Raw genomic sequence first — 69,310 nt, forward strand, 5'->3', positions numbered from 1 at the left:
GGAGAGGGGAGAACGTCAGTGTAGAGCAGTGACATGCACGTGTGGAGGGGAATGCGGACCAGCAAGAAACAGGGAGTCCTTGGCAAGCGGCGTGGAGACAAATGGGTGGGGATGGAGCCCCAGAGAGGGTCGCCAAGCCTGTTCATGGATGGGGGAGACTGGGATGAATGGAAATGGGGACATGTCCTGGAGATTTAGGAGAGGCATTTCCAATCTGAATGGGTGCCTGGAGGAGTCTGGAACTGACTGGCCATGGGATGTCTCCGAGTCAGCTGCTTCAGAGAAGAGACAGGAGTGGATGGGACATGGGGCCCTCTAGCCTTGGGAGAGGTGTCTCCCTGTGATGGTGCCTAGAGGACACCTGGATGGAATGGGCCCAGAGGTGTCTCCTTTTGTCAGGGGAAGGTGCCTGGGATCAAAGGGCCACAGAGATGGGAGCTCCATTGGAGATGGGTGTGAAGTCTGTGGCTACATCTCCAGAGCAGAGTGTGCCGGTGCCTGGGCTCCCATGCATGCACCCCGGGCTAGCCAAGCCAGCCACCCCGCAGAGCCGCACACGCCCAGACCCAGGACATGCTGCACTGACACGAGCTTGGTGCTAGGATCTTGGGTGTATCCCACCCGGTTCTTAGCTCACACGACAGGAGCCACTCTAGGGCTTGGTTCGCAGAGGTTTGTGGGACAACTTGTCTGCCCCCAGCCCCCGTGTGGACGGGGCCCCAGCCCAGCGACGGATCCAACCAAGGCACACCAAGGTCTGTTGCTTTTCGTGCCTGGCCACTCCGGTGGGTGCCAAGCCCTGGCTTCTGCCTGTTCCTTCCCAGGGTAGCCCTGGAATTGCCAGACACAGACAGCGGCTCTGAGAGCTGGGGGTGGAGATTTCAGAGGCAGCATCTATCCTCCAGCATGTGGGGGCTCTCCAAGGAGGCCTGAGCCCTGCCCCTGATGAGGCACAGCTCAGAGATGACACCCAGTGGACAGCAGAAGGTGCAGCACTGCCCCCTGCCCACGAAGATGTGGTCCTGCCTGACCCTCTAGCGTGATGGAGGTGGGGGGCAAACGTGAGTGAGGCATTGGGACTGGTGCACCAGGGAGCCCACCACCACGGATGGGCTACAGGGCCAAGCCTGAGTGGGCAAACTGGGCAGTGGGGAGGGCAATACTGCATCTTCTTACCATTGCTGTGGGGCAGGTCCCTGCACCAGGCCCCCCCCCAGGGCTCTGCCTAGCTTTGCCCCACTTCCAGCAGCCCCTAACAGCTGGCGGGATGGCACCAGGGTGGGCCTGGCTGGAAGGGGGGCAATGGTTTGATGGGCGAGGTGCTGGGGCTGGTGACTGCAGCAGGGATGGCTGCACAGAGACTGATGGCGCGGACCCTGGGAAACATCTCTGGGGTACCCCTGGGGTGCAGAGCAATTGCCCAGGGCCTCTCAGCCAGGGAGTTTCTATCCCAGGCACTGTGGATGCTCCAGCTCCGTTCCATTCTGCCGACAAGTGCACCAGCCTCCATATTCAATTCATTAACAAATTTACTGTAATTATTTGTGTGCGCCAGAGAAAATTGCACTGGCGGCTTATTAGATCCAGGCTGATTATGGAGAGTGGCATTCCCAGTGCTGGACCCACCCCCTGCCAGCGCCGAGAGGGATGCCTACCTCCTTCTCATCGCGCTGGGGCGTAAGGGAGGGCTTCCAAGCCCCTCTTCGTTGTGTTGTTCCCCTGCACCTGGGAGGGGTGAGTGGGTCAGAGGGATACAAGGCAGCTCAGTGGGAGCTCATGTGATGGGGGGGGGGGGCCTCAGGGATCACTCGTGGCTGTGGCATAGGGCAGTCTCCCAAGGTCATGCAACAGGGACGAGCTGGGAATGGGACCCAGAAGGCCTGACTCCCATCCTCATGTCTGCTCTAGCCCACTGGAACCCCCCTGCCCCTGCCAGAGAAAGGAATAGGAGCCAGGGAGCAGCACTGGGAAAGGTAGGCAGCATGGGGGGCACAGGCCAGAGAGGGGATCAGAGAGGGATCCTGGCCATGCAGGAGGCCGGTGAAGTGGGGATCACAGGCTAGGGTGGTGGGGGTCAGAGAGGAATCCCAGCATCAGGGAGGCCGGGGACATGAGGACACAATCTGGGGGTGGGGGATGGAGAGGGGAAATCGGGTGGCTCCGTGCAGCCTTGACCTTTGCCTCAGCCCATCCACAACCCCTCCCTGAGCACCCCCCTTCTTGAGATGCGGCTGCCTCCAGAGGGGCTAGACCCGCCCCCACAGCCTGGTCACTTAGTTGCCTTTCCAAGCTTTCAGTTTTACATATAAAACAATTGACAAGAATTCCCACTTCTGAGGCACTGGGCTAAAGGCGGCTCCAGGAGCCAAAATCGCAGAGATTGGGTTTTTCAATCCCGCCCCCCGGCCCCGGCTCTGCTTTTCATTATTGGTTCTTCCCTTTCTACCTTGATGGGCCTTGATGTCACCTCTCTTTTATTCCTAATGGGACTCGTCTGATTGTTTTGAACAGCCTTAATTCCCCCCCTCCCCCTCCTTCTGAAGAGGAATTTAAATAACTGCAAACATCTGATACATAATCACTTCATTAATGTAGCTTGGAGCCAATTCCCAGCCCCTCCGCAGAAGAGGGTTTTACTCATTGCCCGACCTATTTATTTATTTACCTCCCCCCCACCCCTTTTAATTTACATCAGCTGAGGATTTTACTCAGGCAACTCAAGGCCAGGCCGAGGGAGCAGGGGCACGGACTAGGGGGGCTTCCCCCTTTAGAGGGTGCTAGCTCTGGTCTGGCCCCAGCCCAGGGGGGACTGGGTGGTTCTTGGGGGCAGGGAATGGGCCATAGGGTCCTTCCCCTCTAGGGGGCGCTGGCTCTGATTTGGCCCCTGCTTTGAGGGGCTGCATTGGGCCAGAACATCCCAGTTATATGTCCTGGGCCCTGTGCTGCTCCCCACAGGCAGGTCCCTGAGGATGGCCATGCTTTGGGCTGAAGGGAGGCACTGGGTTGGAATGGAATGGAATGGCCTAGCTGGTGTTAATGCAGATCAGCCTGGATCAAAGGGTCCCTGGACCTGGCTTTAACTCTGTGAAACTGCCCTGTGACCTTTGTCCTGTCACCCTCAGTCAGTTTCCTCTGCAGGCCAGGTGGGGTGGAGGTGTTAAATCCAGCTGGGGGGAGGGATGGGGAAGGGGACTATTAATTGGTGATCATGTGATCAATTAAGCCTTGTGCAGGGGAGAAGAGAGTTTAGAGCTAAAGAAAACCCAGGGTTCTTCTCTGGCATGGGTAGTGTTTGGGACCCCACCAGACCAAGTGCTACACAAACCCAGAAGAAACAGGTTTGTGTTTTATTGTGAGATTGTGTGTGTCTCCAAAATTCCCTCTAGTGCCAGGCCCTGCCCAGCCCCTGACTGACTGGGGGGTGGGCTGGGAGCTAAGGTCAGAAGGATGAAACGGGGCATGTATCCCGGTGGAGGGGGTGTGTGGGAAGTGCAGGCCCGGGGGAGGCGATCCCTGCACTGGAGGATGGGAGAGGAGCACAGGCTGGGAGCAGCCACAGGAAATACATGTGTATTGAGCCAAACCACTGCTGTCTCTTGGGGCAGTGAAGAGCTAAAGCAATTAAAAAAAAATGAGTTAATGAAGAAAACACAAATCTGGGATTGGCTCGAAGAACAAATGCAACAAATCTTCTTGAAAAGCATCTCTCCGGAGCCAGCTGTGCCTGTGAAATCGAAGGGGAGCTTTTGCCAGAATTCTAATGGCCCGTCGGAGAGTTTTGTTCCCTCATTTTCATTTTGGTCTGTTTATTTCAGCCCCTCGACAATATGTGGGGGAATGATCAGTGTCCTGGCATTAGCCAAGCCATGCAGGGGCCTGCTCGGTGTGTGAGTGGAATGCCTTACAATCGGATGTGGTGCGGTTAGCAGTGTATTGGGTGGAGCACTGGACTGAGACTCTGAAGATCTGGCCCCTATTCCTGGCTCTGGCACCTTGGGCAAGTTCTACCCCTCTCTGTACCTCAGTTTCCTCATCTGTAATATGGGGCTAGTGATACTGTTGTCGTACTGCACACTGAGCTCTGTGGGGTGATATGCTGTGCAGAAGCTGAACAGGAAGGCCAGGATCCCAAGCAGAGGGGTGTTAGACAAACTGGCCAGGACAAGGCGCTGTTGCTTCTGGGAACTGGATTCCCAGCATGTTACCTTGGTGGTGAGTTGGTTTCTCTCTCCAGTGACTGTTGCTGTGTGGCCAGAAGGGTCCATTGGAATTAGATTGTCAGCTCTGTGCTCCAGTACAGCACAGGGCAGCGGATGTTACCCAGTCACCGCTGCACCAAGCCAAATTACTTAGGTTTGCCTGGAGCATCTCCTGGAGAGGCAGCCAACCTGGAGATGGAGACTCCAACCCTGCCTGGGGGCATTTGTGTCCATGGTCAGTCGCCCTCCCTGGGACAAATTTGGAGTCTTGTTTGTGACTTTAATCCAATCGTTGGTGGTTCTTCTGCCTTTTGTGGTGAGACTAGAGAGCTCTTCAATACCAAGATCTGCTCACCGGGATCACAATCAAATCACCTCTGTGTGCTTTGTGAGAAGCTAAACAGCCTCCCGCTGGCAAGCGTTTTCTCCAGCCTTGGGTCATTTGTGTGGCTCTTCTCTACACCCTGTCTGGTTTTCAAACGTCCCTTGTAAAACGTCAGTATTTCATTAGAGTCCAGGATTGTTAGCCGCCCGCCCTGCTGTGTGGTGTCCGTAGCCCTACCAGAAACGCTCACACAAAACTGCTTGGGCAGGTTTGTTCTAGGAAAGCATTTTTGTCGTGTCACATGCTGCTGTGCACCAGGCAAATTAGTTAACAATGGTGGCGTTGTCAGTCCCATTTTGCTGCTGAATTAGCACTTTGAATGAGGCGGTGCAGCACTCCAGAGCAATCGGCTCAGGCTCTCTGCAAACTCAGGCATGTGTCACTTTGTCAGTTATATGTAGGGTGGGACCCCCCTCATGGAGCAATTGGTTCTGGCTCTCTGCAGACTCAGGCAAGTGTCCCTGACTCAGGTCATGTTTTCAAAGTTTTCTTCACAACCAATGTTGTGCTTGAGTCTCTCCTTTCTTTTTTTTAATGAAAGCAGAAATTTTGCAGAGCGTTTACAAGGTCAGGAAGTTGTGCAGCACCTGACCTGCCAGGAACCCTCCAATGTTGGTTGGGATGTGCATGTGACATTTCCATAATACACCAGCTAAATTGTTCTGTCCCCCACTCTATGGAATGGGGATGCAACATATCTGGCTGCTGTGATTCAACTGTATGTGGGAGGCTGTATCACCCTGTCCCTCAGTCCCCAGTGTGTGTGAACACTGCTAACTTTGGAAACTAGTCATCTGCCAGCCATGGTGTTGATGGATATTGTCAAACTGTCACTGATTCCTGCTATCCGACAGGATAAATCTGATTTTTGCCCTGGGGGAACAGCTGGTGGATGTTGGACGTTTGTCTAAAATGCATCCTGTGATCTAGTGGTTAGAGCAGGTGGGAGCTGGGAGCATGGACTCCTGGTCAGGGAAGGGAGTGGGATCTAATGAGTCAGAGCGGGGCAGGGACTGTGGGGCAGGACTCCTTGGTTCCCTTCCTGAACCATTCCTTTTCTCCGCCTCTGCACCTTAGGTGTGAGGGACGCTATAGTTAGAGAGGGGCTATATTGAGCGAAGCACCATGTGTCTGCAAAGACCCGGGGCTCCTGGTATAATTCCTTCACCATGGTCCTTTAGATCCCTCCTTTCAAGCCCCAGCACTTTCCCACCCTTTGGAGCCTCTATATTGAGGACGCTATTTGAATCTGACCTGCTTTTGCTGGAGGGCGGGGGTGTGAAACAAAATCAGATAAATTTTTTTTGTTCCTTCTTTTTTCTTACAGAGAGATAATTGAAGTCAGCCTGTCAAAATATGTTCGTCTTGTGGGGTCTCCTGGGATGGGGCGGAGGGAAGTTGTAGTGGGATTTATTATGCAGACTAATTTTATATTTATTCAGGCTCTTTGCATATAATTCTCCAGGTATTAGGTATTCACGGAGAGTAACGCGCTCCAGCAGATTTGCCTCTTAACAATATTGAGAGAGAGAGAGTGTGTCAGGGAGAGAGCAGAGAACCATCCAGTGTGTGTGTCTTCCCCACACACACGCATGCACACAATGCAGACCTCTGTAAAGCAGCCTCCCTGCTGGCACCCAGTGTGCGCCCATGGAAGGATGAGTAGGAAATCATTAAAATGCAAATACTCGCACTGTGATTAGTCAGTTTCTCCCCTCTCTGTTTGTGCTGGGCATACGGAGCAGAGCAGGAGAGAGGTGGGGCCCATCCATAGAGCTGCCTGGGGGGCAGGACACAGTGGGAAGGAAAGGGGGAGGTCTGGGGGGCATGCAGAGGGGGGCGTCTACCCCAATCTCTCTGCAGGGGGGGAGCATCCACCCCGACCTCTCTAGCAGGATGGGTGTCCCCTTCTGTGCAGGAAGTCTGTGCACCGGGGGTGGGGGGTTATACCGCATGTGTCTGGGATGGGGTGTATGGCCCTATTAGCATCCTTCTCCCTTCTTGCTGTAGGGTCTTGCGCTGCTGGAAGTGGGATGGGAGGGTCCGTAGGGGGAGTGCTCCCGTGGCAGACACTGCTGGTGCCCTGATGTGGTGCTAGGGGATGCTGTGCGGCAGGGAGCAGGATGCAGGGCTCTCCCCTTGTAGCCAGCACTGACCCCAAGTCCTGGTTCTGGATAGGTACCAAGTCCTCTTGTCCTAGTTCACTAAGAAGTTGCATTCATTAGCTTTACCCCCTGGAACTCTGTGGATACATGCCATTAGCAAAGCTGAAAGCACAGGCTTCCTGGGCCTTTGTTAAAATGAATCCCCACCAGCTGCTAGCAGTATAGGGTGAATGAGACGCAGTGGCACAGTTCTGATCCCCTCCATCAGGAGGCAGTGATGTGGAAATGGTCTTTCCCCAGCTCCCTGCACTGAGCAGTTTGCATCATTCTCTTTGTCTCCTCTCCAAAGGACTTGAGAGCCATTGGCTCAAATTTCCAAGAGTGACTAGTTATGTTGGATCCATCCATTGACTTGCCTTAAGTGGGGGCACGTGGCTTTTCAGAAAGAGCTGAGCACTGCGGGAGATAATCTGCCCTCTTTAAGGCTTCAAAACCTGCCCCTGCCTCGCCCCCGGAACCACTCGTCACAGCTGGAAATTCTAAATATGACACAAAATGGATTGAGGGGGAAACTGAGGCAGAGGGAAAGGGTGGGCAGGACTTACCCATCTTGCATTGGTGAAGTGAGAAATGGAGCCCAGGTGTCCTGCATCCCTTCAGCATGAGGGGGATCGTTGCTTGGGCTGGCACATGGGGCACCCAAACCGCGTCTGATGTGCTGCATGGGATAGTAACTAGCATGGCAGGCAGGCGTTGGGTTTGCCTGCAGTGCCCCAGCTCAGCAATCCGCTCTTAGAAAGTAGCACAGACTGGCACGATACTTCATGCCCCAGGCCGTCAGAGCTGGGCTCCAGCTAAGCAGGGTGGGGGCAGGTCAGTGTGTGGGGAGAGCAGGTGTTCTCCCAGTGTGGTGCTAGGGGGCCCTGAGCTGCAGGAAGTGGGGTGGGGGCTCAGCAACACCCAACTGAAATGCTGGGGGTGTAGAGGTGCTGTCTTCTGGATGCAATGCAAAACCAACGTCCTGGCTGCTCGTAGTGGTGAAAAATCCATGGGGGGAGGAGGGATCCCACCCACACAGCCTCCATGCCCCACCCCAGAAGTGGCTGCATCCTAGCGTCAAGCAAGGGGTCTCTGTATAAAAGCACCTGGCCCAGCCCGGAGGTGAGTGTGAAAACTTGCAAGGCTTTTTCTAAGCATCAGCATCTCTCAGATCTGCTGCGCCTGGATTTTTCTTCCTGTCCAAGATCTTTATTTAGTGGGTGGCAACTTTATTCATCTTTATTGCCAGGGAGATGGTTACAAATGGGGCCAGTTGTTCGTCCCAAGAGATTTATCCGTCACTCCAGGAAGGCGGGGGGGGGAGGAGAAAAGAGGAATTCATAAAACACATGAACTGGCTCATTATTTCCGGAAACAGATGGCGGCGCCGTGGCCAAGTCACCCCTCACTCTGACAGCGCCAGGGCTGCGCAGGGAGATCAGCGCTGGGTGTGGGAGGCCTGGCAGAGACTTTTGGGTGCCGTTTCTTGGGAGGTTTTGGCTAAAGCGCCGGAGTTCGGTTCCCACTCGAACAGCAAAGTGCCGCCATGTTGGGCAATGAAGCTTGGTTTGTTCAGCAGCAGCCCCCAGGGAAAACCACCCAGAAATGCCCCCCCCCCAGTCAATTGCGGGTCGAATGAAACATTTCGTTTGATTCTTTGTTTTTTCATCTTGGCTGTGTGTGTTTGCACACACGTGTGCATGGCGATAGGCATGGGGCACGCGTGTAAGGGGCTCGGGACTCTTCAGCAAAAACTCCCCCCTCCCTCCCCCGAACAATCAGGGAGTAGTTGCTGCACTTTGCCTTTGAGCACAAGCTGGGAGTGAAGATGAGGGGGCCCATAGGGCGGATCAAGCAGGTTTCAGGTGTGACTGTATGTGGGGAGGGGGTGCATGTGCAGGGGGAAGAGAGGCATCCCCCACCCCCAATAATATCTTCTCATTTCCATTCCCAGTATCTATCTCCAAGGCTTTTACAGATGGGAATGAGCCCTGTTTAACCCCGCTGTATGGGGGAGAGAGGAAGGAAACTGAGGCATGGAAAAGGTCTGGGACTTTCTCCCTCCTGCCCCCGAAAGACCCACAGTCCAGCAGCACAGAACCCAGGAGTCCTGACTCCCAGATCCCCCTGCTCCTACCTACTAGATCCCACTCCCGTCCCCAAGCTGGGGCTAGAACCCAGGAGTCCAGGTGCCTAGTCTATAGATTGCATAGATGTGGGGTAAAAATCTAGTAGTCACAAAATCTGTGGTCAGTGGGTAACCGCTAAGGAAAACAGTCCGTGCAGGCCCCACTAAGGCATTAGGGAGCACTGTGCTGCAGGGAGGGTGGGGGTGGCTCAGGAGGGGATGTTCTCCCCTTGCAGTCTATGCTGCCCCAGTGCACCACTAGGAGGCGCTGAGCTGCAGGGACCAGCATGGTGGCCAAGGAGCAGGCTGAGTTGGCAGGTGTCCCTGGCTTGACAGCCAAATTAGCACCAATAGATGAACCTCTCCATCTGTGGCTGTAGCTTCACCTATGTGAGGATGTTTTCAAGCTTCTGAAAATAGCCCCCGGAGGTGATAGAGCCAGTGTCTCCATGCAGATCCCCTTGCTAGATCCCTGTTGTGACCCTAGAGGGGCCATCTGCCTGCTGGGCCCAAAGTATCAATAGCACAAACTCTCCCCACCCTGGGCCAGAACTATGTATTACAGAACAACTTTGCCTCTTTAGTCTCTGGGAGGGAAGTGGGGCCCAGTGGTTAGAGCCAGGGCTCCATTCCCATCTCTGGGAGGGGCATGGGGCAGGTGGATGGATGGGTAGCCTTGCATCACGTCTCCAGTTCTCTTAGAGGCCAGACTGACAGAGCTGAACACAGGGGTGCTGGGACTGTGGGGGCAGGGCTGTGCTGCAGAGATTAGGGATGGTGAGCCAGTGACGTCCAGATTTATCAGCCCCAAACTTGATCTACTTTTTGCCTCTTCGGTTCTGCCTTTGGAAAAAAAAAATCATTTTCTTTTTCCTGAGCCAGGGGAGAAGCAGCCTGGGTGAGATTTGGAGCCTGGCGCTGTCTGGGGAGTGGGGTCTAGCGGTTAGAGCAGAGGGGGCTGGGAGCCTGGACTCCTGGATCCTACCCCAGCTTAGGGGGAAGGGAGTGTAGTGGTGAGAGTAGGCAGGGCTGGGAGCCAGGACTCCAGGGTCCTATCCCCAGCTTGGGGGGAGTGGGGTCTAGTGGTTAGAGAGAGCAGGGCTGGGAGCCAGGACTTCTGGTTTCCATCCCAGGTCTGGTGGGGGACAGAGTGACTGGGACGGGGGGCAGGGTGTGTTTCAAGACTATGTGCCTCAGTTTCTCTGCTCCTGGGGCCCACCGGCTAACAACGTTGGAAACCAGGGCTTGATCGGCTGCCTCCCCAGCAGGACAGAATGTCCCCAACCAACAGCAACGGAGACCAGCCCCCCCCCCCCCCCCGGGCGCCTCTCACTGGGGTTCGTCCTGCCACAAATGCTAATCCTGCTGGCTGCGTAGAGGATGCCCTGCTGTGCTTGCTAGCTTCAGGGGTCTGCTGCCACCTGGTGGGAATCCTGTGAATGGCAGCCCTAGAACCCAAGGGAGGAGGGCGCTAGTGCAAATCTTTGAGTAGTACAAGTGCATTTCACCAGGGCGGTTATTGCAACATTGATGGTGGGGCCAGTGCCAAACCACTCCCCCAGCTTAAATTCCTGCTCCAGCTTGTCCGTAATGGATGGTTTGCTCCAGGCCCCGGCAATCAGAGGGTCTCAAAAGTCTTTGCAAAAGTTCATTGAGCTCAGTGCCCCAACCGTCACATTTTACAGTTGGGGAAACTGAGGCACAGAAAGCGGATGTTCCCCTCCCCTCTCACAAGTAGCAGATCTGGGATATATGGGATGGGGAAGCCAGGAGTTCTGACACACCCTTTCCCCTGCCTCCCCAAATGCTTTGGGAGGGGAATGGATTTTGGTGGTGGGAGTCAGGACTCCAGGGTTCTGGTCCTGGCACTGGGAGGGGAGTGATGTCAAGTGGTTAAGGCAGAGAAGGGACTGGGACTGGCCATTGAAGATTATTTTTCTCTATGTTAAGGCAGTTCGAACCTTTTAAAAAAAAACTCCGCAGTCACCCGATTTCCCTCGTTATTCACAGCCAAATTGGTCTTAACTTAATGAAGTCACCACTAAGTGTGTGTGCGCTGCCAGAGCTGAACAATGTGCTGGAATTGCCGCCGCCATTAGCGTCAATAACTTTATTTGAGGTTATTAACTCAAGTGATAAAATAATACTCGGGTATTAGGGTCATGTTCTCTAGGGAGCTGATTACCTGAGTGAGTCGGGTTGTTAGTAATTAATAGCAATGGTGGGAGCGCCTATTTCCACAGCACTGTTCTTTGCTAAAGGAGTCCAGAGTGGTTTATAGAAAAGCCTTGCCTGGCACTGAGATGCAGCTGCCTCTGGGGAGGGGCGCAGGGCTGTTTATACAGGGATCCCTTGCTTTGCCTCTGGTGTGGAGTTCAGCTGCTTGCTAACAGCTTCACTTGACACACACCTTTAGAATGGAGAATTAAGGACACTCTTCTTTCCAGCTGAAATATGCAGGGGGATAAAGGGAGCCCAGCCAGAATATATCCTGGCCATTCACACACTATCTTGCTGCCCTGGTATAGTTAACAAGAAGTGGGCAGAGCCTGTCTTCACAGCTGAGAAACTATGTTCCAGTGCTGCACTGGGGAACTGGGGTCAGCACAGACAGCAAGGAGAGAACACCCCCTGTTGTGCCTCCAGTGCTTCAGCACAGCGTCCCCTAGTGCCACATGGGGGTGGGGGGGAAGAGATCAGCACTGTGAGGGGAGAGCGCAGCCTGCAGAACAAGTTGTGATCAGACACTCGTTTCTCATCTGTGAAATTATGCCCTCTGATATGGAGACCAGGAATATCCAATCTCCACTCTCTTTCTGGAGACTTGCTAAGCTCTTGGTCCCCGTGACTTTCTGTGGCAGGGAGTTCCACAGGTTAATGCTTTGTTGTATGAGGTGAGCATTTCCTTTTATTGTGAACTTCCCTGCTTTTAATGTCATTGAATAGCCGCTTGTTTTCATAGTGCAGGACAAGAACAGCAGCTCTGATCTCCCTTCTCTAGACCAGTCAGTATTTTAGAGACTTTGATGATGTCCCCCCTTCTTTGTCTCTGTGAACCCATCCCAGTCTTTTCAGAGACTGTTTCCAGGCCTCTGACCCCGCTGCTCATTCTGCAATACCCTTTTGGAGATGGGGTGACCAGCAGTGCACATAGAACCTAGCTCAGATACCTGTCTGCACCCCATTACCCTAGTCACTGAGCATCACACTGGCCTTAAAGCATTTTTCCTCACTACACTCTGGTGAGGCAGGGCAGTGCTATTATTCTCATTGGGGAAAGTCAGGCACATAGAGTAAGGGACTTGCCCAAGGTCATACAGGAAATCTGTGGCAGAGCAGATAATTGACCCTGGGTCTCCCAAGTCACTTTAACCACTGGGTCTTCCTTCCTTTGCTAGCCAGTATTGCAGATGAGGCTACACCATTGACATACAGAATGGCAATAGAATATTTTTCCTATTATTCTCCACCCTGCAGCCTTTTTTTCCCCCTTGCCCTACATATTATCTTTCCCTTGAGACTTCTCAAGTGCCATCTGTGCAAGAGGAAGGCTGTGGATTAAAAGGCCGGGGAACTGAGTGGCAGCACTGAGGGCAATGCTAATGCAGCCAGAGGACACATACTGTGGGGAATGTGCAGGCATCCCAGCATCCCCTGCTGGATAGAAGCAGAACTGCTCAACCATGTGTCCTAGATCCAAGGGCAATGAGGATTTCCCTTTGGGCATGGCATGGGGAGGGGATCAGGGCTCTAGCCCTGCTTGTAGCCAACTCATAGTCACTATTCCTAGCGCCCAATTCTGCACTCAGTGTCCAGAGGCGGCCCCACCATGGATTGACAGAACAGCATTTCAATAGGATTTATTGATAGTGTTTTTATTTGCATTCACATAGAGTCTCTGAGAAAGAAAACCTGGGAAATGACGCCGAGGGGGGAGGAAAAGGATGCCTTCCCCCACCCCCCAAAAAAACTTGTATTAAGTGTTACTGGGTCTTTCTGTTAACGTAGCTGCTGTTTCTCACTGCTGGCTCCGAATTCGAGGCTGGGATTTTCAGGGGAAGTTCAGGACATTTGGCACCTAATTGGAATCCTGTTCTCTGCCCCACTAAGCCAGCCAGTCCCCCTGTGCTGGGACCAGCTTGGAGCTAGAGGGGAAAGGCCCATATCCCATTCACCCCTCCATCCCAGGTCAGTCAGTCCCACCACGTTGGAGCCGGATGGGAGCTGGTGCCCTTAGAGGGGAAAGGCCCTGCAGCCCGTTTCCCACCTCTCTGAGCAAGCCGGTCCTGCTGCCCTGGCGCTGGGTGGGAACCAGCGCCCCCTAGTGGGGAAAGGCTTTCTAATCCCGAACACTCATGTCCCTGAATATCCCAGCCTTGTGTACCAATATCTAGGCTCCATCTGATGACTGTGCTGGTCATGGGGCTTCAGGACAATGTTAAATTGACTTGGGCTTGGAATAGATCCTGTCTTCTAGCTCCCTCCCAATCTAAGCATCATTAAAACCCTCAGTGCCTGGTGAGTGTAAGCTACATCGAACACACTTGCTCTTTTGTCCAGCGGTTCATTTTTCCCCTTTGTTTGATTCATCTTACAAGAAAACCACAGTGGGATTCTAGAAAACCACCTTTCCCAGCATTGCCCTGGTTTCATGATATTTGCTGCTTTCATGTTTAAAGCTCCTGCTCCTGGAGTCCTGGTATTATGAGAGACTCTTATTATGAGAGCCTGGTGTATGCTTAGATTTTGCCCCAGTAAAACTGTCAGTTACAGGTGCGATTGTTTGGCTTGTTTTAACTGCTCTATTCAGACCTGTACATGTCCTAGCATGGAGACAGTTAGAGGTGTGATGGTGACTTACCCCAGTGTATTTATCCAGGAATAGCTGTAGCAGTATAAACATACCTAGCTCTCACACCGCACTTGTCATGAGATCTGCCAAAGCACCAGCTGTGGGCCAGCTGCTGGGATCATCCAGGCATGTCTCGCCTCCTCAATCCCTGCCTCACAGAGGCCTCGGGGACGCTCTGTCTCTCCTGTTCTCTGCCTGGAGCTCAACAGTGGAGTTAAAACACAGTCCTCAAGAGACTAAAGTCATTGGACTCAGCACGGGTATTTGGATGGAATTGAATGGCCTGTGTTTCTAAGGGAGGCCAGGCTAGATGATCTAATGGTCCTGGCTGGCTTTAGATTCTATGAAACTAACTGAAAGCACTTTACATCACTAGCCACATTTTACAGATGGAGAAACTGAGACCTGGAGCTCTGAAGTGACTTGCCCAAGGTCACCCAGCAGGCCAGTGGCAGAGATGGGAATAGAATCCAGATCCCTGTCCTGTGCTCTACCCACTAGGCCACAGCTCTTCTGTATAGACACGGGCTTGGTTAAACTAATGCGACTCGGTGTGGGGATGTGCTTGTTTTGCTTCAAACTGGGTGCAGAGCTGCTTGACTTGTGTCAGTAAATTTGCAGGTGCCGGCTAAACCGGTTGGAAACCAAAAGCCAGTTTAAGTGAAACCAATGCAATCCGTGTGTGCATATGTATTTTTAATATTTCCAACCTGTGGGTGCAGGGAGAAGCTTGGAAACAACTGAAAATCCAGACAGTAGCTTTAGGGGGGGAAAGTGTGTGTTTCAAAAACAAACAAAACAAAACAAAAAATTTAAGCCAATAGCGTGGTGATTTTCCAGCCGGCTCATGATTTTGGAACTCCTAGGGGCGGTGAGACTGCTTTCCTGCTGCCTGATCCAATCCAAAACATTGGCTGTATCCCTGGGAATTGTTTAGCTGTGAAGTGCCACGTGAATTGGAATGGTGGGGTCACATTGTGATGGCAATTCTTAGATTTCTGGTCTGACGTCCTGTCAAGTCACTCTTCAATTAATTCCCGTTTGAACTGAAGCAGATCTGTCAGCCCAACATCCGGTCCGGATTTAAAAAGTGCCAGTGATGGAGAATCCACTCCAGCCCTTCATCCATTGTTCCTTGGAACTTGTTTGTCTGGCTTCAACATCCAGCTGCTGGGTCGTTAGGCCTTTGCTGGATAGACTGAAGAGCCCTCGGTAATCAAATGTCTGTTCCCCATGCAGGTACCTGGAGACACTGACAGCATGAAGCCCAGGCTGCTGCACAATCAAGGTTGAAAATGAGGCGGAAGGAAAATTTTCCATCGAAAATATTTGTCCCTGGAAAGTTGTGGGTTTGATTTAAAGAAAATATTTTGCAAAAAGCACCTGCTTCCCATGGGAAATGTCTGGGCATTTTTTGTATTGGTTTGGGGTATTTTTTGTCAAAAAGCAAAAGATTTCAATTTGGAGATGCTGCTGCAGTGCTTCATGGGAGTTTTAGTTTGGACACCCCATGTCCTTGATTTTCCTGTACGAGCTGGTCTTTTCCAGACAGATGACATTTCCAGTGAGGTACCCTTTCAAGGACAGTGGTGCATTATGGGAGATGTAGTCTGACCTGGGAGCCTGGCCTATTGAAAAGAATGAGGTAACTGAAACGCAACTCCCATGAGACACAGCAGCAGCAACAAAATGTTTTTTTGGGACAAAGTTTGGCTTTTGGCTGAAGTCCTTCAACCTTTCCTGAAAAAACAAAATGATTTTGATTCATTTTCATCAAAATTTTGCAAGGCAAAACCCCATTGCCCGACCCGTTCTGTTTACACGCCGTTTGCTTTCCTGCAGTGACAACCATGGTGGAAATTTTGGAGAGGACGAGTCCAAACCCAGCGTATCTTGGGTACTGAAGGAGCTGTGTGTTGAATGGAGACCCGGCCCTACAGTCAGATCTTAGCGGGGTGAACCGCTGGAGTAAATGGGGCTCTCTGGACATGGGCGCTGGAACAATCTGTATAGTGGGGGTGCTGAGCCATTCAACCTAACTGCAAACTCTGTATAAACGGAAACCACTTCAAGCTGGGGGGCAGCAGCCCCCTTCCCTCCCCCCTAGTTCCAGACCCTGTGGCTCTGGAACCACGGCCCCAGACCTACTAACAGCCTCCTCTGCAAAGGGTGGTCTTTTTGCTGCAACTGACTGCAACTCAGCACCGACAGCACAGATACCCTCGTTTCAGGGGACAGCCTGAAATGTTAGTCATTGAACTGGACTGAAGTTTGCAATCTCTGCACTTTCCCCGGCCTGGGCTGCGCAGGAGGGCAGATGAGATGATCCACAGTGTCTCTTGCAGTCAATTAACTAGGTTTGAAGTTTTGTTGTTGTTCCTGTGTAAGGGCCCTGATCTTGCAAGCTACTCAGGTATGTGAGTAAATTATTTCTGTTCTGAGAGTGCCTGGCATTTCTGACTAAGACTGGGGAGCCTCCCTCCCACCCCTTGGGCAGGTGCTGCACAAACACGGGGTGAAACCGTCCCTGCAAGAGCTTAGAGCCTGAATAGACGAAGGGCAGGAGAGGAAAAAGAGGCAGAGAATGGCAAATTGAGCTGCTCCAGTCAGTGACCAAGCTGGGAACAGAACCCAGGAGTCCTGACACCCAGCCTGCCCTGCTCTACCTCAGTAGATTCAGCTCCCTGCCCAGAGCTGGGGATAGAACTGACTCCCACTGCTTTCCCATAAAGCTAGTCTAGTATGTCCAGGCAACAGCGGACAAAGCAAACACCCCTCACCAATCCCAGGGCCATTGTGTTTTGCAGCAGAACAAACTGGGCACGTTTAAACCTCCCGACAGCGAGTTAAGTTTCCATTGGAAAAATAGGACCATTGGCCATTGTCCGTGTGGCAAGCCAGGAATTCTGTCTGTGGGTGCAGCTCCCTGTGGCAGGGCCATTTCCATAGGAAATATCGTAGTTTTACAGTGTGTGTTTGTTTAAAGGTGACTTGAAAAGAAGGTGGGGGAGGGGGAATTAATAAAATGAGGCATCTGCTCCTCTTTATGGCCTGTAAGTCTGGTTTGGTTATCTTTCTTTTTAAAAGGTATTTCCTTGTTTATTAGGAGCATTATGGTAGCACTTAGAACCCCCATTAGGCTGGGCCCTGTACACCTAGCGAGAGATGGTTCCTGCTCCCAAAGAGCTGAGTCTAAATAGACAAAGAGTGGGAGAGAAAACTGAGGCACCGAGAGGATTTGGGACTTGCTCAAGGTCAGAGGCAGAGCTGGGAATAGAGCCCAGAAGTCAGGACTCCCAGGGCCTGTCTACATTGCAATGTAAGTCCAGAGTGAGTAGAACTGGAAAGGGTGCAGATCCTAGGTTTGTTAATCTAGGGTTTGAGCATCTACACTCCTTTGTTACCCCGGGTTAGGGATTGTTGAACCCTGGGGACCAACCTAGGGCTCCAGCATCTGTATTGAATTATGCAGGCCCGAGTCCAACTACCGTGTCCCACACTTCCTTGTGCCCTCCCAAAACGTGGCTGCGCTAGCCTTTTAGTCGTGGTACAGGGTGGGAAACCTTGCCTGTTCAGAGGACAAAGAAAGTTGACCCATGGGATTGTGGGAGACTGTTGGCAGACTCCCAGGGCTTGAGTCCAGTAGAGCTGCCGCTACATTGCAAAGCAATAGGGCTTGGACCCTCTACTCCTCTGGGGTCCTCTGACCCTGAGTTAGTGCAATTTGTGTGTAGACGGAAGGGGGGTTAGGACTGAGTTCAAACCCTGGGCTTACACTACAGTGTAGATACCACGCCCCACTCAGAGCTGGGGATAGAACCCAGGAATCCTGAGTACCGGCCTTCTCTGCTCTGACCACTAGACACCACTCCCCTCCCAGAGCTAGAAATAGGATCCAGGAGTCCTGACTTACAGGCCAGTGCCCTATCCTCTGGTCCATACTTCTGTTCACCTCTGCAGCCATGGAAGTTAAATTTTCCCATCCAAAGATCAGAGGCTGCTGGCTCTGGGGTGGTGCACTACCTCACATTAGAACATCACTTCTCTTCCTCCCTTTCCTTAGATCCCTGGGAAGCTGAAGGATAATAAGGTGCCTGGAAAGGAAATTCATTTAATGCGGGGAACTGTTCTCCCCACTTAGGCTGGTGTTGCTATCGCTTTCAGGAGGGTTGGTTTTGTTGAATGCCCTACAAACAATTGGGAGGGAAACTGTCAAAATTCAACTCCTGCTTTCTTTCTTCCCTAGATTTATTTCTTGCAGAAGTGTAGTTCTGTGGGGAAAAGTTTCTAAGCCCGACTCAGGAGAGTTGCAGTAATTGTGATTCCATTAGGACGACAGGAGCCTGACTCAAGCCCCCTTCTGAAGAGGCTTGGCCCCTTTTGGGGGGGTGACTAGCAGGACATCCTTGAAATGGGGGCACCCCAGAATTGCCAGTGTGAAACTTTTGGCTGAGGATCCTGCTGAGAATGGTGGTAATAGCAATAACTAGTAATGGGGGCTCTTCCAGATCTTTATATGCCCATAAAGATGCACCTAGAAGAAAGAAAAGGGCAGGTCTCCAATTCCTCTCCCCCAGAACCAGCTCTCAGAGGCTGTGGCAGAGAATGGGGGCATGAATCCAATCCCTCTAGTGCCCCTCAGTGGGGGACTGGGGCATGATGCCAGCCCCCCCCCCCCCCCCGCACTCAGGCACTGGGCGATTGGGCTGGAATCCTGCTCTCTAAGCACTGAGTTGGTGGGATAAAGGGCCACCAGCCCCTCCATGCTCTAGCTTTGGGAGCCGCCAGGGTACTGTGGGGAGTTGGGTGCTCACTAGCAGCACAGCCGCTCCACCTCCTCCTCGCAGCTGTAGAACTGCTGGAAGACCCCCTCAGCCGAGCCGTTGCACTCGAACCAGCGCCGCAGGGTCCCCAGGGCCTTCAAAGCATCGGCCTTGGTGGGCAGGCTGCCAAAAAGGTCCTCTCCCTCCCCCTCCTCCTCTTCCTCCTCCTTATAGGCCCCAGCTGGGGGCAGGGCTGGGGGACAGGCCAGCTCTGTCTCCATGTCCACAAAGCGCCAGAAATCTTCTAGGCTCATCCCCCTGGGGGGGGCAAGGCTGGGGGGCCCCAGGGACCCCTTCCCCTTAGAGCAGCCGGCCTCCCTAAAGCACCGTTCCACCAGGGAGGGCTGGACTTTGTCCCAAGCGGCCGCCACCATGTGGAGGGCGTCCAGCACAGTGATGGAGGCAGCGATGGAGGCTGGGGAGCTGTCAGTCTCGCTGCTGATGGAGGACACTTTGCCCAGAAGCCTGCGCTTGTAGCGGGACTTGAAATCACGGACGATGTCGGGGTGGAGTGGGCAAGGCGAGGGGCTGTCGTCATGGCGAGGCCGTGGGGGCAGGAAGACCAGGCGGATGTTGGCTGGCTCTGGATCAGGGCAGCGCCGCTCGGCGTCCAGCACCAGCGCCACACTGCGGTGCTGCCGGCCCATCTCCCGGTCAAAGTCCGTCAGCCACTCTGAGAAGAGCTCCGGTGTCAGCTGACCATTGGCGCTGCTGCGGTAAAGGACCGGCAAAGCTTCCGTGTTGACCCCAAAGAAACATCGCGGAGCCAGCCGCCTGCCGACCACCACGGGCTTCCGCTTCTCTGTGCCGCTCCCGTTCACGCACAGCGCCACGCAGAGCCGCTCCCTTCCCTCCCGCTCCCTGCCCGGCATGGCCTTATACAGCAGCACCACCTCCCCGCAGCCAAAAACATTCTCCGGGGCAAAATCCTTCAGCAGCTGGGGCAGGCTGAGGGAAGCCGGTGCCGGTCCCTTGTCGCACGGGGGCTCAGGGGCATGGACCGCTCGTGCTGGGTGCCGCTGGCCAAAGCAGACGTTGTTACGGCGCTTCCACCGCACCAGCCAGCCAATGCTAGGCACAAACTCCTGGCCCATGATGTCCGCGAGCTCCTTGGCTTTCTGAAGCAGCATGGGCCCCGTGACGTCCCACATCTTGGTGCGGGCGATGTGGAACCAGCACAGCAGGGCCTCGTCAATGCTGCTGTATTTGGACTCCCGCTTGCGCTTCCGCTCCCGGTTGGCCGTCCCGCTGCACCAGTCGGCCAGCAGCTTCTCCTTGTTCTTGCAGATGCGGGAGATCTGGGGCTGGGAGACTTGGAAGCGACGAGCCACCTCTGACTGGGACATCTTGGATTCGTCCAGCATCTCCAGCACCTGGATCTTCTCTGCCAAGGAAAGAGCATGAAGTTTCTTCTTCCCGTTCAGCTCCATGGCAGATCTGGAGTGGGAAGCGAAGGGATGTGCCAGGCACTGGTGGGTGGAATATCTAGAGGAGAAAGAAGAGACCCTCCCACCCAACCCCCCCAGAAAACCTTAGTCAGCCATTGATAAGACGGGGAGACAGAATCCAAGGGAAACTTAACAACCCTGTGGCTAGAACCCAAGAGTCATGACTCCCAGCTCCTGCTCCCATCTCACTAAGTTTCATCCCCTCCCAGAGCTGGGACTAGAGTCCTGGAATCTTGGCTCCCAGAACCATGCCCAGTTGACTCAGCCACAACCACCTAAATGTAATTTTAATAAATATGGGAGACATTTCTGGGGAGGCCGTCTCAGTTAGTTAAATGCCTAATTTGAAGGGAACCACCCAGCTCAAAACTGCCCCCAAATTTAGGTTGCTTAAAAATGCAGCTTGTCCAAATGACCGATCGTACACTTTTAAGCACAGGGATTGTCTTATTTCATGCAGCTCTTGGCACAACAGGTGCCTCTGATCTGTCAAGCGGGGGCTGGTGCAGAATCATGGGGCCTCATTCTCAGCTCCGGGGCTATGTAGTGCCTGACACAAGGGGGCCCTGATCTCAGTAGGGGAAGAGGGAGGTGGCCAATGCCCTGCACAACGGGGCCCTGATTTCAGCTGGGACCCCTATGTGTTATCACAAACAGCACAAGTTTTCTATTATGACATTTGATTGTAATGCCACCTTTCTCCTACAGTGGACACAGCCCAAACATTGCCTCCTTGGGGAAACTGATATGTAATGGGGAAATTGACTACTAGAGAAACCAGGCTCTGAATTCATAACCTGTAGATGGTTTTTAAACAGGAGCAGCCCTGCTAGATAAAACCAGTGGGCCCCTCTAGCCCAGCAGTCACCAGTACCAGCCGCTTCACAGGAAAGTACCGTGATCTCTGCAGCTATAGGATAACTTGCCCTACGAGGGGGAGGGAGAAGATTTTACTCCTGACCCCAATAGCTAGAGGTTGGCTTTATATCCCTTCCAGCTAGTAGAAATCCTAAGTGTAGGGAAAAGATGCCCCTCGAACAGGCTTCGTTTTAACACCCACCCACCCGTATTTTTGGAAAGATAGCTCCTCGCGCGCGCGCACACAAATAATTTAGCATGATGCCCCCGGGGGAGCGGAACCTCAGCTGGCGGGGGAAGAGCTAAATCCGGCATAAGCTGCCCGGGCTGCGGGGACGGGACAGCAGCTCTGCAGGCCTCGCCTCGCACACAACTACCGCTCCCGGGGGGAGTCCCGGTGCAAGCTACCTTTGCTCCGTACGTACCTAGGAGAGAGCCTGGTCCCCTGGCTCTCCGGGGGCTACAGCAGGGGCCATCCCTGGCCTGGGGGAGTTGAGAGCTTCAGGTTTCCGGATCCTGATCCCCCCCACTTCTGGATCTTCAGTTTTCAGCAGCAGCGGCGGCGGCAAAGGCTCGGAGTAAAACCTGGCCGCTGGATGCCGGCGCTTTAGGAGTGCTGGAGAAACCAATCCGTCGGCTGGTTCGGCTCCGCTGCCCAGGTTTGGGCGATCCAGGGTCCGGGTTTACACGCGCCTAAGTCCCCTGCCGCTCACACCTTGTCTAGGTCCAGAAAGGGATGTAAACGGTTCAGCAAAGAGGGGAATTACGGGTCGTTTCCTCCCCCTTGCAAGTGCCGAAAGGCTGGGGGGCTGCACCGGGAGCCCGGCGGGGTTTCACTTTGCCACTGGCGCGGCTGATGGGCCAGTGGGTCTTCTCCCCCAGGGGAGTGGGGTGAATGTCCCTGGCCAGCAGGACCTTGGAGGTGAAAATCCTGCAGCCAACAAGAGCAGGAGTTTTGTGTCAGATGGCTTGTTATCCCGCGGGGGGCCCGGGGAGACAGCTGGCGAGTGGCCCAGGCCTGAGCATGGTTCTGCTCTAAGGAGATATGCTGGAGAGACTTTATTGTCGAAAGCCATGTATTTTTGGGTGCATATTTATCGTCCAATCGTGGAACGACAGGGTGTTTGCGGCAGAATCAGGACTCCTGGCTTCTCTTCCCGACTCCCAGGCCCCCTTCGCCAACCCACTTGACCTCCCCTTCTCCCCCCCAACCCCACTAGAGCTTGGCCCCAGAAGTCCTGGCTGCCAGCCACCCCCATTCCCCTGCTCCAACCCTGGAGTTCCCGCTAGGGTGCAATGGGGGAGATATAAGTTAATCAATCAGCGAAGACTGTGAATGAGGAAGACTGAAAAAAATTGTCTTTAAAATGCATCTAAACCAGCTGGCTGCTAACCCAGTCCTGGCTGCACAGGCATCCCAGGGGCACACACAGCAGGGTGCTGTAGTAAAGACCAGAGCACGGTTTTCATGTCATAAGCAATCTGTTGTTTCCTATCAGAGGGGTAGCCCTGCTAGTCTGGATCTGTAAAAGCAGCAAAGAATCCTGTGGTACCTTATAGACTAACAGACGTTTTGGAGCATGAGCTTTCGTGGGTGAATACCCACTTCATCAGATGCATGCAGAACTATTTGGGAAGTTTAATGTAATGGTTTTTGGCAGAACATTTTATTGGTGGTTTTCACAGAAAATTTGAGTTTTCCTTTTTTGACAATTTTTTTCCATTGTTCGCAGCAGTGGTGTAGCCATATTGGTCCCAAAATATTAAAGCGACAAGGTGGGTGAGGTGATCTCTTGTATTGGACCAACCTCTGTTGGTGAAAGAGACGTGCTTTCAGCTCTGTGTAAGCTGGAAGCTTCTCTCTTTCACCACCAGCGGTTGGTCCAATACAAGAGATCACCTCACCCGCCTTCTTTCTCTCAGTTTTTCCATTGACATTTTTGACAAAACAATGCTTTGGTTTTGTCTTCATTTAAACTTTCCCTGGCAGGGGGTGGGGGTAGGTGAGGGCGTGAATCAATTTCCAATGAGCTCTGATGGCCTCTTTTTGCCTTGCTGAGTTCTACACCAATGCCTTCTAGCAAAACCCACCTACCTGCTATGGCTGTCACAGGGAGGGAGAGGAGCTGTGGGGGGTGGGGCATGGGAAGTGGAGTGTATAGTTAGAACAGCACTGGGGCGGCTCTCATTCTTTTCTGTGTAGAGTCATCACCGTGGTATCTGGGCACCTTCCTTTGGTCCATTGAGCAACCTGATGCCACATTTGTCATGTAGGGTTTCTTCTCCCCTCCTCTCCCAGGGTGAGAAGCACGAGCAGTGGAATGTCTTGTTTTGGTAGGGTTTTTGAATATAGCTGTTGCTCTGTATTTGTATTAGAGAAGACAGGACAAGGAGATGCACCTGACACTTGGAGCAGAAGGCAGCAAGGTTTGGGATGGGCCTTAGCTCCTCAGGGAGCTCATTCTGCAGCCCCCCAGAAAGATCTGTCTCCCTGCACAGATGAGATTTACCCTTATTGTAGAGTGCCACTGGGTCAGAGGAGCGGAGTGGGGGGCTCCATCCTGCAATTATAGGCAGCCTTCTTGGTACCTTGGGTGCAAGTCATGGAGCCTGCAGGACCCAGACCTTGAACTTGATTCAGCATTGTACAGGAAGCCAGTGCAGAGAGCAGAAGAGAGGTCTGATGCGTTAAGAGTAGCTGGCACTGCTGAGGAGATACGCTGCAACTGACCACGTCAGCTGGCGTTTTCTCGGGGCTGAAGGTGTCACACCCAGGTCACTGCAGTGCTGTGGTTGAGCTGAGCAATGCCCAAAGCTGAATAACTGAGGCCAGGTCATGGTTGGCCAGGCTGGGGCAGCATCTCTGAGCCAGCTGGAGATGGTCGAAAGCATTAGTCACGGAGTGGGCGCTGAGGACCCGACTCTGATGGGGGCTGGGTAATTTAAAAACACCTGGGAGTTGAACGATAAACCAGACCAACAGCCATGTAGCTTTGCTTTCTCTGCCTGTGATCAGCAGAGTTCACGACAGCTGCATCTTTGAGCCCCCTATTAACTTGTGTTTCACTGAAGTGTTTTCTAGAGTCTGGATCTGATGGAGAATCCACCCCTGTCCTTGGCAGGTTGTTCCAATTGTTAATCACTCTCCCTTTGAAAAATGTGTCCTGTATTTGAATGTGTCTGGCTTTCACTTCCAGCCTTCAGTTTTTAGTCTGCCTTTCTCCACTAGGTTAAAGAGCCCTTTAGGACCTGGGATTTTTTCAGTGGGAAGGTGCTTACATACCAAGATCAACTCACTGCTTAATCTTCTTTGTGATTAAACTAAACTAAACTAATCGAGCTCTTTTAAGTCTCTCACTGTCAGGCCTTTTTTTCCACCCATCTTAGTGGCTCTTTTCTGCACCCTCTCCAATTTAACCAACGCCCTTCCTAAAACATGGACCCCAGAACTGGACGCACCCTGCCCCAAAACAGAGCAATGGAAAGGGTCCTCCAAGCTGCCTAGAGTGACTGTGTGGGACACAGCCAATCAGGGCCCAGCAGCCTATTATAAGAAGAGCTGCAGGTGCAGAGGGAGTTCAGTTCCTTGCTGGAGCTGTAGGAGTGTGGCTGGTTGGCTGATAAGAGTTAAAGAACCCTGGATAGGGCTGCACTGCCAGTACCTGGGGAGAGCAAGAAAGTGCCCTGAGCTGGTTACTAGATCTCCATTATGATGAGGCCCTGAGATAAAGGTGAAGACACTGTGAGGAAGTGGCTCAGGGAATTAGAGAAGCCATGTGACACAAAGGGACACAGCAGACACCTGTTATCTACAGGGTTCCTGGGCTGGGACCTAGAGTGGTGGGCAGGCCTGGGTCCCCACCTCCACCCCGTTAGTCACTGGGGGGAAATGGCCTGGACATTAAGGCACCCCCAGAAGGGGAACTGAATGATAGTGGCCCAACTGGAGAGCTGTAGCCAGGAACCCCCAAGAGGGTGAAGACATTATCCTTGCTCTGGGATAGAGCAGTGCCCCAGGGCTCTCTCCCTGGAAACAATCTGAGAGAGTGTGTGCAGCTGTGCACACTTGGCCAAGGGGTGCTCATGCGAGGCACCCTGTTACAGCATCCCAGGACTGGATCAGCCTGTGATGGGGCATCCACCTCACACTGGCCAGTAAGGGGTTAATAAAGCCCTAGGGAGGCTGAGTGAAAAGCAGCCAATAGGAGAGGGACTTTGAAGAGTGGTCACTCAGGGCCCCCTTATAAGAGTTGCATGATGGACAGAGGAGAGCAGAGTGAGTAGCTGCATGGAGCTGGTAGAGGAAGGATTGTATCTGGAGTAGGCTGCAATGCTGTAGCACCTTGGACAGAGCAGTGCAGGCAGGACCCCAGGGAGAGGGGAAGGAGCTCTGGATGAGCCGCTGAGACTGAGGAGGTTGCTGTGGCCCAGGATCATAGAGGCAAAAGAACACAGTAAGTGACTGTGGATCAGAGAGTCCTTGGGCTCACGCCTGGAGTAGTGGGTGGGCCTGGGTCTTCCCATTGTGGAAGTATCTGTCACCACTGGGGCAGTGGCTGGACTACTGAGGAGCTAAACCTCCCCCAGAAGGGGGGACATGGACAGTGCCATGGCTGGAGGACCAAGCCACAAAGAGGATGCTGCAGTTCCTGAGGCGGCGGGAGGGTCTGTAGGCAGATGATGGAGATCAAGTGACAGTGTGAAGTTTGTCGACCTTGAGCTCATCCCCAGAGCGACCTAGGGGAGGCACCAGGCCGGTGGTAACAGCGTGACACAGTCCTTTGGGCCACTGTGTTGCACTGGCAGCTCATATTGAATTGCTTGTCCACTGTGACCCTCATATCCTTTAGAGTCACTGCTTTCCAGGATAAAACCTTCAAAATGGAAGCCTGTGTTTGTTTGGCATAGAAAACAACTCTGTCTTGACCTCAGTGCTCTTTCACTTAGTGAAAGGGTTTCCTATGGCATCTTTGGCTGTAATTTTTCTTCTTGTCCAGCTGCACCCCAGAAGTGGCTGCATATCTTTCTACACAGACATCGTGTCGCAGTTATAGGGGAAAGACCTTGTGCTATATGTAAGGTATAAAGGCAGAGAAGTAGGAATCAGGACCCCTGGGTTCTTTTCCTAGCTCTGGGAGAAGAGTGTGGTGTAAGGGGTTAGACTGGGGAAGAATGAGGGCTGGGAGTCAGGACTTGTAGGTTCTATTCCCAGGGACTCCAGGCAGGGAGCTGGGTTTGGTGGATTGGTGTTGGGAGAGAGTGGGGCTGGCAGTCAGGACTTCTGGGCCCTATTCCTAGTTTGGCTGTATTATGCGCAAAATATTTGACTCCAGTTAACCTCCTTTTGGAGGATCTAATAATGAGTCCACACCAGCCAGCAATGCATTGCAAAGGACCCATGCGTGGGAAAACAAGATAGATACAGTGTGATATTGTTTTGCACTGATGCATCTATTCATCTTGGAGTAGGGGATAGCTTCTCTGAGGTACAGTGGCTTTGCAGATCACACACATGCCCAAGGCTGTGTTAGCTACAGGAAAGCTGAACAAGCCCAGACTATCAGCCATCTTGTCCTGGGTCTGATTAGACCCACCAGCACTTACAGTGAACATCCTGGGGGCTTGGATGTGTGCCAACGAAGCATTGCTAACCGCAGGACTGGGATAGCTGCTTTCTCTCATCTCACATGTATCCAAGGCCCGGAGAAGCATATTCCTTTGCACAATGAAGTCTCAAATCTCTGCAAACCCACTATGTATTCACCACCAGTCTGGGTATTGCTTTAATATACCAGGCCTTTAATCTCGCTTGCCACCACTTCAGTTCTGACCTCATTTCTAAGAGCAGCTCTGCAGGATTGACAGAGCCTGTGAGACAGGTTTTCAAACAAGATCACAATGAATTTCAATCAGTGTACTGGGTGCTGCACAGACACCCCCCCCCCACTCCTTGATTCTGACAGGGTAGGGAGGAAGCATCATGTCAGGTGCTGCACAGACCTGGACCAAGCCTGGGGCCCTCTGTGCTGGGCCCCACCCAGACCATGACTGAGATCATGAGCCCAGTGGGTCATGCACTGCCCAGCTGGTCCCTGCTACAAAGACCTTTCAGTCTAAGTGGACAAAAAGGAATAATTTATTCCCATTTTACAGGTGTGCAAGTGGAGGCAGAGTGAGATGAACATTCGAGTAGAAGGTAGGGACAGAGTCAGAATTCAGGAGTTCTATTCCTGGCTCTGGGAGCACAGTGAAGTTGAATGGGTTAGAACAGGGGGTGCTGGGCTTCAGCACCCCAGACTGTATTCCTAGGGCTGAGCACAGTGGTGGGGTTTAGTGGGTTAAAGCAGGCGGGCTGGGAGTCAGGATTCCCGAGTGCCATCCCTTGCTCTAGAAGCAGAGTGAGTTCTCATGCATAGAGACAGGGGAGCAGGAGCCAGAACTCCTGGGCACTATTCTCCAGACTCACTCTGAACTTTGGGGCATGTCCTTTTCCCGCTCTGACCTTGGTCCCCAGCCTTTTTTAGCTCCAGTCATGAATTCCAACAGAGTTAGGAACGGGGTGTCCAACCCTGGCCTGGCTTTCCCTCCATTGCAGTGCAGTGAGCTGTACCATTCAGGGAGGAGTGGAGGACGCTGATTTCCCTCAAGGGAGCCTGCACTCCAGCACCTTCACCGCAGCAGCAAAGGAATCCGTTGGCACGTTGTTGGCTTGCGTTTCCGGAGATGTCCCCCAGGAGGATGGAGCAGCCAGAGGCGCCACAGGGAGCTGGCAAGGACATAGGGTCTGCCTCTCAGATTCCTCCCCCATGGCAGGTAAATGAGCTAGGAAGCTTCTGCTGTTCCATCACATCTATGGCAAAGACCCAGCACTCCAGGGATTGTGGCAAAGAGTTTGTATTAGGGATCTGCCGAGTGCTGGGTGCGGAGGGGGTCTAGTGCGTTTGGAGGGGCTGGTCTAGTAGGTTACAGCTAAAAATCACAGAGCAGGGAGTCAGGTCTCCTAGGTTCTCTGCCAGCTCTGGGAGGAGAGTGGGGTGTGGTGTGTTAGAGCAGGTGAGGCAGGACTCCTGGGTTCAATTCCTGACTCTGGGGATATTGTCTAATAGAATCATAGAATATCAGGGTTGGAAGGGACCTCAGGAGATCATCTTGTCCAACCCCCTGCTCAAAGCAGGACCAATCCCCAGACAGATTTTTGCCCCAGATCCCTAAATGGCCCCCTCAAGGATTCAACTCACAACCCTGGGTTTAGCTGGCCAATGCTCAAACCACTGATTAGGTTTAGCTCACCTCCACTGGTCCCTGCACATTGCAGCCTGCTCCAGGGTGGCGGTGGCAGTGTCTCTGTGCCTGTCAGACTGGACTGGGCCAGGCCAACAGTAGAGAGTTTGCTCACTGATGAGAATTAAGTAGATTTTCTGTTGCCATGGAAATGCTATAGCTGGGTAAGGAGAAATCCTCCTACTCCCAGAACTCCTTCCCCAACACTGCTCTGCCTATGACCCCTCCTCCCCTGACATGCACTACTAGGCCCCACTCCTCTCCCAGAGCTTGGAAAAGAACCCAGCAGTCCTGACTCCCACCCCCCCCGCCCCCAAATCCCACTCTAATCCTAGATCTGGCATAGAACCTAGGAGGCCTAACTCGTGGCTCTGTGCTTTTTAGCAGCATGACCACCCCCCGACGGACCAGCTCTTCAGTTTTCTTTCCCTCTATTTCATCCCCAGCTCTCAAGTCACTACCCCCCCGCTACCAGGCAGTTCCTCTCCCCAAGGTGCTAAGATGCATGGAAAGTGGGGAGAACCAATGTCACTCAGGACATTAGGCTGTGTCCTAGATCCAAACCTTGTGGGATAGATTGTAGGAGGGGTAATCCTGCCTTCCTCTCACAGGCAGTGCTGACCTCCATAGAATCATGGAATATCAGGGTTGGAAGGGACCTCAGGAGGTCATCTAGTCCAACCCCCTGCTCAAAGCAGGACCAATCCCCAGACAAACTTTTACCCCAGTTCCCTAAATGGCCCCCTCAAGGATTGAACTCACAACCCTGGGTTTAGCAGGCCAATGCCAAACCACTGTGCTATCTCTCCCCCCAGCACAATGCTAGGGGGTGCTCTGTTACACAGAGCTGGGCAGGGGGGCTCAGTTGGGGGCATTTTCCCCTGGCAGTCAGCGCTGGCCCCTCAATGCATGATGCTGCAGGGAGCAGGGTGGGGCTCAGCAGATGAGTTTCAGGATGTTCTCGTAGCTCAGGAAGGTCACCGCGTTGACAGGGAAGGCACGGATAATGTTCAGGGTAAGGCCCTTTAGGAACACCTGGGGTCCCTCACGCCGAACACTGATGCGGATGCAATCCCAGACCCCGCAGTAGGACACTCCCTTCACCCCGTCCATCTGGAGCCGGGCCTTGATCACGTCCAGGGGCGTGGCTACGACCCAGGAGATGGTGCCAGCACAGCCCCCAGCTACAAGAACTGTCATTGGCCCTGGGAGCAAAGGGGAGAGGGAAGAGAGTTAGGGCTTGGCAGGGGCTGTTACTCCTCAGTCAGTGCTGCCCCCAGGGCAGTGGTTGTGATTAGTTATTGCACAGTTGTTAAATGCCTGTCAGTTTCCACCCAAGAGATGGCTGCATTATAATGCTGTGTGAAAAGATCCATCTTAATTGTTTCTGGCCCATCAAAGCACTCGCATTATGCAACAGGATTCCCAGTTCCCTACAGTCTCTTCCCCCAGTGAGATGGACTGTAGCGTGCTATCCATTCCCATCTCACCTGGTTCTCGCCCCTGCACTGTCATGGCCTGGCAGAGGCTGGTGTAGGTGAGGAAGTAGATGGCCAAAGTGGGTGTATCTCACAGCACCAGGGCCTGGGTGCCCCGGAACAGGCCCATTACCCCCTCCTCGCGGAATATGCTGGCACCACAGTGCACTGGGCCCCGGTACTGGGCTCCAGAGGTCCCCGCTAGACTCCTTAGTCCATAGGGGTGAAGCTGGTTCTGTAGCCGAACTTTGATCAGGTCAACAGGAGCCAGGACCACCGCCTGAGATAGAGGTGGGGTTGCAGGGGAAGAGAAGGGGTGAATGGAAAAGAGGCCCATGGTTAGTTCCTCAAGGAAAAATACTGACATGCAATGACTCCTGGGGCTGGAGACAGAACCCAGGTGTCCCAACTCCCAGCCTCACTTGCTCTAACCCACTACGATCCCACTCCCCTTAGCTGGGATAGAACCCAGGAGTCTTGACTCCCAGCCCCCCTGCTCTAAGCATTGGACTTGACTCCCTTCCCCTCCCAGAGGTAGGGCTAGAAGCCAGGAGTTCTGCTCTCTACCCCCGCCCCGCACATGAGCTGCCTGGTCCCTCACCTGCATCAGGCCGGAGAAGCTGCCAGCGGTGAGGACGTGGGCGTAGCTGGGAGGGTTGGTGTGGCGGTCGTGGTGATGGGTGGTGCTCAGGTACAGCAGGGCATTGCTGTAGGCCCCAAACATCACTGAGTTAACCAGGGCCACGCTCAGCAGTGGGAAACTCATCCCCTTAAAGAAGCCTAGGACCTGCAAGGCAAAGGGCACCATGGAGGGATCAACGCCAGCCCTGAGCGTATGTGACTCATGACTCGGCATGAGGGAGTGAGTGGGGAACCCCTCTCCAAAGGCTGACACCTATGTGTACATGCACACACTGCTCCCCCTAGCATACAGCATGGTGGAGGTGGGGACTGACCTCCATCAGGGGCAGATTTGCAGCCCCCAGCACAAGGGGAGCCTCTGAGCTTGGGCAGGGGTCTCTTGGCACTGCCCTAATACAAATAATAAATGTGCTGCCTCAAACCGTTTCATTGCGGTACGTTTTGATTATGCAATCCAGGATCCCCCGATAGCCAGACTGTGTCTGCAGCCGCACCTGGAATGAGACACCATCTTTAAGCAAAGAATTTGCAGGAAGATATTAGCAGCGGCATTTTATGCAAAGGCCAAACTTCTCCTTAGAGGCATTTGGAGGTAGCATTTTCTAGTGGATGGGACTGTGGCCTGGGACTTAGGACTCCTGGCTTCTGTTCACAGCTCTGGCAGGAGAGTGGGATCTAGGGAGTTAAAGTGCGGGGGGGGGGGAGGGGGGCGGTGCTGAGAGTCAGGACTCCTGGGTTCTATTCTTGGTTCTGCCACTGAGTTGGGGCAAGTCCCTCTTTGTGCCTCTTTCCCCTCCCACCTTGTCTATTCGGACTGTGGACTCTTGGGGGGAGGGATTCTCTCTCACTGTGGGTCTGTTCAGTGTCTCTCCTGATGGGTGGAGGGCCCTGATCTCATGGGGAGGGATGTCTGTATGGTGCCTGGCCTGACAGGGTGGCCTGAACTTGGGCAGGGAGGGTCTGTGCAGACAAAGACTCCTATGTCGGTTAGGTCTACCATCATAAGAAATAAATGAGTTTAAATAACTATTGCTTGCCCTTTGAGCTGCGGAACACTGCTCTGAGCTAGCTAGTTCCCCAGCAGGGATGTATCTCCTAATTCTATCTATAGGAGAGAAGTTTTCCCTGTCCCTTCCCACCCCCAATCCACCTACAGCAGTACCAGCTTCAGATTCACCTTCACTGTGTCCACTGGGTGCCCCAAGGCCAGCCCCACAGCTCCTGTGTCCAAAGGAAAAACAAGTCAGTTGGAAATTAGAACCTGCCGCTGTCCCGGTTCTGAGAATGAAACCCAGGAGCCCTGACTCCCAGGCCTGCTGCTGTAACTCACTAGGCCCACCCCTCTGGGGGCTAGGAATAAGCACAGGAGTCCTACCCTCCTCCACACATCCATAAACACTCTACTGCCACTTCCTCTTTTTCTTGGGGATCCCAGTGCTGCCGGCAAATGTTAAAATGGTTGAAAAGGACACAGACCCCCAGTGCGAGACAGAGCTGGATTATTTTTAACTCTCTTGTTAATGAGCGACTGGAAAGTGTCACCTTTTTTTCAGCAAAAAACTTGAATTTGGAACTTAAATTCCACTCTTTTTAAAATGCAAATAAATTGGGGAGGGAGGCTGGCCTTGTCATAGTGAAGCTGGACTGGGATTCAGGGAACCTGGCTTAATTCCCTGCTCTGCTACTGCCTCCCTGGGTGATCTTGGGCAAGTCACTTCCCTGCTCTCTGCCTCATTTTCCGCCTCTATAAAGGGGGCAGAATAATCTTTCCTTTGTCTATTAATTTAGATTATAAATTCTTTGGGGGTAAAAACTGTCTCATTATGTGTTTGTGCAGTGCCCAGCACATAGGGGCCCCAGTCTCAGTTGGAAGGGTCTGTGCTGCACTTAGCCCAGGGGCGGGACGTCTCAGTCTCATTTGAGGTCTGGGCAGCCCCTCGCATGACAGGGTCCTGACTCTGAGCGGCAGGGGCATGTGTCTGGGCAGCACCCAGGAGGGTGGAAATTGGATCCTTCTCATTCTTACCTGAAATCCAGCCAGCCACAAACTCCTCCACGGGCATGGTGAGTAGAGCGCGCAGGGACTGTACAGGGCTCTGGATAAGAGGAAAGATCTGGTCAAAGTTAATCCATTTAATCCCTAACTTGTCCTCCTGGCTGCTTCAATCTTTAACTTGATCCTCCCCTGCCCTGTGAATTGCCCTTTTCCCAACAGCAGTGCCCACAGGTATGCAGTGAAATGGAAACGCAGGAGATTAAGCAGGGGTGACCAGGCAGAGTTATGGTAACCGGGGGAACTCAACTGGTGCAGTATCTCACTGAGATTAAGGGCTGGATCCACCAGCCGGGCTGGCTGCTTTCCCCCCCCCCGGGGCCTGTCCTCCACCAAATTACTGGCGCTCTAGAGGCCCCCTTTCAGGCCCACATTCAGGGCTGGATTTTCCAAAGTCCTCCATCCTCAGCACACAGTTTCTTAGATGCTGAATTAAATTCACACTGTTCCATTCTGAAAAACAACTCTCATCTCAGTAAGATTCCCAGACCTAGAGAAGCGCGGAGCCTGCTTTCTGTGACGGTTGTAAGTGGCTTTCGATGGGTTAGCAACTGACAGTGGACTGTGCTGAGCATGTTTCAGGATGGGACGTTATAAAGGCTGGATTCTGCCAAGGCCTGTTCAGGTGCTTACCGGGAGGCATTTGGACGCAGATCCTTACAACAATGGAGGCACCCAACTCGTGGAGGCACAACTGCAATCGGGGATGGGGGTGCTTTTTGGCTTTCCTCTGAAGCATCAGGGATCACCTACAGCTGGAGTAGGGATAACAGGTAATGGGGCCTGCGCTCTGACGTTTCTCTGTTGTAGATGGCTGTAGGGTGAGTCTTGTTCAGGGTCCAGCTGATCACCTGATGTGGCAGCGGGCAGGAATTCTCTCCCCCCCTCGCCCCGGTCACAGTGGCAGGGACCTTTTGCTCTCCTCTGCAGCATGAGGCATGAGGCGGCTGTTGTGCTCATCATGGTCTTACCTAATCAAGCCAAACATAATGCCAGAGATCCTGGTTCTCTCCTGTTCTCTGCATGGGGCTCACATCTGGGAATAGAAATTGTACGGTGGGCCATGAATGCTCACAAAATTGGGGTTGGGGGTGAGGGCTCCGAGGTGGGGCCAGAAATGATGAGTTCAGGGTGGGGGAGGGAGCTCCAGGTGGGGGTGCGGGCTCTGCGGTGGGGCTGAGGACAAGGAGTTTGGGGTGTAGGAGGGTGCTCTGGACTGGGACTGAGGGATTTGGAGGGCAGGAGGGGGTCAGGGCTGGGGCAGGGAGTTGGGGTATGGGAACGGGTATAGGCTCTTGCTGGGGTGCAGGCTCTGGGGTGGGGGATGAGGGGTTTGGGGTGCAGGAGGGTGCTCCGGGCTGGGATCAAGGGGTTCAGCGGGGGGGGGGTGGGAATCAGGGCTGAGGCAGGGGTGCAGACTCTGGGCAGTGCTTTTACCTCAAGCGGCTCCCGGAAGCAGTGCCATGTCCCATCTCCGGCTCCTATGTGGAGGCGCAGCCCCCTCTGCACGCTGTCTGGTCCGCAGGCAACGCCCTTGCAGCTCCCATTGAAGTGCCAGAGTGGGCCACTGGTGCACATAGGAACTGGAGGGGTGCTGTGCCGTGGCTTCCGGGAGCTGCATGGTGCAGCACCCGACTCTGCTCCCCAGCTGGAATGCCAGAGCGAGGCAAGCCTCAGACCTCACTCCCCAGCAGGAACTCAAGGACCGGCTTAAAATGGCTGGCAGGCTAGATCCGCGGGCCATAGTTTGCCCTCCACTGCCTTAAGCTCGAGGTGGAAATGCTAAAGTCATTGGACTCAACCTACGACTGTCTGGGTGAAGTTTAATGTCCTGGGATATTCAGAAGGTCAGACTAGATGATCTAATGATGCTGTCTGCCCTTAACCTCTGAAACCCTAGACACCGCTCCCCTCCCTGAGCTGGGGATGAAACCCAGGAGTCCTGACTTCCAGCCCCCCTGCTTTAGCCACTGTATCCCCTCCTCTCCCACAGCCAGACAGAAAGCCAGCACCTTTTTTCCCTAGCCAGGATGAAACCAGCTTCCACAATCCCAGGCCAGTGCCTCCATCCCAGCACCCCCCAGCTACCTTTGCAAACCTTTCCTCTCCCCTTAACCCAAGGCCCTGAACAAGTTTGCAGCACAAGCACGTGGTGTGTGCACTGGAGCCCTAACAGCGAGCTGCTTGCATGGAAAGATCCTCGCAAACCAGCGCTACATCCTGTGCAGTGGCTCTTAGCAACTAACCCTCCTCTCTGCACCCCCCGGGCAGACTTAACCCATGAGGGTGGCAGGCACAATTTAGCCAGAAACTAAATCTCATCAACAATCTTGTTTATAGACACACAGAGGTGCCACTCCAGGCTGGACCGCATTTACTTGTCACGTCTCCACCTTTCATGGGCCCACTCCTCCAGCATTCGGCTGGCCCCCTTTTCAGATCACCACCTTGCCACTGTGAGGGACTCTGCGCGGAGAGGCTGGGGCTGGCCTATTGGCACTTTAATATTACAAGGACCCCTCATTGATTTTGCTGATCCAGACTAACACGGCCCATCATATCAAGCTACCACTAGAGGGAAGCAGACACCTACTTCAGTGCACTCGTTTAGAGTAGGGTCCCAAGACCCAAACTGAAATCAGTCCTTACTATGCCCAGCTAATCTTGACTGAGAGCAGGGTAGGGCCTCTGTTGTGCCAGGCGATGCATGGACCCTGACCGAGACAGGGGCCCCACAGAGCACGGGGCCAGGTCCCACTGCGTGCTGCTCAGACCCTGACCGAGACAGGAGCCCCACAGAGCCCGGGGCCAGGTCCCACTGCGTGCTGCTCAGACCCTGACCGAGACAGGGGCCCCACGGAGCCCGGGGCCAGGTCCCGCTGGGTGCTGCTCAGACCCTGACCGAGACAGGGGCCCCACGGAGCCCGGGGCCAGGTCCCCCTGAGTGCTGCTCAGACCCTGACCGAGACAGGGGCCCCACGGAGCCCGGGGCCAGGTCCCCCTGGGTGCTGCTCAGACCCTGACCGAGACAGGGGCCCCACGGAGCCCGGGGCCGGGTCCCCCTGGGGGCTGCTCAGACCCTGACCGAGACAGGGGCCCCACGGAGCCCGGGGCCGGGTCCCCCTGGGGGCTGCTCAGACCCTGACCGAGACAGGGGCCCCACGGAGCCCGGGGCCGGGTCCCCCTGGGGGCTGCTCAGACCCTGACCGAGACAGGGGCCCCACGGAGCCCGGGGCCGGGTCCCCCTGGGGGCTGCTCAGACCCTGACCGAGACAGGGGCCCCACGGAGCCCGGGGCCGGGTCCCCCTGGGCGCTGCTCAGACCCTGACCGAGACAGGGGCCCCACGGAGCCCGGGGCCGGGTCCCCCTGGGCGCTGCTCAGACCCTGACCGAGACAGGGGCCCCACGGAGCCCGGGGCCGGGTCCCCCGGGTGCTGCTCAGACCCTGACCGAGACAGGGGCCCCACGGAGCCCGGGGCCGGGTCCCACTGGGCGCTGCTCAGACCCTGACCGAGACAGGGGCCCCACGGAGCCCGGGGCCGGGTCCCACTGGCTGCTGCTCAGACCCTGACCGAGACAGGGGCCCCATGGAGCCCGGGGCCGGGTCCCACTGGGCGCCGCTCAGACCCTGACCGAGACAGGGGCCCCACGGAGCCCGGGGCCGGGCCCCCCTGGGCGCTGCTCAGACCCTGACCGAGACAGGGGCCCCACAGAGCCCGGGGCCGGGTCCCACTGGGCGCTGCTCAGACCCTGACCGAGACAGGGGCCCCACGGAGCCCGGGGCCGGGTCCCCCTGGGGGCTGCTCAGACCCTGACCGAGACAGGGGCCCCACGGAGCCCGGGGCCGGGCCCCCCTGGGCGCTGCTCAGACCCTGACCGAGACAGGGGCCCCACGGAGCCCGGGGCCGGGTCCCCCTGGGCGCTGCTCAGACCCTGACCGAGACAGGGGCCCCACGGAGCCCGGGGCCGGGTCCCACTGGGCGCTGCTCAGACCCTGACCGAGACAGGGGCCCCACGGAGCCCGGGGCCGGGTCCCCCTGGGCGCTGCTCAGACCCTGACCGAGACAGGGGCCCCACGGAGCCCAGGGCCGGGTCCCACTGGCTGCTGCTCAGACCCTGACCGAGACAGGGGCCCCACAGAGCCCGGGGCCGGGTCCCCCTGGGTGCTGCTCAGACCCTGACCGAGACAGGAGCCCCACGGAGCCCGGGGCCGGGTCCCCCGGGTGCTGCTCAGACCCTGACCGAGACAGGGGCCCCACGGAGCCCAGGGCCGGGTCCCACTGGGCGCTGCTCAGACCCTGACCGAGACAGGGGCCCCACGGAGCCCGGGGCCGGGTCCCCCTGGGCGCTGCTCAGACCCTGACCGAGACAGGAGCCCCACAGAGCCCGGGGCCAGGTCCCACTGGGTGCTGCTCAGACCCTGACCGAGACAGGGGCCCCACGGAGCCCGGGGCCGGGTCCCGCTGGGTGCTGCTCAGACCCTGACCGAGACAGGGGCCCCACGGAGCCCAGGGCCGGGTCCCGCTGGGTGCTGCTCAGACCCTGACCGAGACAGGGGCCCCACAGAGCCCGGGGCCGGGTCCCCCTGGGCGCTGCTCAGACCCTGACCGAGACAGGGGCCCCACGGAGCCCGGGGCCGGGTCCCCCTGGGTGCTGCTCAGACCCTGACCGAGACAGGGGCCCCACAGAGCCCGGGGCCGGGTCCCACTGGGCGCTGCTCAGACCCTGACCGAGACAGGGGCCCCACGGAGCCCGGGGCCGGGTCCCACTGGGCGCTGCTCAGACCCTGACCGAGACAGGGGCCCCATGGAGCCCGGGGCCAGGCCCCCCTGGGTGCTGCTCAGACCCTGACTCAGGTTGTGCCCCACCTCAGGTCACGTGCTGCACAGCCCCTGACCCCGGCGAGCCAGCAGCCCCCGTCCCGAATTGCTCACAGCCAAGACCCAAAGGGGGGGAGGGGAAATGGAGGCTCACGCGTTGGCAGAGCCGGGAACACCCAGCCCGGTGCCCGCGCGTGACCCCTGCCCTGCGAGCGAACGCCCCCGTGCGGGGTGGGGCCGGGTGCCATTGGCTACCCCCCAGCCTGGTGTTCTGCAGGGCGGAGCCCGCCCGTTTATCTGCCCCCGCCCCGACCCCCGTTGGCTCGGGCGGGTTCAAAATTCACTGCTGGGTTTGGGAGCCCCCGGTTCGTACCTCGGCACCACGCGCCTGCCCGGGACCAGATTCACCTGCACATCCAATTCCGGGGCGGGCGCCGCCGCCAACCGTCAGGCTCGGCGAGGCGAATCTCCGTGACGTCACAGAGCCAGCAGCGGGCGGGGATTGGGCGGGACCTCCCTCCCTCCAGCTTCCGGGGCAAGCAGCGCGGGCTGCTTCCAGCTGCACAGACCCAGGCAGGGAGCGGGAGAGATTCGGGCGGGCGGCGAGCTCGGCGCCATGGAGGTGAGAGGAGGGTTGAGTGGAGGCCCCCCGGGGCCTTCCGGGGGTCTAGGCTCCCCTCCCCCCAAGGGATTCCCCAGGCTTCCCGCTTTGGGGCCCCGCACCCCCTCCCCACCAGGGCCCCTCTGCCCATCCCGCCCAGTGCCCCGCACTTCCTCCAGCCCAAGAGACCCAATGTTCCCCCCCCCCGCTCTGGAGCCCCGCACCCCTCTCACACTCGAGCCCCTCTGTCCCGCCCCCACAGGGGACCCTCTGCCACCCCCGCTGTGGGGACCTGCACCCCTCCTCCTTGAGCCGACTCCCCCTGTGGCCCTGCACCCCCTCTTCCAAAGGGCCGTCAGTGACCCCGCACCCCCCATCTAGAGGGCTCCCAACCTTGGGGAGCATGCAGAGCCCCAGGATCTCCTCCCCCTGCAAGGTCCGGGGATATCCCTGGCTTCCTGCCTGGGGGCTCCCATCCACTGTCTTCCCCCCCCACACACACAAGGGTCTCCCAGTGCTGCTAAGATCCCTAACTAGTGGGTCCTTACACTTCTATGATTCTAGCTGGAGGCTCCTATCCCCTGCTTGGGTCCAGCAACGTCCTCCCCCACACCAGTCCAGGTTCCCTGGGGCTTGGCTCCCATCTATATGCCCTCCTCGAAGCCCCTGGAGCTGTTTACCCCAATGTGCCCTCCCCTGAAAAACTCTGTATGCCTGGGGGTGTCTCTCTTGGCGACAACCCTCATCAAGGTCTGAACCTTTTCTCCCCCTCCTTCCCCCCCACCGATGTTTGTGTGTCTACAGATGGAAGGCGCAGATGGGGCTGCTGTCCCCCCCAGCTTGGCCGATCGCTCTCATCGAAGCAGCATCTCCTCCATGTGTGCCCGATGTAGGTGACATTTGGAAGGCAGGTGGTGTCTCTTAGAGGAGGGTGGGTTGTCTGGTGGTTTCGAGTTAGGGATTGGAAGCTAGGCCCGTGGGTTCTTTTCCCAGCTTTGGGAGGGGAATGGGCTCTAGAGTGGGGCGGGGGGGGGAGGGTAAAGAGAGGCAAGACTTTGGTTTTTGTCCTATCTCCGGGATTGGATTTACTAGAGCGTCTCACACTTCATAGCTTGTGTACGCTGAACTCATTACACACCCTGGGCTCCTTATGTCCCTCCATTTCTGCATCACCCCTTCCCCCCCAGCTCCCAGTATGGCATGCTCCCATTCTCCTCTTCCTCAAGAACTCCTGCAACCCCATTCCCTTTTTCCCCCATCCCACGGCTGTATAGGGCCTCCCATTTCTCCCTTTCCAGTTTTTGTGACTGTTTTTCACCAAGTTCTAGAGGGATCTGCCTAGGATATTACTGGAAGTTTTGGAGCGACTCGGATGTAGCATTCAAAAGCTACCGTGTTACAGACAGAGAAATGCCCTGGAGTTGAGCATAAAGATTGATATAAGCCAATGGCTTTCGAACTTTTTTACTGGTGACTCCTTTCACATAGCAAAACTCTGAGTGTGACGCCCCCCCCCCCCTTATAAATTAAAAACATTTTTTATATATTTAACACCATTATAAATGCTGGAGGCAAAGCAGGGTTTGTGGTAGAGGTTGACAGCTCGTGACCCCCTATGTAATAACCTCACAACTCCCTGAGGGGTCCCAACCCCCAGTTTGAGAACCCCTGATGTAAGCCAACTCTTGGGCCTCTGTTCAGTCAGCTGTATCATGGCTACATCAGGTCAGGACTTTTTCCACACATTGTTTGTCACCCAAAGATTCAACTTTGCCAAAACCAAAACTGTTCATGAAACAGGGTCGGTTTTGACAAATCTCCGAGCTCAAAAACTTTCGGGAAAATAAACTGTTTTGCTGTTAACAGGCTGTGTCGTCTTTTTTTGAACCAGAGAGTTCTGAGGGTTTGAGTCAAAATGATGTGTTGTTTGGAAATGTTAGCAAATATAGATTAAAAAAGATCAAAATTGAAATGCATCAAAACTGATCTGGACTGAACTTTGTCAACTCTTTGGTTTGTGAAAATGTTCATGTTTTTTGACTTTTTATCTTAATTTGGGATGGAAAATTTTTTTGGGTATCAAAACTTTCATGAAACAGGAAAACTGTGACCCTCTGCTCTCCTCTTAGCGGTGGATGTCCTGGTATATCTGATCGATGACACTGTGGTGCAGCTGAGCGTGGACAGTCTGATGTCTGTCACTGTTCATGAGCTACATCGCATCGTCCGGGACGCCCTGCAACTTCCTGAGTGTGCCATGGAAGTCTTCACCCTGTGGCTCATCTCTCCCTTGCTTGGTGAGGTGCTTGGTTCATTGTCAGGATCTCTTATGTTACACTCCTATCACCTGGCGGGGGCCCGTGCATAGCCTTCTCTACTGTTGCATTACCCAAAACTTTGCAAGTCTCATCACCGCCTTTTACAGGGAAAACTTAAGCACAGGGAGGGGAAGGGATTGGTCTGAGGTCATGTGTAGATTCTTTGGTGGAGCTGGCAATGGAACCTAGGGGTCCTGACTCCCAATCCCCTCCACTCTAACCATTAGGCTACCCCTCCCCTCCCAGAGCGGGGAATGGAACCCAGCAATCTGGTTCCCAGCTCTGATCACTAAGCCACAGTCCCCTCCTATTGCTTGGGATAGAACCCAGGAGTCTTGACTCTCGGCCCAGTGCTCTAACTGGTAGACCCACTGCCCTCCCAGAGCTGGGCATAGAACCCAGGAGTCCTGACTCCCAACTCTATACACTAGACCCACTGGCCTCCCAGAGCTGGGCATAGAACCCAGGAGTCCTGACTCCTGGTGCTGTGCTGCAATCATTAGCCTGCCCTGTCTTTCCACTGACAAAGTATTTATCTGCTTCTCATTTTGCATTGTCTATTCTGGTAGTAAATGGTTGCTGTTTGATTTAAGGTGGGTTGGAAATGTGTGCCCTGGCTGTTGTGTGACTCAGCCATTGTTTGTTAAAATAAATAAGGAATGAGGAAACTTCCTGTATCCATCCACCTGTGTTCCTAAATAGAGGTTCTGAAATGCTTTCTGTTCTAAACAGCCTCTGCGCCTCACCCTGGAGGTGGCCACATCTCTGTGCTGAGTGAGGGAACCCTGTATAAACATCACCCCAGAAGTGGCTGCATTTCAACTGTTGTCAAAGCAACTGTTGTGTTTGTAATAAAGTGCTTTTGGAATCGGTCCCTTGGTGGGTACTGAGGTATGGCTGCCTCTAGAGTGGGGTGCAGGGACTGTTGATACAGTTCCTCACTGAGCATATGATGTTACATTGATTTACTGTGATGAACACTAGTAACAGTCACTCTTTTGCACACTTACTGGACAATCATTTGCTTTAAGTGCAACTGGGAACCCCGTGCAAAAGTCCTTCAACTGTCTCTGCCCTGTGGTTCCTGAGCCCCCAGCCAGAGGGTTATTAGCAGGAAGTGTTGAATGGCAGGCAGTGGGTTAATCTGGGGCTGTTGAGCCTGAGTCTTCCCAGCTGGGAGCATGTCTGGAGCAAAACGGAAACTTCTAGGGAACATCCAGGCAAAATGAATCATTTCATGGTACTGTTCCAGCTAGCTTGGCTGATGTCTTTGTCATCTGACTTACATCTGTTCCCTTATCTCCCATCAGCTTCCATCCCTAGCACAGCCATGCTGTAACCTGTCAGATGTTTCTTGCTTACTCTCTCAGACCTCCCCCAATCTCCCCAGCCTGCTGGTTTTCATTGACCCTCTCCCGGTATTAGGAGTCCCAGCAATGTCTCACTGTCTTCAAAACTTAGCATCTCAGGCTTTTTAGCAGCTGCAACCAGTATTGCTGGGTTTGATGCCCTTCAGTGTGAAGGGAGACTGGGAGTCAGGGCTCCTAGGTTCTATCCCCAGCTGTGGGAGGGGCGTGGGGTCTGGTGGTTAGAGCACAGAGTCTGGAATCCAGCATTACTATTATATAAGGTGTTGCATCTGTCATTAGGGCTCAGTCTCTGTCCAGGTGTCATGCTGTGACTATGGCTACGTTTTAGTCATGGGTATTTTTAGTAAAAGTCATGGACAGGTCACGGGCAGTAAACACAAATTCACAGCCCGTGTCCTGTCCATGACGTGTACTATATACCCCTGACTAAAACTTGGGCCTCGGAGGGAGGGGGAGCGGGCCACGGATGCTTGGGGGGCGGTTGGCAGGGCTGGCAGGCTCCTTACCTGGTTCCATGCTGCTCCCCGGAAGCAGCCAGTATGTCCCTGCAGCTCCTCAGAGAAGGGAAGGCCAGGGGATCTCTATGCTGGCTGTGCAGCGCCCACTGACCACGAACCACAGCCAATCGGAGCTGCAGGGCAAATGCCCGCAGGCAGGGGCAATGCACAGAGCCCCCTGGCCACTCTGCCTAGGAGCTGCACGGACCTGCTGGCAGCTTCCGGTGGCCCTCCCCCTCTCGAGGTAAGGACTCTCCTCCCCACTCCCAGCCCTGAGCCCCCCTCCCACAGGCTGACAGACACACAGCCTTAGCTATGCCAACAGGTGTGCTATCAAGAACTGCAGGAAGTGGATTATGCTTCAGATCAGTGAGTGTTTGGGATGTTGTTTTCCATCTGCCAGTCTCCATTGCCACCTGTGCTTCTGCTGCGCTCAGTTAGCAGCACTGTCTCCCCCTGTGGCATCCCAACCTGCTATGTGAATGGCCTTTGCATCTCCTGCTTGGGACTCCAATGGTCAGGAGCACAGCTGTTAACCCTCCTCTGCCGCCTCCTCCAGTCTGTGGGGACAGAGGGAGCATTCACAAAGGGGGGAGGGACGGTGAGTTCTCCCTTCCCACCCCACCTCCTGACTGTCCCTGGGCCCTGGCAGTGTTGAATTTAGTAGGTTATAAGTGGTTTAGGAGGGCTGGTCTTTTATTTCTATTACGGTAGTGCCTAGAGGACCCAGGTGACAACAGGGCCTCTTTATGGGGTGTGCATTATTGGTAGTATGACAGTAGTTCCTAGAGGTCCCAGCCAAGATTGGAGTCCCATTCTGGGGTGTGCATTATTCATAGTACAGTACTGTGATTCTGTCCTGATAACTGGGAGAAGAGTGGGGGCTGGGAGCCAGGACTCCGGGGTTCCACAGTAGTATTAATAACAACTTCAGGCTGGGTTCCCTGGACAATTGACTCTGCATCTGGCTCCTGGGCTGCAGGGCTGATGCTCTTTTAGAGACTCTCTCTTTCTGTCTTAGAGGTGCAGCTGAAGCCGAAGCACCAGCCATACAAGGTGTGCCGCCAGTGGCAGGAGCTGCTCTTGCGTTTCACTGATTGCCAGGAGGATGAGATCATGCAGGGTGCGTGTGCGAAGCTTCCTTGCTCCTTTCTGGCCCACTGACACCCCCGCCTCGACCTTGGAATGCCCTCCTCCAATTGCTGAGCTCATCCCGCCTGGCTTAGTTGTACAGAGGGGAGTGTACACCAATGGCTAGAGTGGGTGTGTGTGAAAAGAGCCAGGACTCCTAGGGGGATGTGGTCAAGTGGGTGAAAGCTTTGGGAGTTAGGAATCGTAGGTTCTAGTCCCAGCTGGGGGAGGGGAGGCATCTAGTGGGTTAGAGCAGGGAGCAGGAGTCAGGGCTCTGGGTTTCCATCCCCAGTTGGGGGAGGGCAGGGAATCTAGTGGGGTTGGTAGCTGGGATTCTGGGGTTCTCTTCCCAGCTCTGACCTTTGTTTCTGGCCTGGCTGGCTCCCCAGTTTCCAGGAGGCGGTGGGAAAGCAGACTCTTGGGCCATGTACATGTCTTTACTGGGGTGTCTCTTGTCTCCCAGATGAGCCTTCCCTGCAGTTCAGAAGGAACGTGTTTTTCCCGAAGAGAAGGGAGCTGCAGGTGAGCACATGGGCTCCTATCTGAGTCTCCTCTGCTGGTGTCACTCACCTCTGACTGTGTGGCGAGGCCTTTTGCATATTGATCAACTTATTATTTAGCCTCTGATTATCTGGGGAGTTAAGAGCCTAACCCACTGCAAGCCCACAAGAGATGGGGTTGTCGGGAAATCCCAGCCTTGTCATTCACAGTTTCTGTTGCAGTAGCGCTGCACAGGTGTTCCCTCCCTGGCAGCCCTGATCATGGTCCCTGTTGTGCCAGGCACCGCACAGACCATCCCTTACCCGAGGTGAGGGCTACGTCATGTGGGGCACTGCATGGGTACATGCTGAGAGACAATCCTAGAGAGATGGGGGATTATTTTTGCTGTTACACGAATGGGGAAGCTGAAACACAGAGAGGGGAAGTGACTTGCCCAAGGTCACACAGGGGAGTCGGTGGCAGAGCCAGGAATAGAACCCAGGTGTCCTGTGTCCCAATGCTGGGCCCTAAGAGCATTCCTCCTACAAAAACATCTGCTCTGTTTCTAGGCTTTTGTAAAATCTTTCTGCGACCAACCTGGTGTTCTGGACTTTCTGTCAAGCTGTCAAATCAGTCCCTCGGCCTCCTGCTCTGGTTCCTTAGGCATCATCTACAGTGGGAAAGTCACACTGGCTAACCACAGATTTGAATTCTAGCTGGTTCCAGCTCCTCTGGAGATGTTGTAAATTCGGTTTAATTTAACTCTGTTTCCAGTGCCATGCAGCGAGAGACTGAAGCAGCTCAGTCTGTTCATTTTACTGCAAAGCAGATTGAGAGAGGATCTGTTAGTGTGGGAAATCTTCCTGGGGAGCAAACCCCACATACCAAAAGGATAGAACTATTTGGGAATTAGTCAACAAAATGATTTGTGTTTGGAAAATGCCAGATTGTGGAAACCAAAACTCTGCAGAAACCTGTTTTGATGCATGTAGCAGGGAAAACTTCTCCAGGCCCGGGAGGGCTACCAAGAAAGAGGTGGGCCAGTAGTGCAGTGGTTAGAGTGCTTTCCTGGGATGTGGGAAACCCGGGTTCAAGTCCTTGCTCTGCCAGATTTAGATTGGGAGCAGCGTGTTGGATGTAAGGGACCCACGTTCAAGTGCTTGTATCCTACAGGGTGGGGGGCATGAGAAATTTTGAAACATTTCACTTTCCTTCTCCCATCAGAACAAAAACAAATGTTGAAACTTCAAATTTTTCCATCCAATGGAATTGCTTCCCAGCCAGTTCCACTACAGGGCTCTCACCTAGCAAAGAGAGGCAGAAGAGGAACCACAAGGTGGACATGTTCCAATTAGAAATAAGGCACCAGTTTTTAACAGTGCAGGTGATTAACCACTGCAACGAATTCTCAAGGGGAGTGTCGGAGTCTCCATCTTTTGAAGCCATCACATCAAGGCTGGAAGAGATCGATCGGGGACTGGGCTCAATACAGGGGTAGCTGGGTGAAATGTAATGGCCTGTGTCAGACGGGAGAGAAGATTAGATGATTGATTAAGCCCTTTTGGCCTTAAAATTAACCTCCCAGGCAGCCCAGCTTGAGCCAGAGGTGGAACTGGAGCCACTCTCTGGCCTTAGCTTTGATCACATCCTTTGGCCTGCAGATCGAAAACGAGGCTGTCCTGCGGCTGCTGTACGAAGAGGCCAAGTTCAACATCCTGGAGGGACGCTACCCGTGTGACGTGGAGGACTGCGAGCAGCTGGGGGCCCTGGTCTGCAGGCTGCAGCTGGGTCCCTACGACCAGGACCAGCATACAGCCTGTGCCTTGAAGTAAGGGGATTGGGGGGCATTGTCTAGAGCAGAGGTGTCAGTCATCTGGAGGATCAGCCTTTTAACTGTGTGCCGGGGTATAAACTCAGGGCTATGTACTCCCCCTTGGATGCCCAGTAGGTCTCCTGTTGGGGTGGATCTGGACCTGGGAGCAAGGGGAGAGCAGTCTTTATGCAGTTACTAGGGGGGCTGTATGCTTGGTAGCTTGCGTAGGCCAAGCGCATTGCACAGGGGCTCCATACATCCCTCCACAGTTCTCTAGGTGCCACCTTCCAGCTCAGGGGCACCCTCTCAGAAAAGCCCTCTCCCCTATGCTAGGGGTTTTGGATGCCACACAGTCCCCTTACTCCCATGTCAGGGTCTCCCATTCTCCTCCCTGTGCCAGGGGTTGTGTGCATGCTCCTATTTCCCCCCTTCTCCCCTTTATTCTTTCCATCTGGGCAATTAGTCATTTGGGATGCAAATGTGTTACTCTTGGGAGGATGAGCAGAGAGAAGCAGGGGTGGTGTTATGCTGAAGGCATAGAGCCATCAACTAATTGTTTGATTTATGCACAAGTGCTTGACCCTGCCTGTGTAAATCACATGAAGCAGAGGCTCCATGCGTCCTCCGTATTTTCCCCTTGTGGTTTTTCATTTCCCCCCCACCCTCAATCCATTGGGGTCTGGCCATTGATGCCTAGAACATTTCCTGAAATTTTGCAGCAGTCAAAAACGATTGTTGTGTCTATACAGAGAAATGCCATTGAGTTGAGTGTAGAGGCTTTACAAGCTGTGGCAGCTACGCTTCTGTTCCTGCGCTCAGTTATCGGTCCAGGAGCAAAGCTGTAGGCTGATTGTTGCTTTCCCATTTTCATTCTTCATTCTCCCATCTTTCTTCTCTTTCTCTCCTTCTTTCTTCTCTCTTCCCTCCCTTCCCTACAACAGTTGCTGCTCACCCCCTCTCCCTTTCCATCTGCTAAAATGATCAGCCATGGACCAGTCTGACACTTGTCATCTTAGAGCTCGACCTCCAGTGAGATTAATGTGTGTCATGGGGAGCGGACCCCAGACTCAGATGTGTCAGTTACATTCAGGGCAGTCCCCCCCCCACCCCCCCAGCAATTGGTTCAGGCTCTCTGTAGGCTCAGGCAGGCCTCACCGTGTTGCTTGCACTCAGGGCATTCCTCCCAATCCATCTCTGAGCTATTGTGTTGAGCTCTTGGCAGACTCAGGCAGGTGCTGTGATATCAGTCACACTCCGGTGACATTGGGAAGCTTGAGATTTTATACCATTGGAATGTTATGCAAGCCACAGATACATCATACAGGCCATGCTTGGTCTGCAGGCTGTATGTTTGACGTCCGTAATCTAGTTGAGTATATACTTCCCTCCCAGAACTGGGAATGGGACCCAGGAATCCTGGCTCCTGGCCCGCTGTTGCTCTAACCACTGGACCCCACTCCTTTCCTGGAGCTGGGAATAGAACTGAGGAGCACCACTCCTAGTCCCCCTGCTGAATGTGCTTTCCCATGCTTGGAGTCATGCTGGTGAATGAAGATGGGGCAGGTTTCCCCTACTCTGTGCAGCTGGATGCTCCTGGTAGGGGGTCTGCTGATCCCACGCAGCTCACTCGCTCCCAAAGAATGCGAGATTGGCTGGGATCCTGAGCCAGGATAATGGCTCACTGTCCCACCCAGCAATGCTCTGACTGTGGGGCAGCTTCTCTGGGCTTGCTTGTGAACAATGGTGCTATTCAGTGAGGTAATGCGTGCAGCATTGCAACACCCACCTCTCCTGGTGAGTCTAGTCGCAGCTGTTTAAAACGTGCCCTCCATCGACCTGTCTGTGTGCAGAACGGAGATGATGCCAGGGATGTACTTGTAAATATTCTGTAAGCTGTGATGCTTCTGATCCTGACTGTGGCAGAGCTCGGAATAGAACCCAGGAGTCCTGTCTCTCTTCCTCTCCTTCCTGGGTGGTATCCACACAAGTTACAATCTCAGCAGGGGAGCTGGAGAGGAGGGGGGATGGTTAACTGGATCAGGAGGCTCCCTTAATGGGGGAGCGTGGAATCTCAGTAAAGAGGGTTATGGGGAAGGAGGTGTCATAGCCCAGGAGTGGAGGGGCTGAAGGGGAGGGAGCTGTCTTAGTCTGGGAGTCATGGGGGGGCAGCTGCCCCCCTGCTCTGAGAGCTGTGCTGTCCCTGCAGGGAGAAGCTGGAGGCCTTCCTGCCCGCTCACCTGTGCCGGCGGGGGCACAGCCTGCTGACAGCGCTGTGGAAGCGGGGGGCCAAGCAGCCAGCCTACGAGCAGGGGCTGCTCCAGGCCTACCAAACAGTGCGGGAGGAGGCAGCCTGCGACGAGCCTGAAGCTCTGCGCCAGCACTACCGGGCCTATCTGCAGAGGTGCCACCAGCTGCCATACTATGGGTGAGTCTGGGCACTTGGTTGCAGAATAACCTGGTAACTCCTGCACCTGTCAGTATGGGGGGGTGGGTTGGCAATCCCAGCCCAACAATCCCACCATCTCCCCTGTTCGCGGTCTGCCTGTGCCCCTCAGGCAGGGACCTAGTTGTGCAAGAACCATTTCCTGGCCGTAGCGTGACAAGATCTCGTAATAGCGCCTGTATCTTTGCTGTCTGTGGTTTGGAGGAGATGGGGGAGGAATATGGTGCCCAGGGGGACAAATCCCCAGGTCTTCCCAATTCTGTTAGTGAGCGCTTGTGCAATCCGAGCACTTCCCAGTGTGAGGCCTACCTGCCCTGGTGCGACAGGTGTGTGTGTCTCTCCAGCTGCGCTTTCTTCTATGGGGAGATTGACAAGCCAGCCCAGGGCTTCCTGCACCGGGGAGGGCGCAAGGCAGTGTCGGTCGCCATCAGCCTGGAGGGTGTGTACGTCATGGATAGCAAGGAGAAGGTAACACTGCTCAGGGGATCTCCAGTGGTGGGGGGGGTGCATGAGAGCTGTGCACAAGAACATGGCTGAAGGCTGCCTCTGGATCCCCCATATCCCTACAGCACCTCCTAGTGCTGCCCAGATACTCCCTGGACCACCCAGAGCCCCCTAGTGCTGCTTCCCACACACTCTAGTGCCTCCTAATACTGCCCATATGTGTGCTCTGTTTTCCAACGTGCTAAGCCAGCCAGTCCCCCTGCTATGGGGCCGGATCACAGCCAGTGCCCCCTAGAAGGAAAAGACCCCATGTCCCATTCCCCACCCCAAAAGCCAGCCAACCATTCCCCCCGCCCTGGGGCTGGATTGTAGCTGGCATCCCCTGGGAGAGAAAGGTCCCATGCTCCATCCCTCTTTCTATGGCAGCACGTCTTGCTGGGCCTGCGGTTCCAGGAGCTCTCGTGGGACCACACATACCCCGATGAGGAGGAAGAGCACATTCTCTGGCTGGAGTTCGATGGGGAAAATGAAGGGATCCTGGTCAACAAGCTGCTGAAGATTTACTCCAAGCAGGTGACTGGGATCTCTGGGGTGTTTTCGGTTTCTGGGCCCCATCCAGCATCTGGCCACCCCATGGAGGCTGCCAGCGAGCAGCAGGGGGTATAGTCAGTGCTTGGAGCAATGCTCCCGTCACAGCACTGGCTGTCTTCCCCTGCTGCAGCCTGGATTTGTTTCACAGGCCAAAAAAACAGCCACCGCACTGGGAACAGGCTCTTCTTGGGCTGGGTTAGAGGAGGAAGTCTTCAGGTCCCATTCCCTGAGCCAGCCAATCCCCCCTGCATGGGGCCTGATCAGACCTTGTGCCCCTATAGAGGAATGGCCTCCTGTCCCATTCCCCACCTCCCTGAGCCTGTCAGTCCCCGCTGCGCCCTAGTGAGGAAGGCCCAGCTGACTGACAACCCCCTCTCCCTGCAGGCAGAGCTGATGAGTGGCCTTATCGAGTACTGTCTGGAGCTGAATGTAGCAGCCGAGGCATCGGCCCTGGAGAACAGCACCCTCCAGAGCCCCACACTGCCACCTCTGGCCAGCAAGCAGCGCCCCAAGCTGCGACGGCAGAACAGCGTGGTCTGCAGCCGTATCCAGCACCTCGCCACCATAGACTACATTGAGGATGGTAAGGGGGCCAGGGGGTCTCATCCTGGGGTGCTGCACCCAGCTTGGAGCCACAACTGGGCCTGCCCTGCCCTCTACCAGTCCTTTGGAACCTCCTGTATCTCTCATTCAAGTCACCCCTGGTGGAGTCTCATAGCCCCATTATCACCCCAGCATTACCAGGGGGACCAAACTGGTGGGTGAGTCAGTGGCAGAGCCTGGGATAGAGCCCAGGTGTCCTGGCTCCCAGTCCCCGCTACTGTAACCCACTAGACCCAACTAGCTTCCCAGAGCCAAGGATAGAACCCAGGAGTCCTGATGCCCGTTCCTCTGCTCTAACCACTAGACCCTACTTCCCTGCAGAGCCAGTGAGAGAACCCAGGCATCCTGGCTCCCAGCTTCCCCCCCCTTCCCCTAGTGAGGACAGAACCCACAAATCCTGCCTTAAGCGCTGCTGTGACTCTCGGGAGCTGTGTCTTGGGGGAAGCAGTCATTTTGTTAGCCATTTTCAGCTCCCACCATTAAGCTGTGGCCCCGTGGAATCCAGTGAGTGAATCCAGGGCTGACTTGTGCCTGTATCTCTCCTCCCCACCCTCTTACCCGCTCCTTGGGCTCCAGGTAAAGAGATCAAGCGTGTGAAACCCAAGCGGACAGCCTCCTTCTTCACCCGCCAGTTCTCGCATGGCGCTGCCTCCTACTCAGCTGTGCAGGCTCCAGCGGAGAGCCTGGAGCAGGGCTGAGTGCCGTCTTCGCCGGTGCACAGGGAGCAATGGACCGATCCATCTGGGGCATGCCCTGTGCCTAGCACGCTGGCTCTCCTCCTAGTGCCTCTCTAAGTTATTCTGTGTTAATTTATACCAGTGAGATCCCAGCTTGCTGCATCAAAAGTCTTCTGCAGCCATTCCAGCCTGAGCACTCGGGTGCCTGGGCTCCTCTGGTTATGTTGCTTTGAGTGTTCTCTGCAGCTGGGCAGTGACACCCCCTCCTTCCCCTGGGTGGTGGAAGCCTCCCGGTGTGGTTCTACTGTATGTGTGCTGGCACGCCGCCGCTGATTTCAGTTGGCACCGATGTGAAAGAGGAAGAGCAGCCATGCCAGCTCGCCAAGCCAGTATTGCTCTGAGATCATCTCTTCCCTCCCCCCGGGCACTCCTAGACCTCTGATTGCTGCCCTGACAGTGAGCGCGCTCTGCATCGTTCCTACCCCAGAGCTCCGAGTCTCTCCCCCCGGGGTGAAGTGTCCTGTCAGCACAGACTTCACGGAGTGCAGGGCCAGAACCTGCCTGCCTGTGCCCATCAGTTCAGCACATCAGGGTCATGTGGCACCTCGCTTGTCCTGAGTGGAGAACTCTCCTGTCTCTGAATGTCACCTCACTTGAGGGGAGGGATTCATCCGGTCTCCCGCGCAGGGCGGGAAGGGCTGCGCGGCGTTGGTTCATTCCACATCTGATAGAATATTGAGGTGTCTTGGCTATATCCCCTGGTGGGTCGTTCCATTTTCCAACCTGTGTGGGAGTCAGATGGGGAAGGGGGATAGTGATTCTGACATAACCCTGCCTGCGTTTCTGGGTGAACTGATCGCATAGCAGCTTTAAGACCTTTTTGCAATTCAGCTGGGGGAGTCTGATTTCAAAGCTGGCCTTGCCTTTGGTCTGTGGCTAATTCAGTCCAGGAGAGGTAGGCACGAGGCATTCAGTGAAGTGAAGCGGGGAAGATTGCTTTGCAGCCAACGCTTCAATGAGAAACAAGCCTCCTGGGCCTATCAGCTCAGGACATCTCACCAGCCCTAAAAATCCCTTCCTGGCTCCTGCATCTACTTCCTGCCCCAGGAACTCAGCCCGCTTTCTGGAGGGGTTTGTATGTGTCGCCCTTTCTGTTGATGGGATATTTTTCTCGATGGCTGGACAAGTGAGTTGCTGGTGCAGGAAATGGGTGATTCCCCCACATGAAGCCTTGTTCAACTGTGAAGGAGACGCGCTGGGGTATTAACACAAAGGATCAGTAATTGACTGCAGCAGATTTCCTTGCTGGACGTGCCACTGTTGGAAGGAAGAAGCTCCTTGCTTTTCTGAGACTGCTTTTTGGTCTATTTCAAGTTGGGTGTGGTGACATGCCAGGGATCCACACTGCTTTGCCCTATCCATTCAGTACACAGAGGCTGTTTTGAACAACTCAGTCTGTATCTGTGGTTTGGACTTGAGCTAAAGGGGTTTAGATACACCAGCCCTGTTAACTTTAACAAGAGCTGTGCATCTAAATCTCTTGCTTCATTTTTGAAAAACTTAGCCTTAAAACCCCAGCACTGCACACTTTCCTGTGGGTGCTTTATTTCCCTAATGGGGAAGAGCTCTAGTGGGTGCTTATTAAATGACTGTGTTGCTTGTTAACCTCCCTCCCCCTTTTTAAATCTGCACTGTGCAATCTAGGGTAGGTGGAGACATCCTTTTAATATGGAAAAAACCCTTTCAGGGTGGGATGTTTAAAGGGACAGAGGGGATTTAGTCTCTGAACTCCTGTTGAATTTCACTGGGAATTGGGTGCTGATTGGAAACCTTAGCCTTGCTTACTGCAGTGCTGTTTGGGGAGCGGGAAGCAAGCTGAGAATGTGAAAGTGGAATAAGTCAGTTTCCCCATCTAGACAAACCCTTGGTGGCTGGCAGTGGCTTTGTGTGCATGGGCAATCTGGGGGAGGAGGGACGTCCCCCAGGGGTTTTGAGAATCTTAAGCCATACAGACCTCCCAGCCACACACCTCAGCTGCACAAGCACAGCACATGCTGTGCTCCCCAGTCTCCATCATGCAGGTCACCTTGGAAATCTCTCTCCTACAGCAGCGAGGGTTTTCCAGGGATTGGACCACGACAGTTCGCATGTTGCCTTCTCAGCACACCCCACCAGGGAACCAGATGTTCCTGCTCGTGGACTGAGCCTGGATTGCAGTTTATTCCCCTGCGCTGCCTAGAGAGGGTAAACGGCCATAAGCTATAGATCTAAACTGCTTATCCCATGTTAGCAACACTTGTGCCAAAAAAGCTTTGCCTTCTTCCCCCGGGGATTGGCAGCTGAGCCCATGGTGCAGTCGGGGTGGGGCTGGCATTTTGAGCTCAGTGTCTTAGATTTCCAAAGGGTTTCAGGCACCAACTCCCATTGAATTTCAGTGGGATTCCCCTGCGCTCCTTTGGGGAAAAGCACTAGTCCCCATCTGTTGGCTTTGAGCACTTGTCGGTGCCACTGCGGCATCCAAACTGATCAGCAATCAGACTACTTGGAGGGTGGGACTGTCACTGCCTAAGGGGTTGAAGTGTTCATCTCGGGTTTCCCTTGGGAATTTCCAAGTGGTCTTGTCCTCAGTCCCTTCGGTCCCTCCTGGCATTGCAGTGTTGCTAAGCACTGATGTTGCTGATCCAGAGGCAGCAGGAGTGGGAGGCATAGGCAGACTTTCCTCTGGGGCAGAGTTTGTTAATGGATCGTAAGGTAGAAAGATGGAGTTTTTCCGTGTGTTACCAAGTGGCTTGGCTAGTTTCAGAACCTGTTTGACAGCAAAAGTGTAAGGTGGGGGGTAGATTCAGTTTAGGGAAGGAAAAAAATTAGGCTCCAATTATTTTTAGGGTTGGCTGGAAAAGCTGCAGCACTTAGAGGAAGCAGGCCAGCTGCTTTGCCAGGGCTGGCTGCGTTTGCACCCAAATGGCATGCAAAGCTTTGCCAATTGTCAGGGACAGCACTGCGTGTTGGGAGGGCTGGCTTGGTGCTGACGGAGGCATTGATGCTGCAGGCTTTTAGATACGGCATGGTGGAAGCACCAGTGGGTTAGCTGGGCCCAACTAACAACTTGTCTAACTTCCCTCTGGCTTGGTAGCATGTGCAGTCCCCTGATTAGTGTATTTCTGGAGCATGTGCCGCTGCCTTAGTGCTAGGTCAGTCAGTGACTAGGGGTTCTGTAGCTGGGGCTTGGATCCAGGTGTTGGGCTCTGTCGTCTTCATCTCAGTGGGAAAGGTGGTCTGCTAGAGGGACTTCATAAATGGGCTGATTTCTAGCTCTGCCACCCAGTGCTCCGGCTCCAGCTGTTCTCCCAGTATGATGGCACTGCCCCTTCTGCTTCCAAGCCACATTTGTGATCAGCTCTGTTTTTCCCCAGAGTTGTTCTGACCCAGTTAGCATCTTGTGCTTACTTTGTGCTGTGGTTCCTGTTAGTGCAAAGGTGCAGGACAGCAGTGAATCTAGTTCCAAGCGCTGAATGGAGCGGAAATGGAAGTTGCTAGTGATTTGAGTAAAAATTGTGCAAAAAAAATACAGGGCATGATCCTGTTTCAAACTGGGGTTGGGGTGGGGCTTAGAACCTTCCCTGGGGTACCTAGCAGTTTCTCACTATACTGCAGAGTCAACATGTTAATGTGAGCAATGAAATGGTACACCACAGAACGCATCCCAGTTTCACTGGGGTAAAAGAAAAGTACGCTGGTTAAAGGTGACAGTCATGTTCTCTGGGCAGGAGAACTCTGATATCCCATATGCAAAGGCTGGGCTCTGTCTTGTGCCATGAGACTGAAGGACAAGGCTTTGTGAGGCAGACGTGGATTCTTGCAGATTTGGAGTGGAGCACGGGGGAACTGCTGCAGCTGTGAATGAGCCACAGGTCAGCTAAACACGAGGGCTCTGGATTTCAGTAGTGAGTCTGGGGGAAGTCCAGCCTGAGACTCCTCCAATGGGACTAGATTTTCAGAAAACAGGTGGTCAGCAATTCCTGCAAATGAGGCCCCTTTTAAGGGTAGCCGAAAGTTGAAGCACCCAAAATCCTTAGTCATTGTTGAAAACTCTTGGCTGAGGCTCATTCATGTTAAACCTGAGACACCCAGTGTCTGAACCCTGAATACTCTGGGCTGTTATGTCAGTAGAAGGCACCTTGAAGCATCTTGTCTCTTTAATGCCGCAAAAGCCTTCAAAGCAGACAAAATGCCTACGTTCTGCATCTGATGGAAGGTCCACTGCAGTGCCAAGTGGATGTGAAACACCGCTGGGTCTTTGCATGCACTCGGGTAAAAATGCTACATGAGGCTGATGGAACCAGGCCCAAAGTATTCAAGGTTCCAGTCCCCCTCTGCGATTGGATTCAGGCTGAGTTGGCGCTTTGGCCAGTGCCTGTTTTGTGATCAGCTTTGGGGACTGCCATGGGGGCTGTTAAAAACGCTGAGCTTGGCCTTCATTCTGTACTTCCCAATCAGCTTGTGGTTAGCAGGTTGGGAGTGGCCGAGGGAGAAAATAGTTTGCCTCTTACCCATTTGCAACTGCTGGCGATTGCGTAAGTGGATTCCTCCTTTTACTAAGTCATATGTCACATCCTTCTGAAAATGACCCCACAGTTCTTGTTACAAACTAAGGGGAAGACTTCTAAAAAACCTGTGAGCGATTTCGGAGCACAGATCTCTCTGAATTGCCTGAAACTTGTGCTCCTAAACACCAGGTCATGCTTCAAAATTCCCCCCTTAATGATTAAAATTGGGCAAAAAGTTTTTTTTTGGGGGGGGGGGTTTAAACCCATTTCATATTTTTTTCTCTTCTGTTAAGGGCAGTTAGTTACAAGTCAGTTTCACACTGAGGTTTTCATACTCTAGCACAATGGCTGCAATGTTTTGGGTTTGCAAGATTTTTTTTTAAAACAATGTAAACACTGCTGTTGGTTTGAGGCTTGGCTAAAAACGCAGGAGGGGTGTTTTAACTACACTTGGGCAACCTCTGAACCCACTTCCTCTCACTTTTGGAAGGCAAAGGGCTACTGTTTTGGTTTCACAGGTGCAAATAATGCCCCCTAGTACTTTACAAATGATCACCTGGTGTGTCTTCCTCCCTGTCCCCCAGTATATTTCACAACAGCTGCAAGAAGACAGCTTTGGACTCTGACGCACGTGTCCAGATCTTCACTGAAGCTGTGCTGTTTACAGCACCTGGAATCACTGTATTGATTTAGACCAGCTGATGTTCTGGCCCATTATCAACATAAAACTCCATATTATTAACATAGGTTTTGAAAAACCTACAACACTAACTAGTTGCCACATGGAGAATTTGGAAGAGCCACTATATTTTTCACCATTGATCCTGTCTCACTTTTGCATTTACCATTAAACTGGTCAGTTTCCCTTTTGGGCATCAGTTCACTTTCTCCTGCTGATGCAGTTGTACTGTGTTTGGGTCTCTGAATGCCATTTAAATCCAAAAAACTTTGTCACTGACCTGTTTTATTTAAAAGTTCCAAAAAATGTCTATTCACACCAGGCTTTGTAAATCTTCCCCTTTGTTTTGTACAGAGTGAATTTTGGGTTCTGTGCATACGTGGTCCTTTCATTCCAGCCTTCTATGTTTAATTCTATAAGTCTGTGGAGTGAGATACATATTTTTCACTCTTGGCAAGATTGCATGTCATGTTTGTCTGGTGCCATGATGCCTTTCAGGATAAAATTGCCAATGTGTCTTAAACCACAATCCATACAGCTGGGTCTAAGATCAGTATATGCCCAGCACTTTGTAAATGTGTCTTCAAAGGCAGTGCCATGGAAGGAACCTGACTGAAATGTATTCCCTCTGCTAGCCAGTAAGCAAATCATTCTAATGTAACCTGGAGGAGTTGTGCTTTCCAGGGTGGAGTCTGCCCTCAGAGACCCAAGCTTGTAATGGAGAATCAAGCCAATAATCATTATGCACATCTGTCTGAACTGTATCATTCTGTCTTGAGCTCATTGCATCTTGTATCTGGAAGTTGTGTGTGTGTGTGTGTGTGTGTGTGAGAGAGAGAATTCCCCTGAACTGGAAATATGTCATAGCTATCTATGATATGCAACACTAAATGGCCTTCTCTTTTTACTGATTTCTGTGTGAATTTCATTTTTACAACAAAAAATTGTGTATATACTAATATTTTTCTTTTGTATGCTACAGATCACTCTTATAATAAAGAGGCTGTTTTCAACAAGTAAGGTGCTACTTTGAGATCTGCTTATAAAAGGTATTCTCTAAGACGCCAGGTGTTAAGATGGGCAGTGTTAATTACAGCATGTGATTGAGGAAGGGAGGAGAGAGCTTGTTTTCAAAGTTATACCATTTCACATGTTGTCTCTCAAAGTTTATCTATGATCATTATGAAATCACTTCTGTCGTAAGTACTCTTCTCACCCCTATCCCCACAGCATCTAAATACTTCACAATCTGTAATGCACTTCACACCACCTCTGGGACATAGGGCAGTGCTTTTATCCCCATATAACTGTGTGCCTTGGTTTCCCCATTTAAGTGACTTGCCCAAAGTCACACAGGGCAGCGTTAGAGCAGGGAATCAAACCCCAGTCCCTCAAGTCTTAGGGTATGTCTACCCGCCGGGCAGTGATCGATTTTATCGCATCTAGTCTAGATGCGATAAATCAACCTCCGAGCGCTCTCCCATCGACTCCTGTACTCCAGCATCGTGAGAGGTGCAGGCACAGTCAACGCAGGGGAGCGGCAGCAGTTGACTCACCGCAGTGACTGGGTCTAAGTATGTCGACTTCAGCTACGTTATTCATGGAGCTGAAGTTGTGTAACTTAGATCGATCCTTTCTCTCTCCCCCCCTCCCCCAGTGTAGACCAGGCCTTAGTCTAGCATCCTACCTGTTAGAGGACTTTCTCTCCACCCTCTCACTTTTCTGGTTCTTGTCACACAAGACAGCAAGCAGCAAAAGAGCAGAAGTCCAAAGTGCAGACAATGCTATGTTTATTGGGGATAATTTCCAACAAGTATGATTCCAGTTTCCCTACCTACTTCCTGTTTGAGTCCCATTTATATAGTAATATTCTCAGCTATACCTTAACCCGCGGTCCCCAACGCGGTGCCTGTGGGCACCGTGGTGCACGCGAGGGCATCTAAATGCACCCGCATCCTGGCCGGCGGTTAAGCATCGGCGGATACTCGACCGCCACCACGGTCCTTTGTCTGGTGTCTGCCAGACGAAAAAGGTTGGGGACCACTGCCTTAACCAATCATTTTACTGAAATCTATCTAACCAATCCTAACATATTGTAACATAATTCTCTAACCAACTATATCCCACTACCCTAATTAACTTACGCCCAGCAAAATTAATTATACAGCAGACAGACAGAAACAATTAGAGAACCAGACAGATTAACAATAGAAAAGTGGGGGGCATAAAGATAAAACAGTACAGAAATGAGGGTTTAACAACCATCAATACGTGATTTCTTGCCAGACAGGATGCTATCAATCTGTTTAACCATTTTAAGATCTGTTTGTTTATCTGGTGGCGATAGGCACTATCAGGACAGGATCTTAATGGCCCAATAGCACCTTATTTCAATGTGACTGGTTTGGGATGTGAGGCTGAGACCATTCCCTTCCCAGCTTATGGCTGCCCCTGCTGCTTAGCCAAAGGCCTTAGCCTAAGAACAAGGCCTCAGACTATCCTAGTGAGAGAAGGCCCAGACACAGGAGGACTGTGATTTTGATTCTTTGTTTTATACCTCTATAACTAGCTAAGTTATAAAAATACACGTAAGTTCTTAAAGTATAGGCCTTTACAGGCAGGCCTGCATAGATCTATATTCTAACACTGCCTGCTGGATCAGCGTTCCTATTCCTCAAAGTTCATTTATGCTGTGAAACCCCACTTATGAAATCACTCCATAGGCTTAAAGTATCAGAAGGTTAGCCGTGTTAGTCTGGATCTGTAAAAGCGGCAAAGAGTCCTGTGGCACCTTATAGATTAACAGACGTATTGGAGTATGAGCTTTCGTAGGTGAATACCCACTTCCTCGGATGCATCTGACGAAGGGGGTATTCACCCACGAAAGCTCATGCTCCAATACGTCTGTTAGTCTATAAGGTGCCACAGGACTCTTTGCCTCTTCCATAGGCTCAGTCACTCCAGATAAACTTGTCTCTTTTTGAGTCACGAGGTGGTTGTTTTAACTCCTGAGCAATTCAGAGTCGGAAGGTAGAGCAGAGATGTTTCAATGAGGAGGAGGAGGAATGTGGGAAGATGGTGGTTGCTAGACTGCATCAAAGCACTGGTGCATTTATTTCAGTGCCCATATGCTAAGAGTGGCCAATGCCAGCTGGCTCAAGGGAAAGTGCAAGAATCCAGGTGGTATGTATTTACAAAATAACTTCCTCCTTCCTGACCACTATTTAGGTAGCGGCTGGTTTATGCCCTGAAGCAGAGGTCCCGAATGTGGTGCCTGCAGGCACCATGGCACCCGCTGGGGCATCTCTGTGTGCCCACCTACTGGCTGCCGGACAAGCAGCCGCCGAAATGCGTCCAAGAAGTGGTAACATCAAGAAGCGCTGCCGCTGAAATGCCACCAATTTTCGGTGGCAATTCAGCGGCGACGCCTCTTGATGACACTGCTTTTTGGCGGCGATGCTTCTTGACATTGCCGCTTCTCGGCGGCATTTTGGTGGCTGCTTGTCCGGTGTCCTTGGTCTGGCACTGACCACACGGAAAAGGTTGGGGACCACTGCCCTGAAGAATGAAGGCTTATGTCCCTTCCAAAATTCCTATATATATATTCTGAATGTTCTAATTCTGGATGTTCTTATACATAGAAATGTTCAGTCCTTGGCATGTCACCTCCATACCATGGACGAAGGTGAACAAAGGGTTAACAGGAGTTGGAAAGCTCATTTAGCCCACCTAGTTGCATCTGTCCTGGAGGATGGGTCAGGCCTAATTAATGGGGAGGGGGTCGATGGTGGTTTAAACAGGAATTTTAGAGCAGAAGGGGCCTGGAGGGAGAAATGACAGTCACTATCTGCAGTAGGGAGTGAAGGGACCTGTAGGGAACTGGAAGGATCTTGCAGGGCGAGGAGAAAGTCCAGGGAAAGACTTGGAAGGAAGAAGACCAGGAGGTGGCAGCAAGGGGTCTAATGGGGTGACCCTGGACTGCCTGTGTAAGGGGACTGTTGGGCCCTTACTGGAACTTAGTGGGCTTTTTGGCTGGTCCTCTCCCAGTACTAAAAGAAAGGGGAAGGGCTGATGGGATGCTCCAGGTCAGCCTGACTGACAGGCAGGCAGCCAATGAGGGAGACAGGATTGTGGGGTCCCCATACTCCCTGTGAGCTAGATCTGCTGGGCCAGAGGGGCTGAGCTAAGGAGAGAGCAGCAGCCAGAGCCGGAGCAGCCCAGGGAGCAGGTCCGTGCTGAGAACAGAGCCGCAGCAGCAAGAGCCAGAACCAGGGGCCAGAGGAGCTGCCCAGGGAGCCGCACTGGAGGCAGAGCGGCAGTAGAGCTGGGGTAGGAGCAGTCTGGACACAAATATGTTGAGCAGCTGGGGAGAGCGAGGGGGACCCTGGGCAGTGGGCCCAGCACAGGGAGATGCCCTCAGCCAGGAGGTCTTGCAGGCTGGACTAGGAGGGGGGATTGACAGGGAGAAGAAGGGCCCTGCCACCTGGTGCCTGAGGCCACCACCAGAGCAAGTGTCCAACCCGCTGCACCCCTGCAGCACAGCCAGGGCCTGGCTAGGAGCCTGGGACAGGTGAGGGACAGACTGTGAACGATCCAGAGACGGCTGGTTGTGCTGTCCCCGTGCCACAGGGAGGGGGGACAGGTTTTCCTTTCACATTCTTTCCTTCTTTTTTTTTAAATTGGTTGCTGTTTACTAAATTGTATTAGCTTTGAACTGTATGTAATGATCAGTGGGTCAGGGAAGAGTCCAATGCGGAGAGAGCACCCCGGAGTGGGGACACTCTAGCCCCTGCCGTAAGTGACCACAACAAGCCTGGGGATTGAGCCCCCAGGAATCCTGGGGCCAGCTTTGTTGGGGTTACGAGGAGTCTGCCACACAGGAGTGTAGAAGGGGAGCCCTCAGGGTCAGGCAGGCCTCTGGGGGAGGAGCAGGAGCAAGGATTCAGATTCTTTTGCTAGCCAGTTCTACCAGGATAGTGTATAGTCTCCCATAATAGTGGGACCAATCCCCTTCTTCCCCAGTCCTAGATCCCTGCCACTGGACTGGAAACCGTCAAACACTGATTAGGTGGTGTGAGGGCCCTGAAACAGGGATCTGGATAACTGGAAGCCCTGAGAAAAAGGTGCATAGACCACTGGGCCCAGACTTGAGGGCAGCAAACAAGACAGAGCCTCTGGAAGGAGGACTGGGAAGGCTGGCCCAGTGCATAGGAAGCTATTACTCTGGAAGGGTTGGGACTAGACCCCCAGCTGTCCAGACAGCTGAGCCATGCGAAAGAGACAGACCAGGGTAGGGCCAGATCAGCTGTCAGCAGAGGGCAATAGATGAGGTGAGCCCACTGTGCCACACCCAGCCATCAGGGGATGTCCCAGCAGTGACAACTCTTCCACAATCCCCTTGTTGCACAGGCTAAGTACATAGGATGGGGAAAAGAGTTGCTCAGAGTTAGGTGCTATTTTTCCCAAGCTGTATGGGGAGTTTTCTTTGTTTTGTTGTCAGAACAGCTCTTCGGGGTGTGGGTCAGTTTGGCACCTGGCATCACTGCGGGGGGAGGCACCAGGCTAAGTTATGGTGGGGTCTGTGCAGCACCCAGTGTGACACTGCATACCACCACGATCCCAACTAGAGACACGAAACCCATCTGCCCTCTTGGTTGGGGTCTATGCAGTATCCCCCCCCCCCATTCCAGTTGGGGCCTCTGTACTGCCAGATACTAGATAATTATTCATAACTCCGGCCAAAATGTTTTTTAAAAATGACTAATGATTTGGGGAGTCCAATCTGACACCTTTTAAAAGGGGCTGGTTTTTAGTGGGTGGGTGACACATTTTTTAGTGCCTCAATTCAGGTGCCCAGTTGATCCAGATATTGAAAATCTTGTCTGCAACTAAAATCTTTTGCTGGAAGCTAGAGCCAGACAAACACCGGTGAGAAATAAGGCATACATTTAACAGTGCGTCTGACTGCCCATTGTAATGAACAGACAAAGGAAGTGGGGGATTCTCCAGCTCATTTCAAGACTTGGATGCCTTTCCAGAAGTTATTCTAGTCAAATACAAGTTACTGGGCTCAAAGCACCAGTAATGGGGTGAAATTCTCAGGTCTGTGTTATACAGGAGATCAGGCTGGATAATCTAGCCTTGACCTCGATGAAAAAACCTTTGCTGTGTTGAAAATCTAAGCTCAGAGGCCTGACGGTCTATTGGGCTTTTAGCAGAGCCTCACCGTTCTCTGCTTGTGAAACGTCTCTGCAGAATGGAGCTGAAAAAACAGCTTGCAGAGACAAATCCTGCCACCAGGTGGTGCAAATGGACCATGTCTCATGCCTGTTTGTTTTTCCGAGATAGGGCTGGTTTTGTTCCTTTGTTCAGAAGCAAAGCTTGCTAGGCCCCAAGAGCTCCCTAAGGGTATGTCTACGCTAAGGGATTATTCCGATTTTACATAAAACTGTTTTTGTGCACGCGGCCACACTGAGCACATTAATTTGGTGGTGTGCGTCCATGTACCAAGGCTAGAGCTGATTTCTGGAGTGTTGCACTGTGGGTATCTATCATGTAGCTATCCCATAGTTCCCACAGTCTCCCCCGCCCATTGGAATTCTGGGTTGAGATCCCAATGCAAAAACAGTGTCACAGGTGATTCTGGGTAAATGTCGTCACTCAATCCTTCCTCCGTGAAAGCAATGGCAGACAATCATTTTGCAGCCTTTTCCCTTGGATTGCCCTGGCAGACGCCATAGCATGGCAACCATGGAGCCCGTTTTGCCTTGTCACTGTCACCGTCACCGTATGTGTACTGGATGCTGCTGACAGACGCGGTACTGCAGTGCTACACAGCAGCATTCATTTGCCTTTGCAAGGTAGCAGAGATGGTTGCTATCCCTATTGCACTGTCTCCCATTGTAAATTGGCGATGAGATGACAGTTATCAGTCGGTTTGTACCGTCTGCTGCTATCATGGGTGCTCCTGGCTGGCCTCGCTGAGGTCGGCCGGGGGCGCATGGACAAAAATGGGAATGACTCCCTGGGTCATTCCCTTCTTTATGTTTTGTCTAAAAATAGTCAGTCCTGCCTAGAATATGGGGCAAGTGTACTAGAGAACCAGAGAGCACAGCTGCTCCGGGTCAGAGCCCCAGAGATCCCGCAGAAATTATGAGCTGCATGCCATTCTAGGGGGTGCCCCTGCAACAACCCCACCCGTTGCTTCCCTCCTCCCCCAACCCTCCTGGGCTACTATGGCATTTGTGTGATGAAGTAATAAAGAATGCAGGAATAAGAAACACTGACTTTTTAGTGAGATAAAATGAGGGGGAGGAAGCCTCCAGCTGCTATGATAGTCCAGGCAGTACAGAATCTTTTCTTTAGACATGAAAGGGGGGGGGGGGGCTGATAGAGCTCAGTATCCAGTTGCTATGATGAGGACGGTTACCAGCCATTCTGTATCATCTCTGGGGATGACCAGGAGTCATTCCTATTTTTACCGAGGCCAGCCAGGAGCACTCACAGGCTGATGATGACAATGGCAGACAGTACAATATGACTGCTATCCACTGGGAAGGGAATGCTGGTGTTCAGCGCTGCAGCACCTCGTCTACCAGCAGCATGCAGTAGACATAGGGTGACATTGAAAAAAGGTGAGAAACGTTTTTTTTTCCTTTTCTTTCGGGGGAGGGTGGTGGTGTAAATTGATGACATATACTCTGAAACACCCAGGAAAATGTTTTTGACCCTTCAGGCATTGGGAGCTCAGCCAAGAATGCAAATACTTTTGGAGACTGCGGGGACTGTGGGATAGCTGGAGGCCTCAGTACCCCCTCCTTCCCTCCATGAGCGTCCATTTGATTCTTTGGCTTTCCATTACTGCTTGTCACACAGCACTGTGCTGTGGACTCTGTATCATAGCCTGGAGATTTTTTTCAAATGCTTTGGCATTTCGTCTTCTGCAACGGAACTCTGATAGAACAGATTTGTCTCCCCATACGGTGATTAGATCCAGTATCTCCCATACGGTCCATGCTGGAGCTCTTTTTGGATTTGGGACTGCATCGCCACCCGTGCTGATAAGAGCTCCACGCTGGGCAAACAGGAAATTAAATTCAAAAGTTCACAGGGCTTTTCCTGTCTACCTGGCCAGTGCATCCAAGTTCAGATTGCTTTCCAGAGTGGTCACAATGGTGCACTGTGGGATACAGCCCGAAGGCCAATACCATCGATTTGCGGCCACGCTAACCCGAATCCGACATGGCAATACCGATTTCAGTGCTACGCCCCTTCTCGGGGAGTACAGAAATCAGTTTAAAGAGCCCTTTATATCGATATAAAGGGCTTCATTGTGTGGATGGGTGCAGGGTTAAATCGGTTTAACGCTGCTAAATTTGGTTTAAATGCGTAGTGTAGACCAGGCCTAAGAAAGGCCCATAGGGCCAGTGCTGCTTCTGTGTCGCTTGTGCTGTAACATTTTCAGAGCATCCAAAATGTGGCAGTAAAAAAATTGGGCTGGACAGCAGCAGCAGCCAGGTCTAAGGCCCCATGGAAAGGGGCAGAAACAGCTGGATACAACAAAGACTGCTGTCTGGAACCCACAGCATGTTCTGCCTTTTCCTTGTGCAAAATGACGGAATGATGGCTTCCTAGGGTCCTGTCCAAGGCCTTGGATACAGTATCTTGTGGCATTTAAATGCCTGTCAGCTGTTATTTGTATCTAGGACATCTGTCTGTGGTTCTTACACCCCCTTCCCCCACCCCACAACCACAGCAGATCTGAATGCCTCACAGTCTGTCAATGGATCCTCCTGTGGGGGAGGGCAGTGCTGTTACTCTGTGGCACAGAGAGGCTTTGTCTGCACTGGAGCTGGAAGGTGTAACGTCCAGCTTGAGACGTGCAACCGCTGGCTAAGTGGTGCGAGCTGCAGGAGGGGCCAGTGTCTCAGGTGGGTAAGTACTTGAGCTCCTGCCGCTGCAGCCACACTCTGTGTTAGCCTGCTCGCTGGATGAGAGCAAGCATGGGTATGTCTCCTTGAATGGTAGACATGCCCTTGGTGACGTGCCCAAGGTCACACAAAGTCTGACAGTGTTGGGACTTGAACCTAGATCTCCCAAGTCCACTAGTGTCCCATCACTGAGCCAATGCTACCCCAGTATAACTTCCCTGATTTACAATGAAAGTGGCTTCTTTGATTTATCTTAAACTCCATCCCAAATGCCATAAATTAAACCAAAAAAGACCCTCTTTTACTAGAACAACAATGTCCACCTAGGAGGAGAAGTTGTGCTTGTTTAAATAGATAGGCTTAAATTTATAGCTCAAGCTATTAAGTGAAAATGTTGCCATGTAGACAGGATTTTGCAGTATCACAAGATGCTGCAATCAGGATCAGGTCCCTGTGGTTGGGGTGTTTGCTGCCAAAAGAGTGCTGTACCAGGACATGGCCTTCCTCAAACACTGCACTGCTGCTGAATCCATAGTGCAGAGAATATGGCATCTAAGCATTGCCTTTAGGGGAGCACTTACTGAGCCACTTTGCTCTTTGTGAGAGCTGGAGAAGGTGTATCTGAGTGTTTCTATGCACAGAATCCACCTAGGGACAGGGCTGTCTAAGGGTATAGTGAGATAGTGGCAGGGGTGGGAATAGAACCCAGGAGTCCTGATCCCAGCCCTGTCCTTTGTTTTAACCTGCCATAACCCACTCCCTTCCCTCAAGCTGGGACTAGAACCCAGGGGTCCTAGGACCCACTCTTTCCCAGAGCCACAGATAGACCCAGGAGTCCTGGATCACAGTTCTGTGCCTTGGTTATAGCTCTTTCTACTACATCTATATATAAAACACAAATCTATTTCCGTTTCTCTCTCATGAAATGGACACTGCTGTCCCAGGAAGTGTGCCTGTAAAACCCCTCTCTAAATAGTGTGGCCAGGCCCAAGCATTCCAAAATCATGAGACTGGCTTAAAAAATAAATCACGGGGCTTTTTTAATTAGCAGCGCTGGGTCCAGTCACTTTGCCTTCTGGGTTTGGAGGCCTCAGGGGTCACATCTCCAAGCTAATGAAGGCTGCTAAGCAAAACTCAAATCCAAATGGAATAGGGGAGCGCTGGCTCAGCCGCTGCAAGGGGCTGGCCTTATTCTGCTGAGGCAGTTACAAGCTGTGCCAGGATTCTAGCAGTGTAAACGTTGTATTTTTCCACACGGTCTCCCCTGTCTGTTTTGCAGCTCAGTGCTGGTCACAAGACAGGCTTCAAATAGACTGATCCCATGCTCTCCTAAGCTCTTTAGGGACACGGTCCATTGTTGTTTGTACAGCACCTAGCACAGTGGGGTCTTTGGCTGGGGCGCAAAGGTGCTACCACCATGGAAATAATAGTATCTCCATTATTGTTCTCTTAGCTATGGCCTCTGTCTGAAGTTAAACAGGACATGAACCATATCCAGTGCGGGGAGACTGCTTTTATGAGCTGGGTGAAACCTTGTTGTGGTTGAGATTTTTTTTTTCCACTTTTTCCATTTTATTATCATGATTACAAATCATTTCCATCAGAACTCAGCAGAAGATAGCTTTTGCTACCATAGTTTCTATAATTTTTTTTTGTATAATGCCCCTGATCAATTCAACCTCCAGCTGCCATAACCTCCAAGGGCTTGAAAAAACCAAGGATGGAATGGGCTGGGACCTGCAATATGCAAACTAGAATGGCGCGTGGGTGGAGGACCTTCCTGGCGATTGAGTGAAACACAGCACACACACAACTGCCAAAGCAAGGCACTGAGAGTCCATACCAAAGTTCTAGCGATTAACTTGACCAACCTCAAGCAAACAACCAACAAGATTGCTTTTGCTGATTACTGTTTAGAGTGGGGAGGTGGAGAGTGGCAGAATAGACAGAAAACCTGGGAGAGACCAAGAGTCAGCGACTGTGGCTGACCCTGGAAGAAACCCCACCATTATGGAGAGGTTTTTGGGTCAGGGGGGCAGGTTGAAAAGCGGGCTTTTGGTGCCATGAGCAAAGGAAGTTGTTTCCTGACGTTTGATTTCTTCCCTATTCTGGGACTCAGGCCTTTGTCCATTCTGAGCAAACAAAACAACATCAAAGACAAAAACCGATCACCAAGTTTCTGGTCCCATCTGGAATGCTCACAGGGCGCTGGAATTTGACTAGCTATTCAGGTTGAAAAGAGGCAACACTATTGAGAAACTGAGACCCGTGCGCTAACAATAGCTGGTCTACCTGCATTTGTCCCTTCTGCAGCTGCCCAAACAGCATTAAGTCATTCCTAGCATACATTTTGCCTCTAGCCAAGCAATGACTGTCAGGGCAGCAGTGGAAAATTCCTTCCACTCGTTCCTGCCTTTTCTGGAAAGAGCCAGATCTGGGTGTTGCCTCTGCTGTTGCAGAACTCAGGCACCATAGAAAAAAAACCCTTGGGGACTGAGATTGTGATGGTTTGGGAGGTGGGGGAGAGGGGACGGGAGCCCATAGGATGGTTGTGTGTGTGGAGAAAGTAGGGATCGTCCTGATATTAGGGACTTTGTCTTATATAGGCAACTATACCTCTCTCTGCCCCTGAAAAAAAAAAAGTGTCCCAATTTTTCACACTTGCTATCTGGTCACCCTAGAAGGAAGGCTGCAGGGAGGCTGTGGGGAAAGCTGTGTTTGTTGGGGGGTGGGGAGTTCCTCATGGTGGTGATGGGGGGGTTGTGTACAAGAGTGAAGTAGAGAAGAGTTTTTGGAGGGATGGGTGGAGTGCATTGGCTCCAAGAGGGCAGATGGTTTTGTGTGTGTGTGTAGATGGGATTGTTGTGGTATGCAGTGTGATGTATCAGGAGTTGTTGTGGTGTGTGTTGTGTACATGGGGGTGTGCACGGTGTGTATACAGAGGGTGCGGTGTACAGGGGCGGCTCTAGCTCTTTGCCACCCCAAGCATGGCAGGCAGGCTGCCTTCGGCAGCTTGCCTGAGGGAGATTCCCATGGCTTTGGCATACCCGCTGCCGAATCCGCGGACCTCCCGCAGGCAAGCCCCCTGTGGCTTGCCAACCCAGGCACATGCTTGCTGCGCTGGTGCCTGGAACCACTGCTGGCTGTGTATGAGGCAGCAGGGGTGTGGTGTGTTGTGATGGGGGCTGTGTGAAAGGTGGCAGGGTTGTTGCAGTGTGTTGTATACAGAGAGGCTTGTGCTGTGTGTGAGGCAGTGGGGTTGTTGTGGTTCATAGTGTACGAGGGAGGTTGTGTTATGTGAGGATGCAGGGTTGTTGTGGCATGTTGTGTACAGGGGGGTTCTGAGTGAGGCTGCGGGGCTGTTGTGGTGTGTACAGGTGGTGCTGTGTGTGAGATGGTGTGACAGAGTCATTGTGCATTGTGTGCAGAGGGGTTGTGCTGTGTGTAAGGCAGCAGGCTCTTGTGGTGTGTTGTGTACAGAGTGGTTTGTACCATGTGAGGCGCCATAGTCATTGTGGTGCATTGTGTATGGGGTGTCATTCTGTGTGAGGCAGCAGAATCATTGTGTTGTGTTCGGGCATCGCTGTGTGTAAGGCAGCAAAGTTGTTGTGGTGCACTGTGCACAGGCACTGTGCTGTATCAGGTGGGGGTTGTTGTGGTGCATTGTGTACAGAGGCAGTGGGGTTGTTGTGGTGCATTTTGTATGGGGCAGTGCTGTGTGTCAGGTGGTGGGGTTGCGGTGGTGCATTGTGTACTGTGTGTGTATGAGAGCGGGGGTTGTTGTGGTGAGTTGTGTACAGGGGCTGTGCTGTGTCTGGCAGGGGAATTGTGGTGTGTTGTGTACTGGGAGGTGTCAGGAGGGGGTTGTTGTGGTGCATTGTGTACAGGGACTGGGTGTACAGGCAGTGGGGTGGTTGTTGTGCACTGTGTTCAGGGTGGGGTTTTGGTTGCACAAGGCTCCCCCCCTCCTAACCAGAGACTGTGACTGCACTGAGCTGTCGGTCCCGTCCCCTCCCCCAGTCACGTCCTGCATGGGCGACTCCCATCTCCTCTGCAGTGATGGGACTTCATGCGGCAATATCCCTCCGCCACCTGCTCCCCCTCCCCACTGTAAACACAAACCAGTAAAGGTTAAAGGCAGACAGGCACTGCGCCCTCCCCATGCAGGGCTGGCTGCTCCCCTTGCCCTGCCGGAGCCCGGGATGGTACCTGGCCCCAAAACCAAAATTACTCCCCCACACGCACATTCCTGACGGGCTGGGGCAATATCTACCAACACCCCCTCCCACTCTGCCAGGGGCTGGGATAATATTACCCACCCACGGTCCATCATTACCTCCCCTGCCCCCACTCCTGGGATGGATTTGTCTTTACCTCCCCTGCAGAAAGTGGGGGCAACGGGGGGAGGCTGGGACAATATCCCCCCCATCTCTCCCATGATCGGGTTTATTTTGTATCCCCTAAGTAGGGCAACTGGGGGCCTCGAACAGGTTTTGGGGGCTGCCAAGCAGGGCCAGTGTTGGACTCACTGGGACCCAGGGCAGAAAGCTGAAGCCCCACTGCAAGGGGCTAAGCCCCACTACTGGGGGCTGAAGCCAAAGCCTGAGCAACGTAGCTTTGTGGGGGCTCCTGTGGCATGGGGCCCCAGGCAATTGCCCTGCTTGCTACTCCTTAACGCCAGCCCTGGCTTTCATAAGCAGAAAACCAGTTGTACAGGTGGGCTGTGGAGTTTTTATATAGCCTATTTGCGGGGGCCCTCAGAAAGAAAAAGGTTGAGAACCTCTGAGTTAGCCATGCTGTGCCTCAGTTTCCCCATCCAGACACAGGGAGTGAGGGCCTTGCACTGCACCACAGGGAGGCTGTGAAGTTAAATACATTAGAGTGTGAAGTGCCTGGATACTACAGTGAGGGCTGCCATCCAGTACCTAAAATAGACCCCAAAGGGACAGCCTTATCTTTCTCTCCTATTCCTCCCCCGCACCTGAGCCCCTGGGAGCCGTCCTCGCTCCTCATCACAACACCCCTCCCCCCAATGTGCTTTATCTCCTGTTCCTTTGGCTGGATAATATTTAGTG

The 69,310-nt window shown here is 53.3% G+C and overlaps 3 protein-coding genes across 7 annotated transcripts; 1 reads left to right on the top strand and 2 right to left on the bottom strand.

Moving 5' to 3' along the window:
* Positions 1–14,387: 14,387 nt before the first annotated feature.
* Positions 14,388–21,811, bottom strand: TIGD3 (tigger transposable element derived 3). Of its 2 annotated transcripts, none has more exons than XM_030570303.1 (2): positions 21,263–21,811; positions 14,388–20,016 (listed from the first exon to the last, which is right to left on the bottom strand). In XM_030570303.1, the coding sequence occupies exon 2, from the start codon at positions 19,959–19,961 to the stop codon at positions 18,522–18,524; it is 1,440 nt and encodes a 479-aa protein (XP_030426163.1). In that variant the 5' UTR covers positions 19,962–20,016; positions 21,263–21,811; the 3' UTR covers positions 14,388–18,521. The 2 variants fall into 2 exon arrangements, with proteins under 2 accessions (XP_030426163.1, XP_030426164.1); XM_030570304.1 differs by having other exon boundaries at positions 14,388–20,037.
* Positions 21,812–28,861: 7,050 nt separating this feature from the next.
* On the bottom strand, positions 28,862–35,105 carry SLC25A45 (solute carrier family 25 member 45). Its single transcript, XM_030568352.1, is given in 8 exon segments — positions 28,862–29,323; positions 29,609–29,876; positions 30,198–30,383; positions 30,661–30,732; positions 31,416–31,459; positions 32,265–32,334; positions 32,925–33,327; positions 33,729–35,105. Coding segments are annotated over 6 exon segments (876 nt in total). The 5' UTR covers positions 32,302–32,334; positions 32,925–33,327; positions 33,729–35,105; the 3' UTR covers positions 28,862–29,054.
* A 2,379-nt stretch (positions 35,106–37,484) lies between these two features.
* FRMD8 (FERM domain containing 8) lies at positions 37,485–56,321 on the top strand. 4 transcript variants are annotated; one of them, XM_030568348.1, is made up of 11 exons: positions 37,485–37,733; positions 38,517–38,601; positions 39,842–40,009; positions 42,919–43,020; positions 43,492–43,550; positions 45,170–45,336; positions 47,528–47,746; positions 48,091–48,232; positions 48,635–48,781; positions 49,184–49,382; positions 49,979–56,321. In XM_030568348.1, exons 1-11 carry the CDS (start codon positions 37,728–37,730, stop codon positions 50,098–50,100), a joined length of 1,416 nt encoding a protein of 471 aa, XP_030424208.1. In that variant the 5' UTR covers positions 37,485–37,727; the 3' UTR covers positions 50,101–56,321. The 4 variants fall into 4 exon arrangements, with proteins under 4 accessions (XP_030424208.1, XP_030424210.1, XP_030424211.1 ...); XM_030568350.1 differs by lacking the exon at positions 42,919–43,020; XM_030568351.1 differs by lacking the exon at positions 42,919–43,020 and having other exon boundaries at positions 48,109–48,232.
* Positions 56,322–69,310: the final 12,989 nt, after the last annotated feature.

This window comes from Gopherus evgoodei, chromosome 7, assembly GCF_007399415.2.
Source record: "Gopherus evgoodei ecotype Sinaloan lineage chromosome 7, rGopEvg1_v1.p, whole genome shotgun sequence".
Lineage (NCBI taxonomy): Eukaryota > Metazoa > Chordata > Testudines > Testudinidae > Gopherus > Gopherus evgoodei.

What these genes read in the sequence shown, in the direction of transcription:
- FRMD8 (XM_030568348.1), top strand. An exon ending in CACCAGCTGCCATACTATGG is followed by an intron (nt 47,747 to 48,090) that starts GTGAGTCTGGGC and finishes CTGGTGCGACAG; the next exon opens with GTGTGTGTGTCTCTCCAGCT. An exon ending in TCATGGATAGCAAGGAGAAG is followed by an intron (nt 48,233 to 48,634) that starts GTAACACTGCTC and finishes TTTCTATGGCAG; the next exon opens with CACGTCTTGCTGGGCCTGCG.
- TIGD3 (XM_030570303.1), bottom strand. Translation starts at nt 19,961, where the DNA reads ATGGAGCTGAACGGGAAGAAGAAACTTCATGCTCTTTCCTTGGCAGAG.